The sequence below is a fragment of the Humulus lupulus genome, chromosome 5 (assembly GCF_963169125.1).
Source record: "Humulus lupulus chromosome 5, drHumLupu1.1, whole genome shotgun sequence".
Classification (NCBI taxonomy): domain Eukaryota; kingdom Viridiplantae; phylum Streptophyta; class Magnoliopsida; order Rosales; family Cannabaceae; genus Humulus; species Humulus lupulus.
In genome coordinates, this window is record NC_084797.1 from 166,209,086 (window position 1) to 166,281,174 (window position 72,089).

The window sequence follows — 72,089 nt, forward strand, 5'->3', positions numbered from 1 at the left end:
AGCAGTTAGCACCTTGGCCCGAAGAAAGATGGGTCAAAACGAGAATCCTTAAGATTACTACTCTCGGAGAAGGGAGAAAATAATTTCTAAGGATGTGGGGTGTCCTCGGGGCCAAAGAGTCAACACTAAAGAACATCATCAGAAATTATAAAGACCGCTAGAATCTGGGAATTTTCCAAATTATGGTTGAGTTCCCAGAAAGGAAGGAGTTTCCTAAGGTGTGCAGTAGGTCATTTTGACCACTTCTAACGACAAAATGTGCCTAAAAAGACCTATAAAAGGTCAAAATAGCCCCTCAAATGCCACAAAAAGCACATTCCTAAGCATGCACCTAAACACTCAAATGAAACTCGATGCAAACGCGAAACCAAACACAAAACCAGTAAATATTCACCCGAGATATAGTGCCGATTGGTGCTAAAACGAGTCGGAACTTTGAAGAATCGCTTTCCATTCACCTAGAAGTAAGATGATTCTCGCCAACTGTCTAGAATAGCAGAGAAAGCTCAGGAATGGTTGAAGGACTGCGAAGCATGAGAAAGAAGAGAGAGTTTTTGAGATTTTGAATTTCAGATGGTTAAAGTGCATACTAAGAGGCGGTTCTCGAGTTTTTATACTCGTAGAACTTGGGGTGGAAGCAATCCTACCCCGACCGTTGGATTACCTATGATGTAGGAACTCGAGAACAATCCAACAGCTAGGATCCAAAAGGCACGAATCGTGATCATTGGCATTGGAAAAGGATGCCTTGGGCATGGGACGAAGGGATGCCTAGGGTACGGATTGGACATTTTGGACCGTGGAGTTGACCCCTCATTAATTGCACGGATTGATGGGCCCAGCAATAGGGAGTCAACACGTGGCATGATTTTCCAGAATGACATCAGGGGAAGCCCAAACGTCTCCCCCCGAAGACTTTTTCGAATTACTTCTCTCAATCTAAGTCTCCACTGTTCGAGGACGAGTGAAGACTTGGGGGACAAATGTTGTCCGTATTAGGAGTAATTAGTGACTAGACAATATATGATGTTCTCGGAGTGTGAACTCCTCCAGGTACCTCGAGCCAGCCAGATATGGATGTCTCCAAGGGAGGCCACCCCCCGAGGTCCGTCCTCGAGGTGTGGATGTCTCCAAGTGAGATCCTCACGCCTTTTTCAGTCAGCTGTCCTCCATGTCTAGGTGTCCTTGGAACCTAGACGAGCTTCCAGGTGTCAGTCACTACGCATATATGCCACCAGAAGATCGTTTAACAACCTTTTGGAAAATCCTCGAGTAGTGGTGTCGAGTCGTACACTCAACAATGGACATTTCCCACTACACCACATAACATGAAGAAAACATGCAACTACACCCTAACACCGTCAGGGGCATGTGTTCACATAAAGTTGGTAGACAACTTTCTGCAATGGACCCCGTGCAATTCTACTGGGTCGTAGTCTCTATTAATGTACCCCTTTTGTATTAATTCAAGTTAATACACCAACAATGGAGGAATTAAGCAAATATTTATTACACGTTACTTGCAACTAGTATATGTATATATAAGTTATAAAACACCAACTCAGACAATGTTGTTGAACTCAATTTTAATAGTCGTTTGAGTTTGGGAAATCTTAAATTATAAGATGATTTAGCTGAGCAAAGATTTTTCTTCTTCATTAAATCTAGCATTTTTTAACAGGAACCACTATGGTGTTTGATTCAACAATGAGTTTGATATAATGTTGAAGATATGAATAGGGTCAGAGTTTCATCAGAAAAGGTAGTTTCCTAACCAGAATATTATAATTCGTAAATAATGGTTCCAGAACAAACAATCACTGGAGGAGTTTATGCATTCATTTACGGAAATGAAATTCTTCATTGATCAGATATGTGTAAAGGGAAGGCTATTTAGTTGTACAACGATTTAGTAATCTCTCTAAAAAAACAAAGTGTATGTTTGCATCATAAATCATCATTTCTCGTACTAAATAAGGAAGCGACTAGTTGAAAATACTCGATCACACTGCCTTTAGTAAAGATTTCAACTGGTTATTGTATCAGGAAAGTTTGAGTTTTTATGCTTAATGAGGACCCTAATTGTGAAAATATCCCATTATTCCCAATATTTAAAAATATGCTTTAAATGAGATTTTGTACCATAATATCCGGCAATAATTATTCAATAATTGTAATATAATATCACAAAAAGAAAAATGTTAGGTGAAAAGAAGAGAGGTAGAAGTACATTTACTATTTATTTGTAAAATTATTATATTATATATATTGTAATAACTTTACATGGTGTATGTGTTATTTTGTATATATGTTTATGTTATCCATTCTTAGCTCATTTTTATATGTTCAATTATATCTTATTATTATATACATGATTTTTTTTTCACATTTCAATTTTTAAATATAGATTAAATAGCATTATTTAATGATGGTATAATTGTAATAAAATTGAAATATTATGACTATTTATATTGTAAAAATAGACATATTTTAAAAGATGACATGTCATCAAAATATAGAGAGAATGCAAAAAAGATTAACCAAGAGAGTCATCTTAGCACTACTCTTAATATTAAATTACATCAATAATCAAGAGTGACGAGCCCTTAGCAATGCTCTTGCATGGAGCTTTCTTCAGCACTAGTGTCTTGTTTGTGGTAGTGATTATTTCTGCCTTACCTCCTTTTAATGTTGCTAAAGCTAAAATGAAGTTTTGGTTAGCAAAGTTTGAAAAAGATAAAAAGAAATAAAAGACTGAAAAGGACATGTCAATTGCTATATCATTTCCCTGCTCACCCAAAAAAGGAGCAGTACATATTGTATTTATATTACAATGAGGAAAACTCTGGAATATAGAGTACAGACAAAATCTGTTATGACAGCTGTAAAAAGATGTATAGATAAAACTTTGCAAAAAAGAAAACTACAAAATAAAGGAATATTTTTGTAACATAAAGGTTTGTTTGTTTTGTGATGCCATTAGTGGTCCAAACGGTTGGATTGTTGATTTGGTGTGAATGGAAATTCACCACCTTCCTCAACACGCCCCCTCAAGCTGATGTGGGGAGTTGACACCACAGGCAACTTGTCCTTGAGAAATGTATGTTGTGATATTGAGAGGGCCTTGGTCAGTATATCAGCTTTTTGATGATCTGTTGGAATGTGTCTGATTTCTAATTCTTTGTTTTCAACTTTGTCCCTCACAAAATGAACATCCAACTCTATGTGCTTGGTTCTGGCATGAAAAACAGGATTGTTAGCTAACTGTTTTGCCCCTGATTTGTCACACCAGATAATAGGCACTCCTTGAGTCTTGAATCCAACTTCGGTGCATAAAGATTGAAGCCAAGCAATTTCAGTTGCACTTTGTGCTAGAGCACGATATTCGGCTTCTGTACTTGATCTTACAATTGCCTTTCGTTTTTTTGAACACCAAGAAATCAAATTTCCTCCAAGATAGACTGCATACCCAGTTGTGGACCTGCGATCATTGAGAGACCCTGCCCAATCTGAGTCACAAAATACTTCCAGACTTAATGTTAGAGCTGGTTTGAACACTAACCCATGGCTGATGGTCCCCTTAATATATCTCAAGATTCTTTTGCAAGCAGACCAATGATTCTGAGTAGGGGCATGCATAAATTGGCTTAGTTTATTGACTGAAAAGGAAATATCAGGCCTGCTTAGAGTAAGATATTAAAGACCTCCAATAACACTTCGAAATAGAGTGGTGTTTTCAAATGGGTCGCTATCTTGAAGAGATAGTTTTGCCCCTTGGCACATTGGTGTAGGAGCTGGTTTGCACTCTGTCATGTTGCTTCGTCTATGTAGATCTAGTGTGTATTTAGTTTGAGATAGATGTAACTCTTGTTGCCCCCTCATTATCTCAAAACCAAGAAAGTAGGTGCCAAAACCAAGGCTTTTGAAAGCAAATTCATCATGGAGAGTAGCAATAACTTTCATAACTTCAGATTGATGACTACCAGTCAAGAGAATGTCATCTACATAGACAAGCAAATATAAGATAGCACAACCATGCTTGTAAATGGACAAGAAGGAGTCAGCAATAGAGTTCTTAAAGCCAAGAGTGAACATGGTGTTGCGAAGAGTGCCAAACCAAGCGCGAGGGGCCTGTTTTAAGCCGTATAAGGCACGATTCAGCTTGCAAACAGCCTGTGGTTGGTTAGGATCCACAAAGCCAGCAGGTTGCTGCATGTATACTAGCTCAAAAAGAGTGCCATTGAGAAAGGTGTTATTGATGTCGACCTGTTGAATGTCCCAATTGTTAGTAACAGCAAGAGTGAGGATGAATCGAATGGTAGATGGTTTAACGACAGGGCTATATGTCTCAAAAAAATCAATGTCAGGCGCTTGTTGAAAGCCTTTCGCAACAAGACGCGCTTTGTAGCGCAGAACAAAGCCGTCGACATTATGCTTAATGCAAAAAACCCATTTGTTGGCAACAATGTTCATGTCTGAAGTGGTAGGGACAAGAGACCAGGTGTTAGATTTCATGAGAGCTTGATATTTAGAGGCCATTACAGCATGCCACTTCGGAATGGTGAGAGCTTGAGCGGTGGAAGTGGGTTCAATATCATTAGTTAATATAGAAGACAAAAGAGCTGAGTAGGTATGTATTTTTGGCTTGTAATTACCAAATTTGGACCTAGTGATCATGGGGTGTAGGGAGGGACGGGTTGTGGGCTGATGAGTGGAAATAGGAAGGTCAACAGCGAGAGGAAGGGTCGCGGGACATGAGGTTGTAAGCAGGGAAGGAGATGAAAGGATAGGAGTACTGGTGGAGCTAGTGGGGGGAAATGGGAGAATAAGGCTGAAGAGAGGAAAGAGACTTACTGGAGGAACCCGATGAAGGAGGTGCTGCTGTTGGGGCAAAAGCATGAGAACCTGTAGAAGACTGAGGAAAGGTGGAGGAGAACGGAACTTCAACAGGAACGCTGAACCATTGAGCAGAGTCGGTAGGTGGGGTGGACGACGAAGATGAACTAAGAAAGTGACCTGTAGAGAAGGGAAACTCAGTCTCATGAAACACCAAACTTTGAGCAATGTAGACATGATTATTAGAACTTAGACACATATATCCTTTGTGGTTGGGGCTGTACCCGATGAAAACACAGGGATGGGAGCGAAAATCTAGCTTATGAGTGTTATATGCACGAAGATGAGGGAAGCAAAGAGAGCCAAAAACTTTCAAGTTGGAGTAATCAGGTGGTGACTGAAACAGAGACTCAAAAGGAGACTTGTGATCAAGAGTTGGAGTAGGAAGTAAGTTGTTAAGATAAGTGACTGTGCATAAAGCTTCCCACCAGAAGGTGGTGGGCATATGAGCTTGGGAGAGAAGAGTGAGACCCATTTAGACTATATGACGATGTTTGCGTTCAGCAGTGCCATTTTAGGGGTGATCATGAGGACATGGATGATGAAAATGAATGTCGATACTATGGAAGAAAGGAACAAGATTGCGATATTCACCACCCTAGTCGGATTGAACAGATTTGATTTTTTTGTCAAATTTTCTTTGAACTAATTTTTGAAAGCTTAGAAAAATGTATTTTACTTCGGACTTGAGTCGTATGGGAAAAATCCAAGTGAACTTGGTGTGATGATCAAGAAAATGGACATAATAACGAAAGCCATCACGAGAAGGGAGAGTGGAAGGACCCCAAACGTCAGTGTGTATTAGTTCTAATATAGAAGAAGTGTGATGTGTGGAGGTACCATAATGAAGGTAATGAGATTTGTCAATGGAACAAGCAATGCAATAGTCACAAAATACTTAAATATTTTGTTTAGCATTCATTGAAACTGTTTTCATTACATTGAGAGAAGGGTGACCTAGGCGCATGTGCCATAGGAAGCTTGGACTGACTCTAGGACTAACATGAGAGACAAGACTAAACTTAGGCGAGATACAAGAAAGAAAAGTAGCAGTTGGAAAGACAGAAGCTTGGGAAGTCTGTGGAGAAGAGCTGGACAAAAACTGAAGATGGAAACAGTAGAGGCCTTCATGCATTTTCCCCTGAAGGAGCACCTTCTTCGAAATGAGGTCTTTGACAAAACAACAGTCAAAAAAAAAAATCAATGTAAGCATTATTGTCAGGAAGTAGCTGATGAACACTTTTCAAATTTTTTGTGATTTTAAGAACAACAAGGATATTGGTGAGGGAAAGGGAGCCCAAATTATCCATAGTATTAACTAATATGGTGTTGGAAATGTGCCCTGAAAGCATATGTAGTAGACATTGTTTTTATGAAATAAATAAATGAATTGAATTTGTTATGCATATATTTTATGGACTATATTATTCTATGATAATATTATGTAAATATCAGGAAAATTCCTAAGTTCATATATGTGATCTCAAACACGTATTGGTACGAGAGGATTGTGTTTGAGATAAATGAACTTGAATAGTTCGCAGTAAAATAAAGTTATGGAATCTTTAGATTAATTACTGCAAGTACGGTCCACTAGTATTATGAATATATGTGATCTAGATCCGGATCACTAGTGTGGTAGGACACTTTAGTGGAGGTGCTTTATATATTAGAGAATATATAGTACTGGACCTGATATGTTTATTAATACTTAGTTAAATACCGTTTCGAAGTATTAATTAAATATATCAACTGATGATCATATACAAATTGATCTTAATCCTGAAGTTACTATGAACTCCTGTTTATATTATATGAGTTCTTTGATTCACTTGTTAGGGTCTGTCAGATTGATCAGGCTAGAAACTTTTGTTTTGGGAACTCATTAATATAGATGGCTGGGGACATAGTATACAGATATGGAATCTATGCCTTCTCGCAAGAGATTGAATGATGGTTCTCTTAAGGGTTGACTTTTGGGACTGAAAGGTTATTGAGCTCAAATTCATAATTTAGTTATGAATTAACCTTCACTAGTAGAGTCAATGGTACTTAAGGAAACAAGAGATAATTAAAAGGGTAAAATGGTAATTTTATTCCCGATTAATTATGAACCATTATTAGAGGGTCATGTTGTATGCAATGATTATATCAATGGACGCTTTATGATTATAAAGTCCTCAGTAAATGAAATGTCTATAATTACAAGAGTGCAATCTCATATTTATAGTGGAATAATCATGAGATTAATAAATTAAGATTATTTAATTAAAGAGTTTAATTAATAATCTCAAATTTATTGGAGCTTGGAATTATAGGTCCATAGGTCCCCATAGCGGCTCTATCAACACTGTTCAAGGTAAGAGTTGATATGAAGGGAAAATAGTTTAAAGACATATTTAAGAAGAAATTTGTTCTTCAGGCCAAATATGCAATTATATGATAATAGTGATTAATTAATTAAATACAAACTAGTTGTAGTTAACAAAATTAATTAATATTTAATTATTGTATAATTTTAGAAATTATATTAAATAATTAAATTAATTTTCGAAATTTAATTAAATAATTAATTAATTATAATTTTTTGAAATTATAATGAATTAAATATTTAATTTCGAAAATTTGGGTTTAATTAATTAGTAGAATTAATTAAATATCTTTATTTGAGTGGGAGATGATAATCTGATAAGTTCAAATTGGATTTGAATTTAAAAGATTAATATTTATTCAAATAATTAATTATATTTGATAATTAATTAAAATGGATAATTAATTTGAATTCAAATTTGAATTAGTTATCAGGTTGTTAGATGTTATCTGACAAAGTAATTTGAATAAATGATTAAATAAAATTTGAAAAAAACAATATCCCTAGAAATTAGGAAGCTACACATTCACACACAGTCCAGGACTGTGTGTGGCATGTAGGACCAGTATTTTTCAGGGATGGGATTTTCAATTTTATTTATTTAATTAATTAATTAATGGATAATTCAAAAATTGGTTTTTGTTTTTTTTCATTAATGGAATAATTAATTAATTAAAAAGTAAATTGTAAAATGGTTACAGATTTATTTTTTAAATTTTGAATATTTTCTGTTAAGTAAGACTGATCAAATTATTATTCAAAAATAAGAGAAGTGAGTGTGAGACTACTCAGAACATTCGCTCTGTGAAAAATAAAACGATAGTTTTCTCTCTCCCTGAAAATAAAGAACCAATTCTCAGGCCTATTCTCTTGATCTCATGAGTTGAGTACATCAAGTAGAATCACAAATAAACTATCCTTCATTCTCTAAGGGCCCACACATTTCTTGAGGTGTAGAGAACGCTTTGGAAGATCTTGGTGTGAGTACGTGGGAGCGGCTTGGATAGGAAGATCGTTCTAAATACGAAAAGATAACAAGGACACTTGATAGGCTTCAAGAGGTATGATTTCTATTAGTATCTTGTTTATGATTAATGTATGTATATTAATGGATCCGCATATTTAAAGGTAGTTTAAATATGTTACAAAATTTTTGTTGTACACTGGGCCAATCACACCACCTTTCCGCTGCGTATTAGGAAACTCGTTCCTAACATATGGAACCAACATGAGTGATAGGAAGAGACTCACCATTCCCAATAATGAGATTATTTTTACCTCTGTACTCAGATCGGGTAGTGAGAGAGGGACAATCATGGGTGATGTGATTGGAAGCACCATTGTTGTAATGCCCCAAATTTCCTAATAAGGTTTAGGACCTTGATTAGGAGGCCGGGAGGGCCATAATTGATTTATTTTAGTATTTAATGATTATATGCATGTTTGCATGAATTATATTATTATATGATGGTGAATGCATGCATATGGGAGAATTTATTATTGTGAGGGTATTTTGGTAATTTGGCCACTGTGAGCGTAATTGTATATTTTGGGTGCATGGTTGTGATTAATTAATATAGCCACATTATAAGGTGGATTGGTTCGAGCTATTTGACATGAGACGATCATGAGATGTAAGTGTTCGGTCTAGTCATAACGGGTTTAAGTTCGGGGCTCGGGGTGAGTCTCGGGGTGAATTTAATGATTAGAGCATTACCGGGAATTAAAGGGTAATGGGATATGATTTATTGGTATTTGGGAATATTGAGAATAGCTGGAATTGGAGAGCGTTAATTATAATTAACGAGATAGGCGGGAAAGGACGGTTTTACCCTCGGAAGCTTTTAGAGGGATTTATTTGGCTTAAGGGCATTATGGTCTTTTGACCTTAAGGATTTATATCAGTTTTTGAGAGTTTAGAAGGCTGTGGAAACAGAACAAAACAGGGCCATCCTCATCACTTCTCCTTCTCTCCCGTACAAGCTTCTTCCTTCACCCTTTCTTTGAATTTTGAGAGCCCAAATTGAGGAGTTAAGCTAGGAAATCAAAGGTGGAAGCTTAGGAATTTGGTTCAGCCATTGAAGGAGGTTCAAACTCGGATTTGAGGTAAGTCCACCCATAAGTTTCTGGTTTATACTCTGTTTTGGGTTTAAACTTTCAGCTTATGATTTCATGGTTAATAGTTGGAATTAATGGAAGTTTAGTTGATGTTTAACTTGGGTTTTGATGTGGGTGAGTTGTTGATAATGTTTGGTGGTTAAATTGGGTGTTAGGTTGAGGTTTGGAACTAGTTTGAAGGCTGGGTTATAAGGGAATATGCAGGGGAGGTCGAGCTGGTGCGTTGTTGATTTTTGGCTGATCTGGGTAATGAGCCGCGGCCTAAGGTGGCTTCTGAGGCAAATATGCCTCTGTCAGGGAGATGAGTCGCGGCATGGTTGTGGTGAGCCGCGGCCCATCAGGGAATTTTTGGCTGAAATTGTGTTTTTAGCTTAGGGATGCTTACCATAGGCCTCGAGGTTGATCCTAGTACCCGGTTTAGTGGGGATTGTTGTCCCGGAGGCTAGATATTGGTTTGGGAACTTATGTTGATCATTTTTATTGATGATACCTTATATTTGGTTATGGCTAGGTGACCGCTAAAGGACTAAAAGTTGATCGTTCTCAAGGGTCGTTCTTTTAATCGTTCTAGCTCGACTTTGAGGTAAGAAAACTGCACCCTGTGTATATGTGACATGCATGGCTATTAATGATGCATGTTGGTTGATTATTGAGTATGACATGCATGGCTATTATTGATGCATGTTGGTTGATTACTGAGTATGACATGCATGGCTATTCTTGATGCATGTTGGTTGATTATTGAACGTGACATGCATGGCTTTTATTGGTGCATGTTGGATTGTGGAATATTAAGCATATGATGCATGAGAAACATGTGATTAGGACATGCTTTGTATACTGTGTATGATATCGTTCAGAGCTTGAGCCTCTGTGTTTATGCATAGTCCTAATTGTACTAATACCTGTTAAGTAAGCATGCTGAATACCTTGTTTATGGATAATAGACATGTGATATATGTTTGGTGGCATGGCTTACCTGTGTATGGCGCTGACTTATTAGTCAGAATCGACAATGGTGTCAGATCCGTCTGTGAAGCTGTGACTTATTAGTTAAGTTCACAACGGGCTGAGCACTGGTCGTGTTTCACTGACCCAAGGGTCAGAAGTGGCAGTGCGTTGTAAATGTCGGGCCAAATGGAGATTAGATCTAATCGAGGTCGGCATTGAATGACTCATATGGGGTATTAATGCTGGACCGACTGGAAGTCAATGAAAACTATAAGCGCTTGCCTGGTCTAAGACCAGATGATCATCAGCCAAGGTATATGACCCCGGTGACTGTTTGTCACATGGCTGGGGGACGCTGTCCTTAGTTACGACTCTAGGGTCGAGAGGATGGTTATGTTGGTGACTAATCACCATGCATCTATCCTAACCAAGCTTATGAAAGAATCACTTATCGGTTGAGCCCTGGTGACCCTATCGTCACATGGCTAGAAGGAGCTATGCTCATTATTGTGACTTTTGGCTATTGTCACCTATCTGTATGGACCGTTGGTTCCGAATGGCTATTATGGTTATTGTTGATATTATATCATGTTATATTGTGTTTTCTTACTGGGCTTCGGCTCACGGGTGCTATGTGGTGCAGGTAAAGGCAAGAGGAAGCTGGACCATCCTTGAGTTGAAGAGCTTAGGTGATGATGTGTACATATGCAGCTGCTCGTCCTCCACGGCCGAGGTTTAAAGTGGAACTAGGGTTGAACCCTGTTTTGCTGCTTAGAACGGCCTGTTGTAAATATTTTCTATAATAGACTCTGAAACTTTATTTTCGGGATCCCAATGTATATGTTAAACGTTCTAGTGAAACGTTACATCCTAACCAAAGTTTTTAATCCCTAAACTGCTAATCATACTTAGCTCACGATTTTGGCCAAATGACTCGGTTAGCGAGTTTAGCACTGTTTACAAGGCACACCGTAACGGTCCCTGGAGTTTAGGGCGTTACAACTGTCCAAATACCAAGCCGAGTCAGGGAGAGTACTGGGTGAGGCAAACAAGGCTTGCTGATTTCTGTTGGAATGCGAAGGAGGTGGAGCTGAGGAGGTAGGAGGTGGAGCAGGTCCATTAAAGGAAATGTTAAATCGGTGGTAGCACTTGTTAGCTAGATGACCAGGGCGATGACACAACTTGCACAGAGTGCGAGTCTGAGAGCCACGACCACTATAGGAACATCCACGACCGTGACCACAAGAGAAGGAACCACGGGGAGAGGAGAAAGGATGACAATTCTGAGTGGCAACATTTGTAGAGGGAGGATGCGTATCAGTGTGGGAAGAGTGGAACTGATCAAGACGCATTTCATGGCTTTGAAGTAGGAGCTGAACTTCTTGGAGAGAAACAGAGTCACGAATGGAGGTAATGTTTACCACAACTGGATCATAGTCTTGACTGAGACCTGCTAAAATATATAAAAGTAACTCATCATCAGAAATAAATTGACTAGCAGCAGAAAGACTGTCAGTTAAGGTCTTCATTTGAAGGATGTAATCATGAATAGAGAGAGATCCCTTTTTGAGGGTTGCAGTTGCAAGCGAAGCTGAAGGGACCTAGCCTTTGACTGAGTTGTGAACATGGACTCAAAAACTGTCCAGATTTGGTGGGAGGTGTCGCACCTCACAACATGACCCATCATGGGTTCAGTAATGGAGTTAAAAAGCCAACTCATTATAGAATGATCAGCTGAGTATGAGCAGGATTGGGGAATCGGCCAGGATGAGGGCCAAAAGTGAATGCAGAGCCAGGAGTTTCAAGAAATTGGGGAGGGCAAGGGATATTGCCAAGAAGAAAACCCTCTAAATCAAAAGCTCGAGCTGTACTGAGAACTAAGGATCGCCAATAGGAGTAATTATGTCGATCTAACTTGATAGTGAGGGGAAGAAGATGCTAAAGAAAAGAGAAAGGTTGGGAGGGATTTGGAGCAGGGGAAAAGGGAAGAAGCGTGGGGCTGGTTGGGGAGTTGAGGACAAGAGGCGAAATAGAGGCAGAAGAAGGAGTTGAGGTAGAGACTGGTATATTCATGGAGACTGATGAAGAATCCATTGAAGATGCTGGTCAAAAGGATACCAAGTTTGAAAAAGATAAAAAGAAATAAAAGGCTGAAAAGGAAATGTCAATTGCTATATCTTTTCCCTGCTCACCCGAAAAGGAGCAGTACATATTGTATTTATATTACAATGAGGAAAACTCTGGAATATAGAGTACAGACAAAATCTGTTATGACAGCTGTAAAAAGATGTACAGATAAAACTTTGTAAAAAAGAAAACTACAAAATAAAGGAATATTTTTGTAACAGAAAGGTTTGTTTGTTTTGTGGTGCCATTAGTGGTCCAAACGGTTGGATTGTTGATTTGGTGTGAATGGCAATTCACCACCTTCCTCAACAAGCAAGAACTCTTCCTCCTTATACCAATTCAAACCCTGCAAGAAAATCTAGATTCTACAAACCATTTCAAATTTCTACAAAGGGTCATATTGGTTTATTATTTAAGAATTGCTTCTTTGGCTAGAACCTCTAATTAAATTGTCTTTCAATAATTACATATTTCTAAACAAAACAACTAGTTAACTTTTAATAAAACTGATCAAAATTGCAAAAATTTAATAACCCCATTGATTAACTCAAAAAGCAATGTTCAAGAAGCAGATCTGAAGACACCTTCTCACAAAGCTCCTAAATTCCGGCGTAGCCATCCCCTGAATCTTCACCCACTCGCCAAAACCAACCACGCACATCAATGTCGCCCAATCAAGCTTGTGGCCTGGCCCGATAAGCGGAAACCTGCCGGCGTGGCATTCCAATACTACCACCCCGAGTGACCACACATCACCGGGGAACCCCCGCCCACCACCGTCTCACCGTTGCCGATCAAACCTCTCAGGGCTCATGTAAGCACATGTTCCCATGCACTAATCATGTGATGAAGACTCCATTGCACCGCCCTCCACCACATGGCTGACTCCAAAGTCCGCGATCTTCACCTCTTCCCCATCCAGAAGAAGATTTGAGGGCTTAATGTCGCCATGTACGATATGTTAGAATTATTATGATGGACTAATATAATCATATACATTATTCCATAATCACAACCATTAACCAAAGTGCCTATTAATTACCAATAACCATAATGGGATGGTTCACACTTACTAATTGCATTAGAGGCACATGGTGGCACCCCAATGACTATATGTTGGCCCATTAAACTATAGTCCACCACTACTATCAAAACCTTATTAACCTACTAATACCCCTTAGGGTAAGTGGATATATAAGTGTGTGAAGGCATATAGTTGCTAAGAGTGTGAGTAGTGGTATTGTGGAAAGGGGTTTCCTATCCATAAATCCTCTCTTGCATTTTGTATTGTGATTTCTAAGGGTGGAAATGGCTCAAGATGAGATTGGAAACATAGGAGGTATGTTTTCTTCATTTTTACAATAAATGCTCTAAATAAAATGTGATCTTAGTTTGGTGAATGAGTATTGAATGTTGTTATTGAATCTTATTTATGGATTTAATGCTCATAATGTTGTTTACAATCTATCAAATGGTATCAAGAGCTAGGTCTTTTGATTTTAGGGCTTAATATTGTCATATACCAATTTTTTGTCAAATCTGAATTTTTACAATGAAATTTCGAAAATCATTGTTGGGCTATGTAGAAAATTAGTATATTAATCTTCAGTGGGTTCAGACCATTTTTTGACAAAATTTTGGGGAATTTTTTGAGTGTTTTTCGGTCAAGTATACCGAATTTTTTTCAAAAAACTTTCGTAGAAAAATGTATATATGCTTGTTGGTTTTGAGAGTTTTTTAACCCAAATGGAGGCTGGAAATTGATAGAGGATGAGACGTGGAGGAAAACCCCTCAAAACGGCGGCAGAAAAATGGCGGTTGGAGGCCTCCGTCACAGGCGGGTTCAGCTTCAGGTCCTGTCGACCCGCGGACCCGGTTTGAGGTCAGGGACGACCCCGCGCCAAAACGACATGTTGTTTGACGTGTGAAGGTCGTTTTTTATTAAAAAACGACACGCCTTTTTTTGAAAACGACACGTCGTTTTCTGAAACTGATTTTTTTTTAAAAAATTAAAATTAAAATTAAATACAAATTTAGGCACGTGGGGGAGCGTGTAAAGTCCATTTTGGACCTTTTTTTTTACCATTCCACTCAAATTTTAATACCCTATTTTGTATATGATTATGCACAAGATTAATCCATGAATGTTGAGCCCCAAAAGAGGGTGTTTTAATATTTAAACTCACAAGTGCACGAATCATTTCGGAATATAATGTTCATGTAAGTACGAGGTCGAACCCATGGGAGTTGACTAACATCAAAAGAAACTATTTCAAACAAAGCAAGAATATTCTAACTTAGTTCCAAATATTTGATGAGATTTTGTTTTAGAAAAATAAAAGACAAGTAATAAAAAGATTTAAGATTAAATAGAAAAATGGTTTTCAAATGAGATATGTAAAATAAGATTATTAAGATATTAGAATCCACAAAATGCAAGTTCAATAATATTTGTAAGTATATTGATTCCCAAGTTTAGATATAGTTGAAATAAATCACACTATATTTTTTTCAAAGTACATTTTCTATTCAAGCACAAGTTACTTTTAAAAAAGTAGGATTTTTCTTCACTTATAAAAGATATAATTTCTAAGCATTAGTTGTGTTACAACCTAATGAAACTACAAAAAATCAAAGAGATTATGTTCAGGCAAAATATGATACTTATGCTCTAAGAATTAGATGTGAACAATTTAATGAAAAACATTTAATCAAATAATATCATATTTTTGCATAATGAAGAACTAAGTGTAATATGCTTTAACAATCAATAATAGATGAAAAATGCATATCTTTGATAGAAAAATCCATAAATAATGTTGCACAAATGGGAAATCAACATACAACAAAAAATATTATCTAGTTACATCTTGCTTCATCATCATCTTAATAATCTTGAAAAAAGATTAGAAGCTCATAACTAGATTGAAATAAAAATTACAAAATAACATACTTGACATGCTCTTCAAAAGATGAAAATGGTAGAGAGAAAATAGTGAAAAGAAGAGAGAAAAATATGAAGTGTAGAAGAGGTTGAAAAGATGAAGAAGAGCCCCTCAAATGGTCTTACAAGACTCTATTTATAGGCAAAATATGGAGATTAAATTAATCAAATTAAAATAAATAAATTGATTAATTTAATTGTGTTGGGAAGTGGTAGGATAAATAGAGTAAGTGTAAGGGTATTGGAAAGATGAAATGTTTGGTTGGATGGAAGATTAGTGAAAAACTAAGGTAAAAAAATAAATTAGGAATGTTTACTTAGGTAAAAAAAAATAGGTAAGAGTGAATTGATATTTGAATGAAAAGAAAAAAAACATTGGGAATAAAACACATGATTTTTGGGTTATTTTTGGCTGTGTTGGCAGTTGTTGGAGTCATGCTGGAGCAGAGAAGGATTGGGCCTGGCTGAAGGGCGTGGGCCCAAGTGGCTTCAAGAGTTGGGAAGCTGCTGAAGGAATTTTCGTGGGCGTGGGGAGTGAACTGAAGAGGGCCCAGGCGTCAATGTGTTACTGAACGAGACCTGCCTGGGGGATTCGGCTGGTACGTGGAGCTGCTGAAAAGAGCTCCTAGGTGATGCAGCTGGTGGCTTGCTTGGTGCGTGAAGGGTTGGAGCTTCAGGGAGGCTGGGTGGCTGAACGTGGCTAGTGACTTCGGGCCTGGCTGGTGGTGGGCCGAATGGGTTACAAAAATGCCATATTTTTCTTCTCTTTTTCAGTTTTAATTCTTTTCAAGCACAAAAATGCAACATATTACCTACACAAAATAATATAAATTAAGTCATGATAAAATATTTTCAATTGTAAGATAAACCATATTAATTATTTGAAAATATTAATTACAACTTAATTTAATTTAACATTTAGTTTCAATAAAACACACATTTTTTTACTTCCCTAAACACAACAACTTAAATAATTAACTACAACAAAATAACTATAAAAACACACAAAAATATATAAAATCAAAATAAACCTAATAAATTCAAAATTACTTAAAAACTTAATAAATCAATTAAAAACTCAAGAATTAAGCAACAATTAGCACATAAAAAGTGGTAAAATAACTCTATTTTGTAGAGTTATCAATGAATTTCATTCATAATTGTATTTGTATTCAATCTTTTGTGGCATAAATCTAATTATATTTTGACAACAATTATTGCTTACTTTCTTGCTTGTCGTAAGAATAAACATGTAAATTATTTAGTGAAGAGGAACATTTAAATAATTATTTATTTAAATTTTGTGTTTTACCTCCAAAGTTACATTAAGGTCCATATGAGTAATTAATTATCCTATCGATAATAATTATTTGGTAAGGATGCTTAATATGGTGAAGAAAGTCTATTGAATTTTATGAACCACAATTTGTCTATCCTCTAGATAGTAAATTCAAGTATTTGGTTATAATGCTTAATAGATTGTTCTTACTTGTGAATGAGTTCTATCTTATGTTTATTTAAGAACTCTAGCTTACGTAATGATCATTTGTTATTTTTTGCGATCATTTATGAGAAAAGAGCACAAATGACATGATTTTGTTATAACATGCATTTAATCGTCATTGCTCTTGTTTCTCATTTAGCACTAAGCTATCCTAGGACCTCCGCCGTCTTGACACTGAATGCAACCAACCACAAGCAATGGGTTGAGTCTATCACGATGAACTTGACTTTCATGAAAGTGGACTTGGCCTTGAGAATTGATGCACCATCTAAGCCTGCTGATGATGCTACTGAGAAGGATAAGAAATTCTATGAGGACTGGGAACACTCCAATCGTTGTTGTTTGATGCTCATGAGATATCACATGGATGAATCCATTTGGGATAGTATTCCTAAGTCTGAAAATGCGAAGGATTTTCTTGCTGCCATTAAGGAAAAGTACCAGAAATTCTCAAAGAATGAGAAGAATGAACACTTGAACATGCTCCATCACACCATTTATGATGGTTCAAGTGACATCAGGGCTCATATTGACAAGCTCATGAGCTATTATCACAAACATAAGGCCATGGGTATGGACCTTGGTGAGGATTACATGGTGTGGTTGGTGATGGAGACCATTCCATCTCAGATTGATGCGATCAGATCAAGCTATAATGCTCAGAAAGAGCAATGGACTGTTGGGGAGATGTCTGCTATTCTTGCCAAGGAAGAGGAGGACATGAGAAAAGGTAGGGCAAGAAGCATCTCTATGGTGACAAATCCTAACAATCCGAATAATCCTCACAAGAGAAAGTTCACTTCCAATAACTCTGGTAACCAAAAATCTCTCAAGAAAATGACTCTTAGTCCTAAGGTGAATGGACAGTCAGGCTCATCCTCTAATGGTCATAAGAATGAGTTTTTCAAAGGGAAGGGCAACTTTTGCCAGAATTTTGGGCACAAGAAAGATGATTGTCAAAAGCTAAAAGCTCACCTAGAGAAGAAAGGTAATTGTCTTGTGATGGTTTGTTTAGAATCCAATATTATTGATGTGCCCTCAAGTTATTGGTGGTTAGATACTAGAGCCACAATTCATGTTACAAATTCCTTGCAGGTAGTGACAAGTCGAAGAAGACCGAGTAGTCTGGAGCAGAATGTGTACATGGGAGACGATACAAAAGTCCAAGTTGAATTTTTGGAGACAGTTAGATTACAGTTGAATACAGGACATTTTTTGGAGTTACATGATGTTGCTTACATACCCTCTTTTAGGAGGAATTTGATTTTTGTATCTATTTTGGATAGGCTAGGTTATAGTTTTCTTTTTGGAACTGGAAAACTCACTTTGTATCGTGACTCTCTTTTGGTTGGAAATGGAACTTTATGTGGAAACTTATATAAACTTGATTTGCATGATGTTGCTTCTGTTTCTTCTACTTCTTGTCTTAATACTGTTGTTGGCTCTAAACATGCAAGATTAGATTTGAAATCTTCTATGTTGTGGCACAAACGTTTAGGTCATATCTCTAGAGACAGAATGGAAAGGTTGATCAAAGATGGGGTACTTCAAGATCTGGATTTTTCAAATTTCACTGCCTACATTGATTGTATTAAAGGAAAATTAACTGCCAAGGTTAGAAAGAGTAAAACAGACAGGTGCACAGGATTGTTGGAGTTGATTCACACTGATATATGTGAACCTTTTGTTCCACCTGCCATAGGTGGTTATAGATACTTCATCATCTTTATTGATGATTTTTCCCGTTATGGCCATGTAGAGCTCATTCGTGAAAAATCTGAATCTTTGGATGCGTTTAAGATTTTTAAGATGAAAGTTGAGCTTCAAAAGGGGAAGAAGATCAAGGCAGTTAATTTCGATAGAGGTGGAGAGTATTATGGACGTTATGATGAAAGTGAAAGGAACCCCGGGCCTTTCGCTAGGTACTTACATGAATGTGGCATTGATGCAAGATATACAATGCCAGGAACACCCCAACAGAATGGAATTGCTGAAAGGAGAAATCGCACTCTTCTTGACATGGTACGATGTATGTTGATTCATTCTAGTTTGCCAGAGTTTTTATGGGGTGAGGCATTAAAGACTGCAGCTTATATCTTGAATCAAGTGCCCAGCAAGTCTGTCCCAAAGATGCCTTATGAGCTATGGTCAAGTGAGAAACCAAGCTTGCGTCATTTTCATGTTTGGGGTTGCAAAGAAGAAGTGAGGCCCTACAATCCACAGTCTAAGAAACTTGATCCGAAGACCATTAGTGGTTATTTTGTAGGCTACACCATTGGATCAAGGGGTTCCAGATTTTATTGCCCATCTCACACCACCAGGGTTATAGAATCAGATAGTGCTGTCTATTTTGAGGATGAATTTGGTTCAAGTCAAGGGTCAAGATAAATTGTTTTCAGGGAAGAACACATTTAGTCCCTGTACCTGTCGCTTCCGCTCCTATTGATGACCCTGTGATTGAACAGATTCCAGTAGAAACTCATGGTGAACAAGGTGAAAATCTTGATATTGGGGATGATGAAGCTATAGTGAGAAGATCACAGAGAACCCTGGGCCTGCTATTCCTGATGACTACCTTGTCTATTTGCAAGAACATGAGTTTGATGTGGGAGATAGTTCTGAGCCAGTCACTTATCAAGAAGCCATGAGTAGTCCTAAATCTGTGTTGTGGATGGATGCAATGAAAGAAGAATTGAGTTTTATGTCACAAAATGAAGTTTGGGAGTTGGTTGAACTACCCAAAGGTTGCAGACCCATTGGATGCAAATGGGTGTATAAGATCAAACGTGACTCGAATGGGCAAGTGGAGAGGTATAAGGCTAGGATTGTGGCTAAAGGCTATAGCCAGAGAGAAGGTATTGATTTCAAAGAAACCTTTTGACCTGTTTCTACCAAAGATTCGTTACGAATCATTATGGCTATAGTTGCTCATTTTGATCTAGAGCTCAATCAAATGGATGTGAGGATTGCCTTCTTGAATGGAGAATTATTGGAAGATGTTTACATGTCTCAACCTATTGGTTTTGAGAAGTTTGGCAAAGAACATATGGTTTGCAAGCTCAAAAAGTCTATCTACGGGCTTAAACAAGCATCAAGGCAGTGGTATCTCAAGTTTGCTATGATTGTCACTGCAAATGGCTTCAAGGAGAATGTAGTAGATCAATGTATATACATGAAGGTCAGTGGGAGCAGCTTTATTTTTCTAGTATTGTATGTTGACGACATCCGGCTTGCATCTAATAATTCTGACCTGTTGTTTGAGACAAAACAACTTTTGTTTAGCCATTTTGATATGAAGGATCTTGGTGAGGCTTTTTATGTACTTGGGATTCAGATTCTTCGGGATAGGGCTAATGGTATTGTTCGTTTGTCTCAGAAGACTTACATTGATCGGATCTTGAAAAGATTCAATATGCATGCATGTTCTCCTGGGAAGGCACCAATAGTGAAGGGTGACAAGTTCTCAAAGGCTCAATGTCCACAAAATGATAAAGAGAGAGATGAAATGAAAGTCGTTCCTTATGCATCACTGGTTGGTAGCTTGATGTATGCTCAAGTATGCACATGCCCTGATATTGCTTTTGTTGTTGGCGTGTTGGGTAGATACTTGAGTGATCCTGGTCTTAGTCACTGGAAAGCGGCTAAGAAAGTCATGAGGTATCTTCAGGGTACAAAGGATCATATGTTGACTTACCGGCAAGCTGACACTCTTGATATAGTTGGGTTCACTGACGCCGATTATGCAGGATGCGTGGATGATAAAAATTCCACTTCAGGCTACATTTATATGATGGCTGAAGGAGCTGTTTCATGGAAAAGTGTCAAGCAGACAGACACTCACAGCTTCTTCTACGATGGAGGTAGAGTATATGGCGTGTTATGAGGCTACTTGTCAAGCAATATGGCTGCGGAATTTCATTTCAGCATTGAATGTTGTAGACTCTATTTCGAGGCCACTGAAATTGTATTGTGACAACTCCACAGCAGTAGCTTTCTCTAAGAACACTAGGAGTACTTCTCGCTCAAAGCATATTGATATAAAGTACTATTTTGTTAAAGAGAAGGTCGCTGAGTCCCTCATTTCTATTGAGTACACGTCTACCACTAGCATGTTTGCAGACCCACTAACGAAATGATTACCTATATGTGTATTTTTGGAGAATGTTGCCCGAATGGGATTGTCAGGAGCCTAGCTTGTTGAGCTCAGTGGGAGTTTTGTTGTTTATGTATTGAACATGCTTGTATTTTGTATGGATTGCTTATAGCTTGTGTTTTATTCTGAACATGCATAATGATAATTGAAGTCACTTCTTATTGTTACTATTACGTATATATGTCTATACATGTATATATTATTGTTCATCGAAGTGACAGGTACAAAAGGAGATGAATGCGCATAGTCTCAATCTATTGTACTTCATGCATGTTTGGTTTGATAGTTAATGGTTGTTTTGATATTTAAATGTCTACAGGGCCAAGTCATATGTAATATTTGTATCCTATCGGTATGATATTATGTATGATCTATTTGACTACCATATGTGTTAGACAATATTATGGTGGTTTGATTATATTGTCCAAGTGGGAGAATATTAGAATTATCATGATGGACTAATATAATCATATACATTATTCCATAATCACAACCATTAACCAAAGTGCCTATTAAGTACCAATAACCATAATGGGATGGTTCACACTTACTAATTGCATTAGATGCACATGGTGGCACCCCAATGACTATATGTTGACCCATTAAACTATAGTCCACCACTACTATCAAAACCTTATTAGCCTACTAATACCCCTTAGGGTAAGTGGATATATAAGTGTGTGAAGGCCTATAGTTGCTAAGAGTGTGTGTAGTGGTATTGTGGAAAGGGGTTTGCTATCCATAAATCCTCTCTTGCATTTTGTATTGTGATTTCTAAGGGTGGAAATGGCTCAAGATGGGATTGGAAACATAGGAGGTATGTTTTCTTCATTGTACAATAAATGCTCTAAATAAAATGTGATCTTAGTTTGGTGAATGAGTATTGAATGTTGTTATTAAATCTTATTTATGGATTTAATGCTCATAATGTTGTTTACAATCTATCATGATATGAATACCATGAAGATAGCGAAGCCCCCGGAGGGCACATCTAGCGATACCCGATATCTCTGTCTCATGTAATATTTGTTTGGCTCTCAGAATATCCTGAATAGAGCCATTTTGCATGTATTCCATCAGGTAGCTCAGGTGGCCTTCACTGCCTGTGCTTGTGAGTCCGACGTTGTCGAAAAACACAGTGGCATTTGACAGTATAAGGAGAATTCACAAGCTTGAGGATCTCCATCTCGCAAGCTGCCGCCTGTTGCCGGAGAACTTTCAATGCGTAGATTGAGGAGGTTTTCTTATGATGTACTTTGTAGACGGTCCTTCCATTTCCATGGCCGACAACATCGAGCTTTTCGAACTCAGAGATTTTCAATGACGAGAGAGTCAGGATTTGCGGCCGCTGGAGACAATTCCAGCAAATATTTTGTGCTGTAGAACATTGTTTGGGGAAGTGGTGGTGGTACTAGGGATAGCTTCAGTGCTGGTTGGTGCCTTCTTTCTCTTACTAATATTGCCACCATGCCTAACCGCACGTGGTATGTGTTAAAAGTAACTTAGTAATTAAGTATTCAAACAAATATATAATTATTGGATCGGAAAGCTTTTGAGCTTTCTTTTAATTTTTTTTAAATGATATAAGAGAAATTGTTAGTTTTTGAGCTTTCTTTGCACGACTCTACAGGATCATTGTTATCAGTCAATTACTCGCAATATACACGGAAATTCTCACATTTAAATGATTACATATTTGAAATAACAATAAATTATCATAGAATTTTTTAGGGAAATAAATTATCATTGTTTATCTATATATATTTCATGGAAAATTGTTAAGTAGAGGCATTATTTTAGTCATACCAATAGGAGCATTTTTGTTTAACACATAGAAAAAGTATAACCCAAATATTTTTGTATAACGGTTAATAAGCCACTACAACAAAAAAAAAAAAAAAAAACCCTATCCACAACACTTAATTATAAGATTATTAAAAAAGTATTATAATAAAATAAAGTAACTAGGGAAAGTAAATAAAAATCAATCTAAAACGCGGCAAATGGAATGTTGTGTTATATTTTATTTCCTCTTAATCACTCTCTTTTCGTCTTTCTCTCTCTTTTTCTTCTTGTTTTCTCTCTATTTTGGCAAACCTAGGCTGAAAAAATTTGTAAAGACTGAAGATTGTAAGCCACCACCTCTCTCGGACATGAATCTTACGCGAGGCTCAACGAACAAAAGGAGCTCCTCGGCCACCACCTTTGTTAAGCCCCTTTCAATCTCTTGGATGACATGAAGCCGTGGACAAAGCTATTTTATTTTAGAGCTTTGTTTTTCCTTTATTTCCTTCTCACCTCTGTTTGACTCTTTCTCTCTCTTTTCTGAAGGTTCAGAAGGTGTATAGGTTTTGGGATTATCATCAGTGAAGGAGAAAACTTGTACCTAAGAACATTAAAAGAGCTTGCTGAGTTTGTGAGCGAGCGAGTTACACCTGAAGGAATCCTAGATTTTGTGAAGCATCGGCTTAATGGAGGGAATCAATCATTCTTTCTTTATCATCTCCAACCACCAACACCATCTCTCTCGGTTGTCATCTTGCACCACAACCAACCACAGAGGAAAAAGTTGCTCTTAAGGAAGAAATGAATAAGAAGGAGAGTATAAAACTCAAGATAAAATGTATGTATATTTTTATATTCTACTTATTTATCTCTTATTTATTCATTTTAATTTCTAGATTTTTATTAAAGGTGCTGAAACTCATGAGGGCCATTGCAAGCAGCTAGGTTCTTCGAGGCAATGTTGAGTTCGGTCTGACACACATGATGCTACTGTGGAGGACGAAGAAGAGATAAAGCCTACAACTTGCATGAGTTGGGTCACAAAGGTGACTTTGGTTTCATTATTTTGTTGTATTATTTATTTTATGCCTTGTTATTTTCCGTTTTGTCTTTTGGTTTTCTTGTGATTTCCTTCATATTTATAAAAAAACATCTATATTTGTTCAATATTCTTTATATAGAGTAGTGTCTAGATAGTATCAATTAAAGGTTCAATTACTACATTTTAAGTGGAACAAGTGGAATTATTCATGAATTGATCTTTTAATTCATCAAAATGTCAATTATTGCTGGTTATATGTGTATACTAACCAGCCTATACAACAAATATTACTGATTATCTTAATTAAATAAGCCATTGAGTCATCTTATCGTAGTGTCATTAATATAACTCTATAGGTTTCTTTTTTAGTCGTATATCAGAATTTGTAACAAAGGCATTTATTCTTGTTAAGTGGTGTCAAAAGCATAATGTTTTTAGGTAGTTAGATCCTCAGCAGGTGGGTTTGTTTTATTCAGTGTAATGGTTATTAGTTCTGTTTTGGTGGTTTTCTAATGCAATGTTGAATTTCAATAGAAAAAGAGCCATGTGGCTGGTTGAACAACACAACTATTTTTTTAATAAATCAGATCAGCTACTACTTTAGTTGGATTGAGAGCTATATATATACATATAGTTATTGATTTTCCTTTACATTAAATCCTTGCCATATTGTGATTATGGGAATGATGCATGCAAAAGTAAAAGCTTCTCCAAGATTTTAAATGTATAAATATTAGCAGCTTTCTGAAGTGTATTTGATATATATATATATATATATATTGATTTTCAAATGTGACTGAATCAATATAGTTGTATGCTTCATTGAGAAAATACTTGACTAGTAAGAATCTAAGATGATTTGGCATTTATCTTCATTGATAGCAAGGCTTCTCAATTGACAACAAGACTTCCAAACTCTTTTATTAGTTAATTAGTTTGTTTTAGTCGATTGAGTGCTTCCTATACATATTTATATTTATATACTGATTTTTTTTCTTTTTCTCTTTATCATTGTCCCACATTAAAGAATAATATCATATAATAATTTCTCTATTACCCATTTTCAATATGTGCATCTAAAATGGTATTATTATTGTACTTTTTGTATTGGCCTGTGACATTAAAAAAATTTCATGTTGATATTATAATTTTTAAAGTTGGAGAAACAATAAAAAGTTGGCAAGCTCGAACTTGGAACTAGTATTCAGGTACCTCTATTTTTCATACTTAGCTCTTTTGTTTTTTCTTTTTGAACTATTGCTAGTAATTTTGAAGCTCAAAATTCACAGCATTTTATTTTGATAATTACACATATATGTTTTACTCTGTATATAGTCTATCTTAAATTATGTCTAACTACATCTATCCTTAACTCAATATATGAATTGTTCTCTATTGTTGTCTGAATACATATTTAGTAATGTTGTTTTAATCTGTGATTCAAAAGTTAAATTTGTTTTTATATTTTTCTCCAATTGATTGGATTTCATATTTTATAAAAAAAATTGCAACACACACAAATACATAGTTGATAACTAAGAATTAAAGAAAAAATTGTTACTAATAAATCAAATTCACATTTAAAACTTCAATATTTTTAACGAACATATTGGTTGCCTTTGTGATTTATATATTGGTGTGCTTTTCTGGTGTTGATAAATGCAGTTTAGGTTCAAACTATTAAAAACACAACTTGAATCCTGTTTCTTTTTATTTATTCATATTTTACAAGTGCTTGAATCTTGTATTCATTATTAGCAAGAATTAATACAAGCGCTGTTGATAATATTGCTGGAAGCATGGACCAAGTGAATGAGGATTCACCATATGGTATGAACGTAGTTTCAGTTGAAGACAGACCATCAAGTGGTGATGAAGATTCAGACTCTGTAGTTCCACCTGTGCCATTGGTCTCTGCATCTCGCAGTGAACACAAGTGGGGTGATACCAACTCGTATGCTGTGAAGAAGGTATATTTCTTGTTATATGCACTTATATTTTCCAAAAAATAATGGCAGTTCTTTGATGCATATGCAATTTATTTTCGTCTATGAGAGGTAGTACTTATTAAATGATGACATTCATTATGTGTTTTGCTCACTACTCAAGTACTGTGGGATTTTGGGGTAATTTTGATGTCTTATATATTTGACAACATCAACATGGAACAAATTATAACTTTAACTGTTTATTTTGACAATTTTATTTTAGAATTTAGTACATGATATCAACTTGTTGATGCCTATGCATTTGGCTTCACTGTTTAGTGAATCTCAGAGTCTTTCTGCTATAGACTTCTTTCCCTCCAATTGTATATTTATTAATAACATGTAACTGCTCTTAGCCACGTGTTTAGTAGGTTGGTATTTTACAAATATTACTTTTATTGTTCTTATATATAATGAAACTACATTATTTGATCTTGACTTGATCTGTATGAATGTTGTCTCACTTTTAGCAAATTTACTTTAGTCTTTCATTGTTAGATCTTCTGCTTTCCCCTCACCCCATCCCAAACTACAGTTTTACATTTATTCTCTAATGTGTTGCTGGTCTTTCCCTTGTATAGTAGATTGGTGGTTTGCAGATTATGATTTTTTGCTGTTGTATAGAATGACTTCATACTCTAACTCTTGATTTTTATTTATATGAAGATTGTTACCTTTTTGGCTTTTCATTTGCCATTGTCTCTTAAATGCGATTGCACTTTCAATTTCATATTCTATTTTTTTTTAAGAAATAGCTGACATGAGAGATCCAAATTTTGTTACAGATTTGTTGCAATTCAACCTTAATTTTATAAACTGGTTTCAAAAAGTAACTGATGATTCCTGGAGCTTAGTTTGTGAACATAGTATGTAGTTTTTATTAATTTCTGTTACCTACTTCTTAAGTTTATTGTTTCAGAAGCTTCAATCTTGGTTTCAACGCCCAAATAGGAAATGGGAGCTTGCGAAAATATTGTCAATCTCAGGGACTTAATCTGTCATTGCATTGTCTGATGAGAAAGTAAGAGAGCTATGGAAACTTTTATTTTTGCAGCAAGAGCTATGGAAACATTGAGTTGAGATTTGATTGTCTTTTTTCCATTAGATGTTTGATTTATTTTATTGTTCACTTTGTAGGTTTTAAAGGTACAAACTGAAAGTTTGGTCCCAGCAAATCCTGATATCCTTGATGGTGTAGATGATCTCATGCAGCTAAGTTATCTAAATGAACCATCAGTGTTGTACAATCTCTAGTACAGATACAATCAAAATATGATTTACGTATATTCTCAAATTTGTTGTATCTTTTCTTTTGTCATTTTCTTGGAAATCTATCTCCTCTATTGTCTTGACATTTTGATTGTATTCCTTGTAGACAAAAGCAGGACCAGTGTTGGTTGCTATCAATCCATTTAAGAAAGTTCCTTTGTATGGAAATGAATATATAGACGCATATAAGAGCAAAACAAATGACAACCCACATGTGTATGCCATTACAGACACATCAGTCCGGGAAATGATATGAGGTTCTTTACTCGTTCAATATTTATAAGATTATTCTTTTCAGCACATAAATCCCACCTTGAGAATTGTCATTAGCTGTTAAAAGTTCTAATGTGACATACTTGTTTCTAGATGATGTAAATCAGTCTATCATCATAAGGTTAGTGAACAATTCCCTCCCATTCTGTTATAAACTTATAATGTTGCAGTTTCCAGTTTCCAGTTTGCTGATTGTTTATTTACATATTTTGATTGTAATTTTGTTGTCTTACATGCTTTATATGTTTTACACATCTAGTACAGACTTAGGTCCTTTGATGTTTAAGTGAGAGATTTATAAGAATTAATGGGTTCTGTCATGCTTGAATGATTTGGATTTTTCAAAACTTAAAAAAAAATCATTATTACTTTTTATATATAAGAATATGTTGCAATCTTGGTAATTCTATATAATGAGTTTAAATAATAAATCTCGTCTTATTGTTTTGAATGACATTATTATTTATATAATTGTATTCTAACACTAAGAGGTCATATATGATCTCTTCACTTTGTGTTTCTTTTTTTAAACAAAAAAAAGTGTAAAGAATAGATCGAGTGTGCCAATTATTTGCAACCAAAAGTATGAATATGAGACTTAGCCACACTAAATTGTATTTTGTATGGTCTTGAAACTTTCGAAGCAATTGACCTCAAAATGACATTAGGCAACTGGTGAATTTAGAAGCTGTATGGCGTATTTGTCTACCTAGGGAAGAAATCTTATGTTATTGAGAGAAAGAGCTGGTTTAAATTATTCTGAGGGATATTTTTTTTTAAGAGCTTTGCTTTCCTTTTAGTCATTACAGAGATAGCAAAACTAGGAAAGTTTAAAGATTGATGAGATGTGCAAAGTATTTCCAAAACAGGGAAAATAAAACTTGTATTACTAGGCAATAGAGCTATCATTACTTAGTATGCGTGGCTCATATATATATACACATAGAATTACATGGGTATGTATAGATTAGAATGCTTTACAGCTTATGGAGCTGAATTAGTACATACTTATGGGAGGAAACTCTAGTGTTTCCATAGCTAGAACTGTATATTAATCTATTACAACAGATATATTTTAATTACCAAAAGTTCTCATGTTTAAGCTTAACTAAACCATAAAACATAGGTATGTGAAAACTCTTGCTTATTAAATGAGTAGGACTTTCAAGTAGTTAATAGATCATATATATTTACACAGTCACAACAGTAACTTAAAATTGCCGGGAATGGGTTTTTTTTCTTTCTTATATAAATGATTTTTAAACATAAGCTAGCTAGCTTTGGCAGAGAAGCCAGATATGATCAGATCAGACCACCAAAGAGATAATCAAATAAGGAGATGGAATAATTGTAGAAGTTACGTTACATGTGCATATATAACATAGAGGATGTAACTTCAGTATATGAATAATATCAAATATCATTTTCTAATTAAATGTTGTTACCTTTTTGTTGTTTGCATATCAAGGGCCATTGGTAATAGTAGTGTGCCTTTAATTAATTTACCCTACTGTTGCAATCAATATATGGTTTTAATTTGCTTTGTACATTCTTTTTCTTGCAAATCTATATATTTTCTCTGTTTGCTTGTATAATTTAGGGGCTGTCGAAATTTTTAAAGTTTCTATGTTCTCTAAGCTTAGTTTTGATCCAATTCATACCAGCCATCTAGGGGACTCAGGAACAAAATGTAGACCAACCAGTAAGACAATGCATGGAACAAGTCCTCCAGATAAAAAAGTAAACAAAAAAAAAAAAAAAAAAACTCAGAAGTCAGTCCCTTAAATTCTTGTATGTTTCTTTTGAAAAATTCAGTTCAATCACATAACATACACATATATAGTGATATAGGAAAATAAATAAAATATGTAATTGTAATCACTATTTACCAGTTAGTTAGAGCTAATGATCTCCAACTTATAGTTGTCCCTATGATAAAGGCAAGTGATCCTCCAAGAACAATCATGAGCTGAAGAACAAACAAGCAAACATATATAAGAATTTAACTTTATATGATAATCTCATCTAGTATTCAGAATTAAGATGAAATTAATCATCTGTTGTACCTGATTTAGTGTTGTAAGACCTCCACGGAGATGCTCTCTGCTATATATATTGGGACCTGTTCATGTTTTCATTCATTAGTAATCTTATTAGTATAAATAATATGAATATATTATCATTAGAAATATAAAAAATTAAGTGGTAGTCAAAAAAGTTACCACATAAGAGAAAATTCCAATGCCATATCCTGTGAATAGTCTTCCCATGTCAAGGGACATAGCTCCCTGTATCAGAATTTTTTTCAACTCAGAAACTGACCCAATTGAAAACAATATTCAACAATTTAATACTTGAAGATAGACTCAAAATTTATCCAGTAGATCAGTAGACCTACAAGTGTCTCCTGTGTGGTGGGGTGCTGCTGCACTTATGCAGCTAGCTGCTGCATGGGTATATATATATACATATATATTTATATATAAGAATAAAAGAATATCATTAAATATGATAGTTTATATATAGGAGTATAGTATCTACTAGTAAAAATAATGATCAAAAGAAATAGACAAACAAACACGTAAAGGATCTCTATTAATATGTTCTCATTATATAGTATAGAGTATAATATATATATATATATATATATATATATACTACTAGTGATAGTGAAAATGAAAATGAAATTGATGCAAAAACCAGATATTCTCATTGCCTGCATTGCATTCCCCCACATAAAAATTTAATACACATAATCTATCTCATTAATTTGTTGTTATCATAGTTGCAAAACAAAGACACCTCTAATGTACCAATATACAAGGAATATGGAATCATATTGTGATCATATTTTATTAAAAAAATTATCTCTATATATAGTTTCACATAGATCATTTGTTAAGTACTCAAGAGATTAATAAAACTAATGTACGTATAAAATTGATGATGGAGAATATAATTTGATTGGTATCCGGAATTATTATCGAGAACATAAGTATTAGAGTTATATTTTTTTAAGACGCATGATAGAAAATAAGTATATTATCATACAAAATCAACTCTAGTTAAAATTGAAACAAACACTATACTACTAACATGATATTTATTTTTACTTAACTAATTAAATGAATCTTTGAATTAGTAAAAACATATGTATTTTTCAGAATATTATATGTGGTGTGGATGAGATAAAATAATAATATTATGTGATTGTTTTAACTTAGCAACACGAAGATTATTATTTATATTTCATGGAATTTTCTTCATAGTAATAATAAGACATAATAGCTTTGTATATAAAAAGAACTTTCCAATTACATTGACAAACTACACTATTAATAAAAGAAAAAAGTGATATTTTGATCTGCAGGTTCATGAAACATGTTGGTGAGTCAACTAGAATGTTTGACTTATATATACCCAAAATTTAATATATAAAGATTTTTTTTACTTATTGTATCATTTAATTTTAATTTTGTATTAATTTTTTAGGTATTGATTATATTTTTTAGGTTGTGGATCGAATTGGCAAGGAGGATTGCAAAGTTAATTAACTTGATTATTAATTGCAAGAGGTACGGAAATATTTTCTCTTAACTCTTTTATTAATATCATACAAATGTTAGATGAGTTTGAATATCTTAAATATTCATTCGTAGAGAAGTAGGTTCTGGAAATTTGTTTGTATGTTGCGGTGATATAAGAAAGAAAACTTGTTGTATGTTGTTTGAATTTTTTTACTTGGTATTGATAGATTGTTAGGTAACCTTTAGATGGTTAGGTAACCTTTATATTAATTGAACATTTACTAATTCAAATCTAATATAATATTCAATTCAAACCATAACTATCACCACTAAATAAAATTATTAGGTGAAGTTTTACAATTAACATAAGTCACATCAAACTACTAATCCTCCACATATTTTACTTAAAAAGTCAACAACAAAATATAATCAAAACACATAGAAGTTTGAAGATAGCTCCCATATATTCCACGATTCATTATGCTCTTCTTTCTATTATGGCTTTGGCTTGCCCAACTACATAATCTGCAATCCCGGTTTGTAAAGATGAGTTAAATAAAAAAAAAAGAGTACAAATAATATCAATTAATGGTAAGAAAAATTTGTGAACTAAACAAAGAAAATCCTAATAATATACAGGAGACATGCTAAGTTGTTGTAAGATACATTTCTTACATTTATGAAATTTTTTTTGATATTTTGAGGTATATGAATTTATATTCATTATATTTTTACATTTTACTTTCGTACAAATATATATTAGATTATGTGTACTTGAATTTTCAAGATGAAAAACTATAGATTATAGAGTATGAAAACATAGATTATATTATATAATTTTTATTGAAATTTTTTTTTGGCTCCCCCTGTTTGTAAATCATGGCTTCTTCACCAGCTATTAGGGTTCTCAAATGAACTTACGGTGTTCATGTATTAGTTCCAACTTTCAAGTCTAAGCTGACTTGGAAAAAATAAATAATAATAAATTTAATTCACAAAATTAGTATTATAATTTGTATTTGTAAAGAAGTTTGCATGATGTGTTGATATAATGGTTGAGTATATCGATAGGCTAGTTTATGTTGATGATCATAATGTGCGTTTTGACAATTTAATGCACCTCTTACTTTACCCATCTTGAGAAACAAATATATACATTTGTATATAATATATATTTATATATATATGACAATAAACAAACAAGTTTCAATATAAAGCATTCAAATGTGGATGAGAAAGAAAACCCAATCTCCATCCCAATGAATCAAATCCCATTGCATTATGGATGGGAAAGTTGGGCACTGAAAAGAGGGAGGAAAAACTAGAAAAATGAATGTGCTTAGAAACATGTTTTTGCTTCCATTTCTTTTCTTTAATATAATAATAACAAAATTAAGACATTAACATTATAATTAACATTATTTTATTGGTGTTGCTGTGATAGTGATATTTATTATTAAATAGCTTAATCTGACCCTCACTTCAAAACGTTGACTATTTGATTGTGTACCAACAATCTATTCTCCTTAATTCTATACAGTTTGAGATCTCTTTACTTTGTTTAGTTTGTTCATTAAGTTGTTTTTGTTTTTCCAATTTTACCCATGTATTCCAACAACTTATATATGCTGAATTGTAATTTTCATTCTGAACTAGAATACAATTTCTTCAATAAATAAAAAGGGCTTTACTTTTAGTATAGTATCGTAAGAAACTAACCATTGAAGAAAATGACTCGTACTCGAACAAGACCTTCTGCTCAATCTCTGCCTAGTTCAGTTAGAAATGTCCTCCGCAAAGCTCAGCCATGAAAGGAAAAATTTATCTTAATTTCATACTTTAAAACAAGTGATTTCGTACATTTCTCCATTGTTCTAATCTGTAATTTTAGTTCTACACCAGGTATAGATGAAGTGCTTGTATTGGTTTTTCCATTAACAATTACACATAGAAAATTTTCCATCTATTGTATACTCTGGGGACATATAACCACTGCACCACACAATTATGATATAAGTCATAATATGTATTAACATATGATGATAGAGGTTGAGTTGGAATGTAACAGAAACTTACCATGTTCAAACAATTCTCTTTGTTGTGGTTTCCTTCTCATCACCTACAAAAATCCTTGCTAATCCAAAGTCTGAAATATTTGTTGTCATATTGTTATCTAGTAAAATGTTGCCAGCTTTGAGATCCCTATGGACAATTTGAAGTTTTGAATCTTGATGGAGGTACAGAAGTCCTTTAGCAATTCCATCACAATGTCAAATCTTTTATTTCCAAGATAGCAAATTGCTTCTTTCATGCTCTACATATGATTTTCAATCCCATATATGTCAATCTCAAAGTTAAAATATAATAAATGAAATATGAAATGAATGTGACTAAAGAAAAATATGTAAGGTCTGGTAGGTCTAACCAAAAATAAAATAATTTAAGCTTTTATTGGGAAAGTACTCATAAATTAACATCCTTTCATGTCCTTGAATGCAGCAACCCAAAAGGGCAATCAGATTCTTGTGTTGAATTTTTGCAATTAACTCTACTTCATTCTTAAACTCTTCTCCACCTTGTTGTGATTCTTTCGATAGTCTCTTCACTGCTACTTCTTGTCATGTTGATAGATTTCCCTACATATGGTAAAAACAACATGCTATTGATTTTGATTTGATTCAATCAATTTAAGATAAAATTAAAAAAAAAAATTCTTTAAATGTCAAAATGATATGAAAAATTAGCTTAAAATTATTACCTTGTAAACAGGACCAAAGCCTCCTACTCCTAATATATGTGCAGGGGAGAAATTGTTTGTAACAGCAATAATTTCAGCCAAATCAAACAAAGGCAGCTTTATATCACCATCGATGCCTTGAGCTATTTTCATGATCAAATTTAATACTTAATATTCATCATCACTTACAATGTTCTTAGAAAAAATGACTTAGTCAACAGAAAACTCTTGTGGCTGTAGACTATGCCTTAACTCTCACTTTCAATTTTCTTACTCTCCAAATTATGCACCAAAGTGCATTCGAGAAATCCTTCTGATATACTCATACTTATTTTTATTTTATTTTTGATAAGAAAGGAGATTAAATTAAATCAGACAACAAAGTTTGTTAACTCCCAAAACGATGGGGACCCAGAAAATTTAGCATCTCTAGCCCACCCTGCTAACGCATGAGCGGCTTGGTTATTACATCTAGGGATCCACTTAACAACACTACATAACTCATTCAAACCATTAAACAACAAGGAGCATAGACCAACAATGTGCCAAGAAGGCCATCCTGATGACATTTTATTATGTGTATATACATCTAGGTATATATTCTGTGTTTTATCATGTAGTTAGCAGATCAAAAATATCAAATTAAGTGCATATATAATTGACATTTAATCACTCAAGAAACATTGGAAAATTAACTTTTTCAAACCCAAAATTTATCAACTTAATTGAAAACAAAAAATATTTTACATTTAATCACACAACAAAACTTACTTCAATAATATCATAATCAAAACATCATCAATAGTTCTAGAATCAAATAAATTGTGTTTGCTTAAATTGGTTTGATTATATTGATAGATATCTCGCCTGGGGTGTGAATAAGGGTAGTTTTCACGTCCCCAACCTTAGAGTTTGAATAATAAAACATTATACATATGAGTTGTGATTAGCTTTTTTATATCTATGCTTATGATATGCAGATGGATAAAACTTGGATCCATCTTAACAAGTTAGCAAATAAAATTATATAGTTTAAGTTTATTATTGTCATGATATTATTGACTATTTTAGATGAATGATATGATATTTCATGACCTCATTAGTTTTTCTTTTATGTTTTATTTACCAGATTCAACAAGTGAAGTGCAAAAGAAAATCTGATTTGGAAGGCTTTGGTGTACTAACATTTGGAAGATTATGAATTCCTACCTTTACTTTTGAATATGCAACTGTTTAAGACTATTTTGTTGACTATTGTGAGAATATTTTGTTTATGTTAATTAGGCAGTGTTGAATATCTTAAGACTTTTGGATTGTTTTTAAGATAATCTTGAATGTATTTTGACACAATTGGTACTCAAAAATTGGTTATATGTGTTATGAACCATATAATTGGCACTCAAAAATATATTTGTACAATGTTAAAGGTGTCTTAAGTATATTAAATGAAGCGGGTTTGAATTAAAGCAATAAAAAATGATTATAATGTACAGGTTTATATAATAATAATTCAAGCTTATCCAAATATTAGAATAATACAAAAAATGTGTTATTGTATATTTTACAATAACACTGCTTTATAAGCATAAGCATAAAATGATGTTATGCAAACTATTTTTTACAATGCAGAAAGTGTGTTATTATAAAGTGTATCATAATCCTACTTTATAAGTCCAAAAAGTAATATATAATCTATTTATAAATGGCATAATGAAATACTTATCTAACTATTAAAATAACACAACAAAAGTGTTATCGTAGGCTATATCATAACACATGTCTATAACTATGGAAAAGTGTTATGCAAAGTGCTCCGACCTACTATAACACTGCTTTCCTTAACATATCAAAAAGTGTCATGGCATATATTTGATAATACTTTTTTGGTCTTATTGAAAGTGTTTTTTCTTGTAGTGGGCATCCAACTAGTTTTCGAGAAATTTGAAATAATTTATAGTTTTGAGTGGCTTAGAGATCTCATGATGTGTCGACGATCTCGATACATTGTGATGATCAAGCCACTTTGATTAGAGCTTACAATAAGATATATAATGTTAAGTCTAGACCTGTAAGTCTAAAACACGTCTACGTGATAAAATTGATTGATAAGGGAGTTATATCAATTTTGTATGTCAAATTGTGTGAGAACTTAGCATATCTTTTTACCAAACCTCTATGGAGAGATTTGGTTAGTTCTACAAATTAGGGCTGAGCATAAATTTTTGCAACCCACCCAAACCAAACCAAAAAAATTAACTAAAAATACAAACCAAATAACCCAATTAAATTCGAACCCGTCCAATATGTTAATTGGGTGGGTTGAAAATTTTTCAAACTCGCCCAATATAACTCGTCCCACCCAATTAACATATATGTATATAGTTGATTTTTTTTATACTAATTTATATTTTAATAGAAAAAAATTAAAAAAACAAAACCTAAACTAAACTAAACCCAGTCACCCCACATCCCAACCTAGTCTCACTCACTCTCGTTCTCCCTCCGTCTCTCGTATCTCCCTTCCCCCTCCTCCCCCGATGTCGATTCCCTAGCAGTGACCACAACCGCCTCTGCCGACCTAGGTTTGTGGAGTCCAATCTCCATCTCTCTCATCTCATCTTTGGTCTCCCATCCCTGTCTCGGATCTATTGAGCATCTACAAGACCTTTTTCTTCTCTCTTTATCTCGACAACGGTGCTGCATCGCTGCTCTCCATTCCGACGGCATCGACGACATACCATAGGTAGTTTTCTTCTTCCAATTTGGGGGTATTCAATCTTTGTGTTGTGTGTAACTGTGTATTGAAAATATATATTATAGCCGGTATTGGAAATATATATATGAGGTATTCAAATGAATTTTTAGCATATAAAATAAGTGGCAGGCGTGTGAATGATGTATGTGGTATTGTGGCACTACAACAAATATCATTACCGAGGATGTTAGTAGTGAGGATTCCAAAATCTTTGCTATTACTTAAGGTATTAGCGAGGATAATTTAAAATCCTCGCTAAAACTGAAGCGGGAAATATTAGCGATGCCTCAAATTGTTAGTGTGGTTAGACTTAGAAAAATAAAATTTTGCGTTTTATTTTTAGAGAGGATTTCAGTATTGGCGAGGATTTTATCCTCTCTAAAAGTGAAGCGAAAAATATTAGCGGGCTCTCAAATTTTCAGCGTATTTTTGACCTAAAATTGGAACGCTGCGTTTTATTTTTAGCGAGGATTTTAATATTAGAAAGGATTTGATACTCCTATTCTGAGTATATATACAAAACTTAACTTTGTCACTGCATTCATCCCAGCCTCCATTTCCCCATTTCTTTGAATTGAAATTCCCGAGCTTTTATAGGAAACCCACGAACCTCAAGCCCCTCATTTTAGGTTTTAAGAACAAAGTTATTTCCTCTCTTTGTTTCTAAGCTTGGTGCGTATTGATTTTTTCTAAGGATTGCTAAGTTATTTTTTACCCATTTCTCCTTTGATTTTAGGTGTCTCTGCAGTGGGCTTCCAGCGATTGAGCAGCATCCTTCGGCAACTCTTGCAATAGTGGTTAGTTCTCTCTTACTCTCTCATTTTATTTTTCTCTCTCTGTTTATCTCTAAATAAAAATTGGGGTTTTTTGTTTTGTTTTGTTTCTCATAACCGAGAGTAGTGATGATGGTGGTGGAGGTGGTGGTAGAATGGTGGTAGCTATCGTGGTGGATTTGTACTCCATTTGAGGTTAAAGTGTTATTTTTATTACATATATACACACAATGATATAATATATATATATGTTAGGAATAACATTTATCAAATTTATGGTTAAATTATAAATATACAAATATATTTATATATATATTTTTTATTTGGTAGGAAAAACATTTATAAGCTTTGTATGTGCTTTGTCATATTTATACAAATGGTTATGTGATTTGTTAAGAATTTTCATTTTCATACCTTTAAGTTTATACAAATGATTATGTGTGTAAGATTATTTTCAATTTTTGTATCCAAGTTGTTGGTCACTTTTTCTCTATATTTTTTTTTTGGTATGCTTAAAGAATTTATATTTAGTGTTTATGTAATTGTGTATTTGAAATAATAAGATTTTTTTTAAATGATATAATTTTTTGTTTTTTTACTTGATTTTTAGGTTTTGTAATTATTTTGGAGCATTAAGATTAATTATGTTGATTGAATATCTTAATTGGAGCATTACTAGTTAGGTTACTAAAGTAGGAGAATGTTGTTCAATTTCTTGAATTTGTGTTTGATTGTTTGAATTGATTAGGTTGATAAATAAATAAACAAACATATAATAAGAAATGTTTGATATATATACATGTGTACCCTAATTTTAGCCCGAGTTCATTCACTCAGCTCGGGTACAACTGGCAAGTAAATGTACGGAGAAATAACTAAGGGAATGATATCTGCTTAATATCCACGTGGACAACTTGAGTTTCATGTGGTCACGAATGGTGTTAGGCGTCTTGGGTTTAACTCGAGCTAGGGATATGAAGGTTGTGAAGCGCGAGCTTAGAATATTAAAACAGTTGTTGAAGCACAAGCTTGGAGGAGATATCCAGCTCATGGTAGTTCTAGTATATTGCATACCCACGGATCCCCAGAGACTCGGGATCCCTTTATACGTATATTTATGACCAGGCTGTCATATTTAATATCCCAGATTTTAGGAGTACATTTACCTTGTGATCAAATCATATCCCAAAATAAATGGGAATTATTTGTATTAAATGTAATAATTATGTGAATGCATGATTGACTCACGCAGTTACCCAAACCTGTCCATGAAATTCTCTTATAAATACTGGGAATATTGGATAGGAAAGGGGACTATTATTCTGTAATACCGAAACTCTGCCAAAATAGAGAGAGTGAAACAACAATAATATAGACTCGTGGACTAGGTGGATTTTAACCACTGAACCACGTAAAAATTCTGTGTTCTTGAGTGAATTCATTTATTTTACATTGTGGTTTATTAAGCACTAATCTACCTTATTATTTCTTAACACATTGTTGGCGAAAAACCGCGTCAACAATACCCTTTCATGAAATTTTGGAATTTTATTATGTTGATGGTTATTTAATATTTTTATTAAGTGTAAGTGGTTTGAGAATATAATGATGATGACAATGATGATTTTATAAGTGATGATGAAGTTGAAATGGATGACACTATATAAGAGTATGATAACTAGTGACATAGATATGAATTTATATTGTAAATAATTTCATTATTTTCTTAATAAATTGTAACGACTTAAAATTACTAATAAGGCTTAAGGGTCTTAATTAGCGTGTCGGGAGGGCATAATTGGTATATGTATGATTTAAATATTTAGATGCATGATTATGTGGCATGCATGATTAATATAATTATATGACTATGTGACATGCATGTTTGTGAGTATTATAAACGTGAATATATGTGATAAATTGATGAGACTACATTATCATGTGGATATATTTGCAGCGTATGGTTCGAGACGGTCCTAGTGAGCGGATTAGCGAAATAGTCACAGCGGAGACTAATACACGGCTCGGGGGAGTCTAGGGGTATTTTTGGGATTTTTGCGAATATATCGAGGAACATTAGGTATTGAATAAGTAAATGGTAATTATTTGGAATGACGAGATTAATGAGTAAATATTAGGAACATTTGAGGAATTAGAGGGAACTGGGGAAAAATGACCATTTTATCCCTAGGGTTAAGTTGAGGGCTAGTTAAGTAAGAGGGGCAATAGGGTCTTTTGCCTAGAAACTAAAGGATACACTCAGTAAACATTTAGAACCTGAGGCATAAGGAGGTAGAAGCATCTCACACTCTCAGCTCTCTCTCTCTCTCATACGATTTCTTTCTCTCTCACTCATGAGGAAGTTGATGCTTTGAGACTTGGGAAATTGAAGAAGCATAGGCTGGAGAGTTGAGCTGGGAATCGAAGGAAAACATAAGGAAATTGGAGAGATTCAAACTAGGAATTAAAGCTGGAACATTTGTGGATTTGGCCATAGTTGAGGTAAGTTTTGGACTCTTAATTGGTAGAAGAATCTAGCTTAATTGGGTAAAATTGAGCTGAGCAGTCGTGAAGCTTAGAGTTTGTACAATTATGGGTTCTTGGGTATGTATTGAGTGATGAATTCTGGTTGAATTGGGATAGAGATTTTGGTATGATTGATAAGGTTTTGGGGTCTTAAATGTATGATTTAATCTGGAATTCGTAGCTAGTTTGATGTTGAATTGGGAAGATTTATTTAGGTAAAATTCTGGGTTAAGGTCTTGAGGTTCTTGGCTGGGAGAAGCATGTGAAGAACCTAGATTTTCTGGGTTCGAAGGGGGCGCGCCGCAACCCAGCCCTGGGGCGCCGCGACGCATGTGGCCTGTTTCGCTTGGGTTGCTCTCTAACTTGGGGGCGCGCTGCAACTCACTAGGCCAAGTCGCGACCTGCCTCCCTTTTTGGCTTGGGTACTTGCTCTCTGACTTGGGGGCAAGTCACAACCCACTAAGCCTAGTCGCGACTTGCATGGGGATTTTATCCCTAGAATTGTTTCTAGAATTGTTAAGGCTCAGGGGTTAGAACCTAGGCGCTCGAGACAATTTCTACTACCCGGTTTAGTAGAAATCGAGGTCCCGAAGGCTAGTTTCCGTCTCCTAAGTATTTATTTGGGTTGGAAGTTAAAAATTACCCATTGGACACTGTGACTAGGTTTATCGCCAAGGCTCAGGGCTAAGGATCGTGCTCGGAACCATTTAACTTTCTCCGTTCGAAACTAAAGGTAAGAAAACTGCATCCTTGTGTGGCTGTGTTGGGACTGAGTTTCCCTATACTTGAATAAATATGTTGTATGATTGTGATATGCCATGTGAGCATGAAATAAATAGCCTAAGAGAGGCGAGGCTGACAATTTGCGCACAGGACGCAGCTTGGCCACTACGAGCCGGGGTCAGCTAGATAAACATTGGACTCGACCTAAGCGAGCCTGAGTCAGTGGGGTAAATAGAGGGCGCGGCTTAAGGGAGTCGACCCTGAGTTTTTTGTATTGAATGAGATAAAATGTTGAATATAAATGGTTATTATTGTTAGCTTCATACTATGTCTCGTTGAATATCTGATTACCTGTCTTGTGAATTATTTGATTATCATTATTCATTATGTTATAATGTGATGGTTTTCTTGCTGGGCCTTGGCTCACGGGTGCTATGTGGTGCAGGTAAAGACAAGGGTAAGGTGCATCAACCATGAGTGGGAGAGCTCTGGGGGCGAGGTGTACATTGTCAACTTCTCCTTCGCCATGGCCGAGGGATGGTACAGGGACAGAAACCAAAAACGTGTATTTTGCCATTAGAGTGGCTTTTGATTGTATATAACTATTTTGGGAGTTTGTACATTTGTCCTTTAAACCCTATTTTTTGGGATCCCATGTGCTAAACATTTATTTTAATGAAACTTATCCGTTTATGACCAAAATCTTTTGGCCCTAACCTGATTATGACTTTAGGATCACATTTTTATTCAAATAACTTTATTATCAAGTCTTGGACTATTTCAAATACATAGTGTAACTGCCTTGATTATCCAGGGCATTACAACTTGATATTAGAGTAGTCTAAGTTTAAGGGTTCCTGAAGACTGGCTGGACATGTACACTCGCTGCTAAAGACAAGCTCAGCTCGGGGTTTGGTAATTATATACATGTGATTATATGGTTAAGTGTTTGAATGAAATATGAATGCTTTAGTACATGATTAATAGGGAGCATAATATACTGATAGAGCCTGGCTTTTGACTGTTGTGTGATGATATTGAGGCGTGCTTATTAGCATTCCTGTTTCATGTGGATGAATAGTTGAATGCTTATTTGTATTTTGATTACTTGTGGATGGTTGAGTTCCAACGGTGGATCATGGAAAGATTTGTTACCCTGTCATCATTGTCTGACCACTGAGTCGTTAATTACAGATAAACTTGGATAGCTATGAATCCAAGGCGATCTATACGACTAGCCAGCTCTGGTCTAAGGCTAGAGATGATGACCAGGGCCAAAACCCTTCGCCAATCCCTGAGAACTGGCAGCAGATACTTGCTGACATACAAGCTCAGTTACAGAGTTAGGAAGAGCAAATTCATCTTCTGAGACAGCAGGCTCCGTCAGGGAGTGCTACACCTATTTTTCCACCTGTTGTGGCACTGGTTGTTCAGGAACCTGAGATTGGAAACAGGTGGGAGCCCGTGTATGAACGGTTTAGGAGGCATCATCCTCCAACCTTTGAGTGGGGGTCGGATCCACTGAAGGGAGAACAATTGATGAGTATGATTACTTCTATCCTAGATTTCATGAGGGTGGAAGGTAATGACAGGGTGACCTATGCCACCTATATGCTGAGAGAGGATGCCTACATTTGGTGGGAGGTGGCATCATAGACCAGGGATATTTCTACTTTGACTTGGGATGGGTTCAGAGACTTGTTCAGCCAGAAGTACTATAATGTTGCCATCAGGGCAGCGAAAGTAAATGAATTTGTGGGGTTAGTGCAGGGCAATATGACAGTTACAGAATACGCCTTGAAGTTTGACAAGCTTCCAAAGTTCACACCAGATCTAGTGCTTACTGACGCAGCTAGACAGGACAGATTCATTAGAGGGCCTAATGTTATGATAGTCCAAGATGTGAGGATTACAACAGTACCTGGGGGGATGACTTATGCCCAGGTTGTTGAGAAGGGTCTTACCACTGAGGAGGCGGAGAATAAGATTTGGAGAGAAAACGCTGCGAGACAGGAGGTTCGCAGGACAGTGCCTCCACATTCAGGGTCTGGTAGGGGTGGAGGCCCCAGTGATCTGAAGAGGAATACCCATGACACTTCAACTGTTGCTGGCCTTGATATGAGGGGTTGAGGTGCTCAGGGTGGCCGCCATGGAGGCGGTGAGACGTGGAGAAGTTATCCAAAGTAAACGAGGTGCAGAAGACGCTATCCGGGCGAATGTCGAGCCAAGGCCTGCTATGTGTGCGGGGTGGTGGGACACCTCAAGAAGGACTGCTCAATAGTGAAGAAAGAGGAAGCATGGAAGGTGGACAGCTTGACTCCAGGTTGAGTGTTCACCTTGCCGCAGGCAGAGCTCGAGGCTAGTCCCTCGGTAGTGATAGGTCAGCTTCTAGCGCCGAATCTTGTTTTACTATATTGATGGATTCTGGTACTACACATTCGTTTGTTTCTAGTAAGGTGATTGATAGATTGTGTAGACCTAGTGAGTATTATACTGTGGGGTTTGGGACTATATTGCCTACAGCGGAACTGGTGGTGTCTAGGAGATGGATTAGAGCACTACTACTGATGGCTGATGGTAGGGAGTTATCAGTAGACTTGATTGAGTTAGGTATGGAGGATTTTGATATGATTCTTGGGATGGATTGGTTAGTCAAATATGGGGCTACCATTGATTGTAGGAAGATGATGGTGACTTTTGAGCCTGAGGGAGAGGAACCCTTTATTTTCGTGGGTGTGGTACATGGACCCCGCATACCTATGATATCATCATTGAGAGCTAGAGATCTATTACAGGGAGATTGTATATGTTTCCTAGCTAGTGTGGTGGATACTACCAGAGTTTTACCAGCAGGGCCGGGAGAGACCAGATTGGTTCGGGAGTTCTTGGATGTGTTCCCTGAGGATTTACTAGGATTGCTGCTGCACAGGGAGATTCAGCTCATCATTGAGTTAGCATCGGGGACAAAGCCAGTGTCGAGGGCACCATATAGGATGGCATCGGCGGAACTGAAAGAATTAAAGATACAGTTACAAGAGCTTCTTGATTTGGGGTTTATCAGGCCTAGTTACTCGTCATGGGGTGCTCCGGTTTTGTTTGTGAAGAAGAAGGATGAGACTCTGAGGATGTGTATAGACTACAGGGAGTTGAACAACTTAACCATCAAGAACAAATACCCTTTACCAAGGATCGATGACCTGTGTTGATCAACTGGAAGATCTTCGATCTGGTTATCACCAGCTGAGGATCCAGGACGAGGATATACTGAAGACGGCCTTCCGAATGAGGTATGGGCATTATGAGTTTCTGGTCATGTCGTTTGGTTTGACCAATGCCCTAGCAGCATTCATGGACCTAATGAACAGGGTTTTCAAGGACTTCTTGGATCAGTTTGTGATTGTCTTCATTGACGACATCCTAGTATACTCCAGTTCAGAGGCAGAGAATGAACAACATCACGGCAGTTGAAGGAATAAGAGCAGCAGTACCTTACCCATGATTTGGAATTAGCGGCGGTGGTATTCGCACTGAAGGTATGGCAACATTATTTGTATGGAGAGAAGTGCGAGAGATACACCGATCACAAGAGTTTGAAGTATTTCTTCACCTAGAATAATCTGAACATGAGGCAGAGGCATTGGTTGGAGCTAGTGAAGGATTATGATTTTGATATCCTTTACCACCCAGGGAAAGCCAATGTAGTGGCAGATGCATTAAGCCAGAGGGGCCTGGGACAGTTGTTTAGCTCTACACAGATATCGAGAGAATTGGCTGAGGAGATGTCCAGAGCAAGGATAGAGTTTGTTGTGAGGCAGTTAGCCAACATTACTTTACAGTCGACTCTGCTAGAGCGGATTAAGGAGGGTCAGTTGGTAGATGCATAGTTACAGGAGCTGAGAGGAAAGGTCTTAGCTAGAGTAGCTAAGGACTATTCTATTTCAGAGACTGGATTATTGCGATATAAGGGTTGGATCTGTGTTCCAACTGATCTAGGTATTAGACATGAGATATCCCATACTACGCCATACTCACTCCATCTAGGTACCACAAAGATGTATGAAGATCTACAGACGTTGTATTGGTGGCCTGGGATGAAGAAGAAGGTAGTGGAGTACGTGGCCAAGTGTTTAACTTGTCAATAGGTGAAGGTTGAGCATCAGCGGCCAGCAGGATTGCTACAGCCTTTGGGTATTCTCGAGTGAAAATGGGAGGATATTACGATGGATTTTGTGGGAGGTTTACCCAGGACAGTGGGACTGCATGACTCAGTGTGGGTGATAGTAGACAGATACACCAAGTCAGCTCACTATCTGCCAGTGAAGACGACTTATACTGTGGATCAATATGCAAAGCTGTATGTGAGGGAGATTGTACGTCTCCATGGGGTTCCCAAGTCTATAGTATCAGACCGACATCCTATCTTTACCTCCAAGTTTTGGGGTGGATTGCAGATGGCTATGAGGATTCAGTTGAAGTTCAGTACGACCTTTCATCCTCAGGCTAATGGACAGTTTGAGAGGACGATTCAGGTGCTGGAGGACATGCTCAGAGTGTAGCGTCCCGAATTTGCTAATAAGGCCTAGGGCCTTAATTAGTGTTCCTTAAGGGCAATAAGTGATTTATTGTATAAATATGTGAATTTGATGAGTATGTGATTATAAATGCATGTTTAGATGTATTAAATATGCATGTGGGCCCCATTTGGATATTAGGGGCATGTTTGTAATTTTTAGCCCGTTGAGGGCATAAATACAATATTTTTGATTATTGTGTTCTTTACCACGTGTGAGTGGTGATATAATTGTGATGCATGATCTGAGACGGTCCTAGGGAGCAGTTTAGCTATAAAGTCACAACGGGGTCAAATACCCGGCTCGGGAGGAGCTTAGGGGTATTTTGGGAACGTAAAATGTGTTTGGGATTTATGGAGTAACGGGTAGTAGTTTGGTAATGATTGGGACACGTCGGGATTAATGGGGATTTAAGAATACTCGGGGACTTAACAGGATATGAAAAATGACTAAATTGCCTTGGGTTACTTAAGGATTTAAATAAGCTCAAGAGGTAATTTGGACCTTTTGTTTAGGAGGGGATTTTGATCACATAAATAGCTGTGATTCCTGGGTTATGTAGAAGGAATCAGAAGGAAGAAAATAAAAAAAAACACACACACACACAAAAGCTCTCTTTCTCTCTATTTTTCTCTTGGTTTTCTCTCTCCCTTTAGGGGACTTGGTGGATTTTGAAGTTTTGAAGGAGAAATTTAGAACTAAGCTTGGAACTTAGGGAGGATAATCTAGGGTGCTGGAGAACTGAATTAAACTCAAAATCTTCACTGAGGTAAGGTTTCTTTCAATTTTTTGAGGATCAATTCTGCTTAAATTGAGTTTAGTTGAGTTTTGAGCTTAAGATTGATGTTGGTGTGAACTGGGATGGGTTAGTTAGTTTATGGGATTCTAGAACTGCTTAAAGTATATTAGGTTTATTATGGGACTCAATTCTTGTGTTGGGGTGCGTTTGGAATGATTTTTAGGGAAGTTAGCTCGTAAAAATTGCATGGGATTTCACGATCCGAGTCTGTCAGATGGGAGGCATTTTGCCTCTGTTTTGGGGCGCACCGCGGCCCTTGAAGAGGGTTGGGTCGCGACCCAAAAGATGAATTTTGGAAAATTGAGGGTTTTTAGCTTGGGAACTTGAACGTTAGGGCTCGGGAAGGTTTCCACTACCCAGTTTGGTGGAAACAAAGGTCCCGGAGGCTAGAGTTATGTCTCGAAGCTATTTAATGGATTAGAACTTGATAGTTGATTTTTTACTCATGTGTTGTGACTAGGATTTCTTCAAGGCTCGAGTTAGAGGACTGTGCTCGTGATCGCGGTGCTCGGATAGCTTGGAACACAGGTAAGAAAACTATTGTACCTGTAGAGTAGGGCGTGGCCCTATAGTTTGTATTGCAGGGCATGACCCTATGTGATTGTGTTGTAGGGTGTAGCCCCATTAATTATTTTGTATTTGTTAAGTTTATGCTATGTGTTGCATATCTGTAAATGTACGACAAGGGTCGGGAACGACGAAGGCCGAGAATGGCAAGGTCGAGTACGGCGAGGGGCCAGGAGCGGCGTTAAGCACGCGGAGTGCAAGTCACCAGGGTTAGACCCTTCTCGAATGCCTGGGAAATCGTCACGGTGTAGACCGCGAACCCAGGGCCTAGTAAAGCGCCTGAGACGGCATGGCCGTTATGTGTTTAGCCTGTTGGCGGCTTTATTATATGCTGATTGTTAGTTATGCATATGTTGATTTCTTGTTTGGAGTTTTCTTGTTGGGCTTTGGCTCACGGGTTCTCTATGGTGCAGGTAAGGACAAGGGAAAGGTCGATCAACCATAAGTACAGAGAGCGTGAAGTGGTGTGTAAAGGTTCAGCCTACCTGGCCGCCACGGCCAGGGGTATTTTTGGGAGATGCTATGTATTAATCCAAATTTTGTCGTTTAGTCGACTTTAATCATATTTTTGAGTTGTAAATATTTCTAAACAGTGTTTTGGGATCCCAAATGTATAACGCTTTATAATTTCAATGAATGACTACATTTTCAAATTATATGACTTTTATTACAGTTTAGCTACACTCTTAACCTAAAACCTCGATTAGCGAGTTAATTGCACGTTTTAAACTTACTTCGTAACGACTCTAAGGAAGTAGGGAATTACAGAGAGCATGTGTGATAGACTTTGAGGGGTCTTGGAGCAAGTATCTTTCGTTGATTGAGTTTCATACAACAACAATTATCAATCAACAATTTGAGTAGCTCCATATGAGATGTTATATGGGAGGAGATGTAGGTCGCCCATTCATTGGGATGAGATGGGTAAGAGAAAGTATTTGGGACCGGACATGGTTCAAAAAACTAATGAGGCTATCGAGAAGATCTGAGCTCGAATGCTCGCTTCGTAGAGCAGACAGAAAAGCTATGCTGATCCTAAGCATAGGGACGTGCAGGTCCAGGTGTGGGACCACGTGTTTCTCCGAGTCTCACCACTGCGAGGGGTGAGAAGATTTGGGAAGAAGGGCAAGCTGAGCCTTAGATTTATTGGGCCTTTCGAGATCCTGGAGAGGATCGGGCAGGTGGCTTACAAATTAGCTCTGCCATCGTCGTTGTTGAGAGTTCATAACGTATTCAACATTTCTATGCTTTGGAAGTATGTCTCAGATATGAATCATGTGTTGAAGTACGAGGATTTGGAATTGCAGACATATTTGTCTTATGAGGAGTGACCGGTTCAGGTATTGGACAGAAAAGACAAGGTTATACGGAACAAGATGATTCCTATAGTCAAGGTGTTATGGAGAAATAGCAAGGTCGAGGAAGCAACCTAGGAGCTTGAGTCAGCAATGCGGGATCAATATCCCGAGCTATTCAAGTAAATTTCAAGGACGAAATTCTCAGTAGGAGGGGATAGTTGTAACGATCCAAAATTATTAATAAGGCTAAATTGCCTTGATTAGCATGTCGGGAGGGCATAATTGGTATTTGTGTGATTTAAATGTTTAGATGCATGATTATGTGGCATGCATGATTAATATGATTATATGACTATGTGACATGCATGTTTGTGAGTATTATATATGCATGTGAGCCCTTTATAGCTTATAAGGGCATATTTTCATTTTGGCCCGTTGAGGGCATAAACATGAATATATGTGATAAATTGATAAGACCACATTACCATGTGGATATATTTGCAGCGTATGGCTCGAGACGGTTCTAGTGAGCGAATTAACGAAATAGTCACAATGAGGATTAATACCTGGCTCGGGGAGTCTAGGGGTAATTTTGGGAATTAGGGAATATATCTGGATTATTATGTATTGAATAAGTAAATGGTAATTATTTGGAATAACGGGATTAATGGGTAAATATAAGGAACATTTGAGGACTTAGTGGGAAATGGGGAAAATGACTATTTTACCCCTAGGGATAAGTTGAGGGCTAGTTAATTAAGAGGGGCAATAGAGTCTTTTGCCTAGAAACTAAAGGATACACCCAGTAAACATTTAGAACCTAAGGCAGAAGTAGGTAGAAGCATCTCACACTCTTAGCTCTCTCTCTTTCATACGATTTCTTTCTCTCTCACTCTTAAGGAAGTTGAAGCTTTGAGACTTGGGAAATTGAAGAAGCATAGGCTAGGGAATTGAGCTGGGAATTGAAGGAAAACAAAAGGAAATTGGAGAGGATTCAAGCTTGGAATTCAAGCTAGAACTTGTGTGGATTCAGAAGAATTGAGAATTGAGCAGAAGAATTTAGCTTAATTGGGTAGAATTGAGCTGAGCAGTCTTGAAGCTTAGAGTTTGTACAATTATGGGTTCTTGGGTATGTATTGAGTGATGAATTCTGGTTGAATTGGGATAGTGATTTTGGTATGATTGATAAGGTTTGTGTCTTAAATGTATGATTTAATCTTGAATTCATAGCTAGTTTGATGTTGAATTGGGGAGATTTGTTTAGGTAAAATTTGGGTTAAGGCCTTGAGGTTCTTGGCTGGGAGAAGCATGTGAAGAACCCAGATTTTCTGGATTCGAAGGGGGCACGCCGCGACCCAACCCAGGCCTGTTTGGCCTGGGTTGATCTCTAACTTGGGGGCGTGTTGCGACTCACTAGGCCAAGTCGCGACCCACATCCCTCTTTGACTAAGGTACTTGCTCTCTGACTTGGGGGGAAGTCGCGACCCACTAAGCCAAGTCACGACCTGCCTGGGGAGATGCATAGTTTTTCATATTTTACATAATACAAAAAATTTCATATTTTGGAAGATACATAACTTTTAATATTTTAGAAGATACATAATTTGAGTATATAGTTTTCCTATTTATAATTATGTCACATAATATTTAGTTAAAATTAAATCTTTAATTGGCAATTGCATAATATAAAATGTCATATAAAAATTAAAATTAAATAAAGTATAATTAATTTAAAATAAAGAAGGCATTAGTGAGGATAATATCCTCTCTAAAAAACACAACGATGAATTTTACAACAAAATATTAGCGACAAAATAATTGAATTAGCGAGAAGTAGAATTCTCACTATCGCTATTCATTAGCGAGGAAAACGAAAATTCTCGCTAATGCTTTGCATTAGTGGCAAAGCATTAGCGAGGATATTTAGCGTGGAAAAAATTCTCGCTAAACCCAATAGCGAGGAAATTTGACACATTATCGAGGAATATTATCTTCGGTAAAGAACTAGAATGTTGTAGTGTGGTTGATTTGTTTAGTTTTTTTTTACTATGATGATTTATTATTACTAGATGGGTTATGGATGATGGGTTCATTACTGTCGAAGCTTGAGTTGTACCATTGATCTTTATATAAATATATATATTATGTTCTCAATGTTCTTTTCTTTTTGTCTTGCTTTGGTTTTGTAATCAATCTGAACACTTTTTAATAAACCAGAACAAGCAGATTGAAAAAAAAAACAAACAAAAAAAATGGTTTAGGCCAGTTAACCTGACCAACCCACCCAAACCATTGGACGGATTTTTTTTTTTTCGTATTTGGAGAGAATATTAGTTAGGTGATCCAAACCGATTATGACATAAACCGATTAAAAATTCTTAAAAATCCCCCAACCCACCCAATGCACACCCCTATTACAAATAGAGAGATAGGACTAAAAATCCTTGACAAATAGATTCCCCAATGATGGCAACCCAACTCAAAGCTCGTATACATTGAGTGTAGAAAGTTCAATGAGTAAGAACAAGTTGTTGATAAGGAAATAGATATCAACATTAAAGACTTAGAGTCTCATCTAGAATAGTTAATGTTGGTTGTTGCTAGACATGAGGGTTAAGCCATACACTTTTAATGAAATTCAGTTGAAGAGAAACAAGCATCTCTAACGCTGGCAAATATGATGTAAGAATTTTACCTATACGAACCTAGAGGTGGAGCCGTCTCTCAAGAGAGTAGGAGTTTTCTCTCTGGATGGTCCATGAATGTATAAGCACAAGGCCATAAAAGTGTTAAGCGCGCAAAGTGGGAAATACATGAGCAATCAGGTAGAGATGTGTGAGATACTACCAGTTTTATCACTAGAAATGTTTGGTTCAATCTTTTAAGAATATTAATTATTTCTGTAAAACTTTGTAGTATTTTCATTAAGATAAAGTTTAAACCGAAAGGTCCTTTATTTTATGCACTAATATCATTCGGGCTAGAGAAAGAGGATGTATTTATCCAATTGGGGGATTGTTAGGGTTGGTTAAATACATAGTAAAATTGGTTAAGCACAAAGAGGTGCAAAACCATAACGATTTCACTAAAGTTAACACGAGCGGGTAGACATATAGTGTAGGCATTTTAAAACTATCGCTTTGGGTGCAACGTGTTTCTTTTGAGTACATAAGAGTACCCAAAAAAGTTTAGTGACATTTGGAGGTGTTTTGGGTCGATGTACGGGGTCAAAAGTCAGAGCAACAGGCATTGCATCACCTGTCTCACAACAGCCCAGACAGGTGATGCATCACCTACATGAGGGTGATGCATCGCCTGCCAGGCGACTTATCACCCACATGCAGGTGATGCATCGCATGGGTAGTCCGTACAAATCCATACAGTTACGTGTTTTTTTCTCTAATCTCATTAATTAACACAAATAACGGTTTTTACACTATTTAAAGGGGTTCATTTGAGATTTTGGTGGATTGATCACTCGCCACTCATCTCTCTCTAAAAACCCACTCTCTCTAACTCACAAGATTACTAGTTTTCTCAAAGATCTACATCAAGAAAGCTTTACTTGTTTTGAAGATTAAGGCTAGTAAATCTCAATCTCATTCCAACTTGTAGTAGCTTCAAGAAATCTCTAAGGGGAGGCTAAGAATAGAGATTTTTGGACAAAAAATTCAATTTGTGTCAAACCTTTTGTCATTTCCATTGATATACATAAAATCATAATCTTTATGATTCTATGTAACTAGGGATTTCTCTCCAAAAGGTCCTCTCTATATCTTGATCTTATTTATGTTTTTCTTCCATTGTGTACATTGTTATCTTTGGTTTGATTTCCTTGAATTACAATATTAAAATTTTGTGTTAAGCCATAATCCCAACATTATTTTATACTTAGAAAAATGTATGTATTAACCTGTATTGTAATATTCTTGAGATTAGGTCGTATTATCAATTACTTTCTTGTTAGGGTCGGTGCCCTAAAAGCATGTAGTAAGACATTTTGTTTGGAATTAAATAAAAGTAAATTTTCTTTATAATTGAATGTTTAAATAATTTTTGAATAATTATAAATATCATAAAATTCCATATTCATTAATGAGAGTATGATCTTGTGTAACGCCCTACTACCCTAGAGTCGTTACCATGTGATTTTAAAATGTGCCATTAGCTCGCTAATCAAGGTTTTATACCAAAAAGTGTGATTAAATTAAAGTGAAGAGATGTTTAATGAAATTTAAGTATAAAATGTTGGACATTCATTTAACTCATAAAAGTATTACATTGGGATCCCAAAATATTGTTTGAAAACATATTTACAACTCAAAAGTAGTGTACAGTCGACCTAGGTGACAAAATCAAACGTTTATAACACGTTCATCAAACCTACCCCAGCCGTGGCGGCCAAGTAGGCCTAACATGTACGCACTGCTCCATACCCTCCAACTCATGCTTGGTCGACCTTTCCCTTGCTCTTACCTGCACCAGAGAGCACCTGTGAGCCAAAGCTTAACAAGAAAACTTCACAAACATAACATATAACAATTCATTTTAGTAAACACATAACTCTAAACAGATACCACAGACAATTCACATAACGGACTATGCTGACCAAGGTGCTTTACCAAGCACCAGGTTCACGATCTTCATCTAACGGGTGAGTACAACACCCTAGATGACCATGCCATGGAAACATGCATTCAACATGCTTGTTGTCGTTCCCGACCTGCCCCAATCCTGGCCTTCGTCGATCAGTCATAAACACACAAACATGGCATAACAATTATATGTTGTAAAAACAATCAGAGTATGCAAGGGAATAGGCGTGGTGGGCCCAGTGTTTACAACAACAAAATCTTCCATCTCTCATATAAATAGTTTATATGATCAAGAAAACATCCAGACAGAAACATTAACATACAATATTATTAATCATGCAACATATATATAAATATACAATATATTTATAGATATCATATAAACATATACATAAATATTCAAGAACATGGGTATTTACCTCTTAAATCCTATCTAGTGTCCTTGAGCCTTTTCGTATATATTTTGATTTTCCTATCCAACGCTTTGAGTACTCAAACCACAATCTTCTGGAGTGTTCTCTACACCTCAAGATGTGTGTGGGAAAATAGAGAACATGGGTTTGTAATTTAGGAATCATAAGTATTTCGCAACACATGAGAACTTGGATTATGATATGTGAAAGGTTAGAATAAAGACGAAGAAGATAATCTTTTGTCTGACAAAGATTCTGAAAACTATTATGTATTCTCACTTACTTGTGTATGGCTTCTTGTATATCTTATCTTCTTATTATTCTGTATAATATATATAGAGAGATTATTCTATTACTGTTATAAAACTATTAAGAATACTGAAATGTAAAATATAAAGAAAAGAAATTGATAGAGAAATAGAGAGACGAAAAGAGAGAGTTAAACTCTTATGTATTATTTCAATAGGGGAAGGACCCCTATTTATACAGATACATAAGCCCTAAGGAAATCGGGTAACTACTCTGAATACAATCAAGAATTAATGCTGATATAATAGTTTGGGTAACCTAGTGATTCTTCATTATTATGGACATCCATATATATAATATTTATAACACTCTCCCTTGGATGTCCATGAAACTACCTCATTAAAAACCTTGCCAGAAAAACCCAGTAGGACAAAAACTTGACTAAGGGAAAAAGAGTGCAGTGTATATTTACTCCCCCTAATTTCAACGCTCTTGAAGATCCTTTAATCGACGCATTCCATTCTTATGTACCATTTTCTTCTTCTTGAACATTGATGTTTGTAATGGCTTTGTAAATAAGTCTACAAGAATGTCGCTTGATCGAATTTAATGAACATCAAATCACCACTCTTTTGAAGATCATGCGTGAAGAAGAACTGCGGTGAAATATATTTAGATCTATCTCCTTTAAGGTATTATCCTTTTAGTTGAGCAGTATATGCATCATTATCTTTATAGAGAATTGTTGGTATTTCTTTATCGTGTGATAATCAACATGTTCCTCAAGTATGTTGTTTCGTTGATCTCAATCACACATTTTCCCCTTGCCTCATGAATTGTAAGTATCTCAACATGATTTAAAGTTGCCTCATTAAAAACCTAAAACCCAGTGGGACAAAACCTGAACTAAGGGAAAAAGAGTGCAACACGTATATATCTCCCCTTCATGCATATATCAATGGTAACTTTAGTGATCAAATATCTCATCTGATTTTCATTGTAATTATAAATCACCATAAATTATCTATGATTACATATTTATTATAACTCTTCTAGAGCATATATGTAGAATAGAATAGAAATATTTATCCAACATATTAAATCAATCATGTATATAACCTTGTTCATTATCATATCATATCAACAATATTATAATATGCATCATATTTGTGGATATTCATTATCTATGACTATGTTCAATCCAAAATTTGAAATTTAAATATGATCACATGAATGAATATCTTCGATAATATCAATTTTCATTTGTAATAAAGATGGTACTTCAGGACCATATATTTGTTGTATTCTCATTACATGTTCTTTAATTTCTACATCAAGTGATCATATACACTATGATTCTTTATGCATACGAAGTTCTTTGGGGCTTCTCTATTCATAATTTAATCTATAAACAAAGTATATATTTAATAATTCCCAATCTACAAGATGAAATAAAAAATCCTTCTTCAATAGTTTATAAAATAATCAGGAGCTTTTTAAGAGCTTTTTATAACGTATTATTTACGAATTCACATTGCATAGGAAATCATACTTATAATTTCAAATAATTATTTGTGACAGTCAGAATCCCGTGATCCGTAAGGGGAAAGATCGGGTAAGCTGTGCAATCCCACACCGCCTGGGGAAGGTCAAGTGTGATGATTCTAAGATTGTGTATGAATGGGACTACACAGTTGAAGAGGGCTTAAATAGATTGATGGGTACTACCTATATCAACAAGATGCATATTCTTTTTGGTAGCCTATCACTTGAGAACTCCAAAGTTAAGCTTGCTTGACCTGGAGTAATCTCAAGATGGGCGACCTCCTGGGAAGTTTTCCCAGGAAGCATGCGAGTGAGGAAAAAGCACACTGGAAAGACTCGTGTTGGTTTGTAGGGCTAGTCGTCATTCTTGGAAGCAGCCACAGTGACGTGGGGCATTACAAATGGTGTCAGAGCCTTGACCCAGCCGGAAGTGTGGCCGACGAGGACGTCTGGCCCGTAAGGGGGGGTGATTATGACTATCAGAATCCCGTGATCCGTAAGGGGAAAGACTGGGTAAGCTGTGCAATCCCACATCGCCTGGGGAAGGTCAAGTGTGATGATTCTAAGACTGTGTAGGTATGAGACTACATAGTTGAAGATGGCTTAAATAGATTGATGGGTACTACCTATATCAACAAGATGCATCTTCTTTTCGGTTGCCCATCACTTGAGAACTCCAAAGTTAAGCGTGCTTGACCTGGAGTAATCTCAAGATGGGTGACCTCCTGGGAAGTTTTCCCAAGAAGCGTGCGAGTGAGGACAAAGCACGCTGGAAAGTCTCGAGTTGGTTTGTAAGGACAGTTGTCATTCTTGGAAGCAACCATAGTGATGTGGGGCGTTACATTATTCACCTTCATGTCTTTAATCCAGACAAAGATCTTCAAGTCTCATAAGACATGTTAAATTCTTCTGGAATTTTTCCAGTAAGGCATATTTTAAATTCTCATATTACTAGGAGCTCCAAATAAATCATTTGTGTTGCAACGTTTATATGACACATATCAATTCTCATAAAACATATATACTCCAGGCTATAATCAAATCTTGATTATATTTTCTCATAACAATATATATATGTCTTTATTTAATCATTCTATTGTCTATGCAAATTTTGTACAATAATTCATTTGTGTACAAATATACAAAATTCTCATTCAAATTACCTTTTCTTGTACAAATTTTTATTTGTACCCCTATAGGTTTTACTTCACTTTATGTGAGTAAATTTATACTGCCTGGATTGTGTCATATAATTTTGGCCAAAACTATATATATGTTGATAATTCTCAACCCGTTTAATATCATGATCCTTGCTATATCATATTAGTTTATTTCATATGCAAACATTTTGTATTGTCGACAATAATTCAAAATATGATAATTTCCTCCCATATTGACATAACTTAAAGAGATCTCAATATTTTCAACATACTTGTCAAACATGTATATTATTTATAGCTACCTATATAACCACTTCAAGGGCTTTAATTATTATCAACTTTATTATGTCTATAACTTCTTTAAGGAGTCTCTTTAGGAGCACCATTTTATTTAATGTTCAAATTATCAATACTTTATAACATTAAGGTACTCTTACTTACAACATCTTCAGGATGAACTAAATGAACATTTGTTTTCATAATTTCTACTTTGTTCACTTACGCTTCAAGTGTTATTAGACTCATTCTGACTCAATTTAAAAAATATTGATTTGCAGTTGGCATACATATATGTATGATTTTATCATTTTGAACTTCTAGTTCTTATTTTGTGCAAGGATCATTTTTCAAAATATTTATCGATCCAACTACATTTCTCTCCCCCTGATCGAGAGAATATTTTTTAAAAATAATTTAACCTGTAGGGATTTCAAACTCATATATATTACTGGGTCATTGAACTTCTGGTTCAATAAATCGCGATTATGAACTTATTTCATTTTCAAGAATGAGTCATATACATATGTATAGTTGAAAATATACAAGCTTATAATTCTTGTAAGTTCATGATCATACGATCTTATCACATCGATAAAAAATTATGCAATAAAAATCCAATAATGATTCAAGAATGCAAAGATAATATAATTAAACACTCACTATCAAAATAATATAATTTGTTCTCGTACATCTTGGACAAAATAAATAACTATACATCAAAATAATTTACATAGGGAAAATCATTTTCAGAAGATATAAAAATTTTAACTTATAAATAATTATGAATTTTTTTAGAAATGAATGCATGTAGAGTCCAAGAATTTTACTTAGCTAGTTAGGTAGTAGTAGTAGTAGTAGTAGTAGTAGCAGCAGCAGCAGCTAGTAGTAGTTATGGTATGTTTATTACTGTGGATTTTGGTTCAAGCCGGGGCTTAGTTGAACACTCGTAGCAACACTTATAGATTTTATAAGTTTAACCTATAGTTTAAGAATATTAATTATAATATAAGGTTTGATTAATATAGCTGATTATAAAGATGTCATTTATTATACTATAAGGTTTAGATAGAACTAATAAGATCATGACACTTGTCATATGCATGTTTGTTGAGAAATTAAGTATTTTTGATGAATAGTTTTATAAAAGAAATATTTAAAAACCCTAGGACCTGCCAGCAGCTTTAAAACCGTATTATGACTCGGTCAAAACTGACTAACCAATTCAAATTAAGCTGAAAAAGTGCAATTACGTGTATAATATTTCAACGTATGTCGATATATCGCAGCTATAGGGGTGATATATCGCCACACGGGGAATACGAAAAACACGTCAATTTCGCAGAAACAAATCGACGATCACTCGGAACATAAGCCCAGGCAATATATCGCCTATGATGGGCAATATATCGGCCCTAGGGCAATGTTTTCAAACATTTTTGAAACCGAGCTCATTTCATTCCTTAACCTCTTAACTAGCCTCTGAACGTTTTGACCGAATCTTAAGCCTCTGTTGAACGAATATTCAAATTTTTTTCAATTAATACTCATTATTTTTATTCAAGCTAAAAGGAGGTAGTTCACTCCTTGAACTCTATAAATAGGACCTAGTACCCAGCTATTTTTCTCATTCTTCAAGCTGTGATCAGAGCCTTTAAGCTGCTAGGGTTACTATAGAGTGATAAACACTTGGGTTGGGTTATAAGCTTTATCATCTTAAGCTTTATAAACACTTGGGAAGTAAGATAAATAGCGTGTTTTACAATATTGAGGTGTAGTTCGGTTCTAGTACATCCAAAGGTATTCCTAATCTTAAGCTCATTTCTGTATGTTTCTTTAGTTTCCTTTAGTTTTCTTTACTCAAATCCTAACTCGTTGTTTTCCATTCTTGGTTAGGTATTTAAGTTCCTTGAACTTAAGATTTCTTTTCGATAAGCTTCTTCTCAGTGGTTTAGTTCTCTTCTTTATCATCTCTTTTCTTTAGAATACTCACATTCTTATTGTTGGTTTTAGGAGTGTTCCAAATCTCGTCCTTGTTCTCATATTCCGGTATTGGTAAGGAAAATAGGATAGATCTTATATGTTTATATGATATGTTATGCTTATGTTATGTTATGTTATGTTATCTTATGATATGCTAACATTATGTATAGTATGTTTATATTCCTTGGGCATATGACTTGTCTAGCTAGCAAGCCCCAATAATTTATGGGCATATGACTTGCTTAGCTAGCAAGCCCCACAAATCTATTGGGCTTATGACTTGCTTAGTTAACAAGCCCCTAGTAGTATAATGGCCATTGTAGTATTATATGATATATGTTATTAGTATATGTTTATGATATAGTTTATGTATATGTATATGTTATTAGTAGATTTTCCTTGCTGGGCATTAGGCTCATTCCTTTATATTTATGTATGCAGGAAAATAGATTTGGCGGCAGAAGGATTCATGGTAGCTTGGCCTGTGTATAGAGGAAGAATGGATTCAACGGATTGCGTGAACGATTCGAGGACGACGTTTTTTTGTCTTTTTATTATGTTTTTATGTATTTTCCGCATTTGGTTTTGTAAACAATTTCCTTTAGTATAAAGTTATGTTTTATTTTTAAAAAAAATGGGATCTCATACCCTGCATTTATGTATTTCAACATTTACCTTAGAGTTTTTAATAAAGTTGTGAATTCTTCTTATGTATGTTTTCTCGAAAATAGTGTCAATGTATAGTAGTTTTAATGGTCCAAAGTCTTAGAATTAGTTGGGTCACTACAGTTGGTATTAGAGTAATGGTTCATTCTCATGAAGTTCTCCTTGATACACACGCTCAAGCTCCGAATCTAACCGCCAAGTAAGTGTTTATGCTATAGTTATTATGTTTATATGTATAGCCAACGTTTTAGCCTTATGTTTTCAGTTAAGAATGAACAGAGCATTAACTTATGAGGATATCCGAGCCATTAAGGCCTTGACAAGAATTAGAGAACCAAGAAACACCGTAGGAGTGCTAGAAAGAATCACTCGAAGATTACTTTTATTCCATAGGGAGATAGGTCACCTCCAAGAAACTAACCAGATCATGATGAGATCAACAGAGCAATATGTTTTAGTAATTAGACTTTTTAAAGATTATCCTACTGTAATTGCAGCTTTAGAAGATATATGGGAGATGATAGATGATGAAGATGAATTGTCGGTAGCTATGAGATATTATTTTCTCATACTTAGGTTCACTTCTAAAATGGAATTCCAATTTACAAATGAGCAAAAACATAGAATTTTCACGAATCTTCCTCGAGGGAATTTTGAGGCTCAAGATAATGATGACTATGAAGAGATAGATGATGATATGTTAGATGAAGGATCAGATGTAGAAGATCCCGATTTTTAGAATAGATTAGTTTCTTATTTATTTGCATTTATGATTGTAAATAGTGAACACTTTCTTTTTCCAAATAAATATCATTGTTATTTTGTTAACATGAATGAGTTTGATTTTCTTTTGCAATCATAATAAATAATAAATTTAATGAATAATGACTAAGTTCGGTGAGGGTGGATACAAATCAATGGACCGGGTTCCATATTGAGAGTTAGGGGGCCATAGTAGTGGGAACGATTTTACTGATCCCAGCCCTCCCTCAATAGGGTTAACTTTGGAACAACGACAAGTTTCGAGCCTGAGAATTAAGTCATATAGGATGATTTGAACCAGACTTAGAAAACAATAAAGATGGCTTATTTTTCTAAGTATAGAAACACACCCTAATTAAAAGACGGCTTATAAAATTTTCATAAGAAATCATAATTAATATGTCCGAGTTATGTTTGTTTAGATTAAGTTTTTGCCTTAGAGCCTATTAGGGTAAAGTTCTAACATGTTTTTATGAACTGTTAGAACTCTGCTGAAGATGTCGCTTAGAAGGTATTCTTGTACCAATACTAATGCCTCCAACGCTGCTCCAGAGAGCAATGAAGCCCCTCTAGTTCACAGAAGGGGAGTGCATTCTACTACCAACCAAAATGCACTGCCACCACCGGTTGACAACACTGCAGAAATTGTCAGACTGCGATAGCAAGTTGAGGAATTACTGCAGCAACAGCGACAACAGGCTCAGCCTTTGCCTCTGCCATAACCACAACCGCAGAAAATGGCTCCAGCACCCCAACAAATTGGTCCATACGGGAGATGGCCAATGGCGAACTATGCGCCATACCCAGCTCAGTACATGGAGCCAATTTATGAGCAGTTTCATAAGCAACATGCTCTGAACTTTGAAAGGACAACAGACCCCTTCGAGGTGAAAGAATGGCTCAGAAACGTGAAGCCAATCCTGACGCACATGAATCTCGGCAACGCGAACCGCATATCCTGCATTTTGTCTTTGCTCAAGAAAGATGCTAGCATATGGTGGGACTTAGTTCAGCAGACTCACGATGTTGCCACCATGACTTGGACCAGATTTGTGGAACTATTCCACAAACAGTACTACAATTTAGCAGTCATCGCTTCAAGGGTCGAGGAGTTCGCTGGTCTGAAACAAGGGAATTTATCAGTAGCAGAATATGCTCGGTAGTTTGACTGATTAGCTAAGTTCGCACCAGAAATGGTTCCAACTGACTTTTTGAGGGTGACCAAATTTGTTAGAGGACTTTGACCAAAGATTGAGTTAGGGGTTAAGCTAGAAAACCCAGGAAATACTACCTATGCCAATGTTCTAGAAACAGCAATAGAAGTAGAAAGGTTTCTGGCTAATGTTAGTAAAGAGGAGGCCAGTAAGCCTGAGCCTAAATAGTCAAGTCAACCTCAGAATGGTCAGAACAACCACAAAAACAAAAGCAATCAGTACAACAACAATATCGGTTAGAAAAGAAAGCATCCTGACAACAAATAGTCCGACAACGTTAAAAGGGCACGGGCGAATAATGAAAGTAATAGGCAGGGTTATGTATAATACTCGCAATGTGCTAAGTGCCAAAGGAAACATCCTGGTGAATGTCGTGCAAACACCAAGGGATGCTACAGCTGTGGTCAGGAAGGACACCAGAAGAGAGAATGTCCCCAGCTCAAGACAGAGGAGAAAAGGGACAATAAGATGGTTCCTGCCAGGGTATTTGCCTTAACCCAAGGAGAAGCTGATGCTAGCAATAAAGTGGTTACAGGTCAGGTTTCTATCCTCAATAATGTATGTTTTGTATTGTTTGATTTGGGAGCCACTCATTCCTATATCTCGTTAGGAATGATAGAAAAACTAGACAAACCTTGTGAAAGATTTAGAACTAGGTTTGTAACAGAGTTGCCTTCGGGCAAAATAGTTCTATCATCACAGATAGTACGAGGCGTACCGATCAAGATTAAGGATGTAGAATTAGAAGGAGACCTGATAGAACTGGAGATCAAAGACTTCAACGTGATATTAGGCATGGACTGGCTAGCAAGGCATGGCACAATCATCGACTGCAAAAGCAAGAAAGTGACGTTCGAGACTCCTGATGGTCAGAGACTATGCTTCATGGGACAAGTATCAGGACTACGCACACCGCTTATATCATCTCTCAAAGCTCAAAGGATGATAGAAAAAGGATGTCAAGCATTCTTAGCCAGCGTCATGGATGTGGTAAAGGAAACACCACTAAAGGTTGGAGACGTCCACATTGTAAAGGAATTTCCAGAAGTATTTCCTGACGACTTACCAGGGTTGCCGCCAACTCGGGAAATTGACTTCATCATCAAATTAGTACCGGGCATCGAACCTATCTCAAAGGCACCATACCGGATGGCACCTATTGAACTCAAGGAGTTAAAGACGCAGCTACAAGAACTCCTAGACTTGGGTTTCATTAGACCGAGCCATTCGCCATGGGGAGCACTGGTTCTATTTGTGAAGAAAAAGGACGAAAGCATGCAGATGTGCATAGACTACCGTGAGCTGAATAAGGTAATGATTAAGAATAAGTACCTGCTACCCCAGATTGACGATTTGTTTGATCAATTCCGAGGTGCGACTGTGTTTTCAAAGATTGATCTACGGTCCGGGTATCATCAGCTCAAGGTACAGGAAGAGGACATTCCTAAGATAGCTTTTAGAACTCGTTATGGGCATTACAAGTTTTTACTTATGTCTTTCGGTCTTACCAATGGTCCAACCGTGTTTATGGATTTAATGAATAGGGTCTTTAAGGACTACTTAGATAAATTCGTCGTAGTATTCATCAATGATATCTTGGTATACTCAAAGGAATAAGTTGAGCAAGAGGAACACTTAAGGTTGATCTTGTTACGACTAAAGGAGCATCAACTATATGTCAAATTCAAGAAGTGCGAGTTTTGGATTTTGCAAGTGGCGTTTCTCGGCCACATTGTATCCAAGGACAAAATTGCAATAGACCCATCCAAGCTAGGGACTGTGAAGGATTGGCCAAGACCAAAGAACGCATCAGAAGTAAGAAGCTTTCTGGGATTAGCGGGTTATTATCGGAGGTTTGTAGAGGGCTTTTCTAAGATAGCCACTCCACTTACAAACCTGACCCGGAAATAGCAAAGGTTCAACTGGACTGATAAGTGTGAAGAGAGCTTCCAGTTGCTTAAAGATAAGTTGTGCTCAGCACCAGTACTCTGTGTACCAACACCCAACGACAAGTTTATAGTCTACTGTGATGTGTCGAAGCAAGTGTTGGGCTGTGTGCTGATGCAGAATGACAAGGTGATAGCCTGCGCCTCAGGGCGACTAAAGGAGTATGAGAAATTCTATCCAACACACGATATGGAGTTGGCAGCGGAGGTTTTTGCGTTGAAAATCTGGCGCCATTATCTTTATGGGGAACGATGCGATATTTATACATACCACAAAAGCTTAAAGTACTTCTTCACTCAGAAGGAGCTCAACATGAGGCAGCACAGGTGGTTAGAACTAGTGAAGGATTATGACTGCGAATTCCTATACCACCCGTGGAAGGAAAATGTAGTTGCTGATGCGCTAAGTAGGAAGAATTATGGAAGTTTAGCAACACTAGCCAGAATAGAAAAGCCGCTACAGCAGGAGCTGATCAGTGCCAGAATAGAAGTAGTTATCAGCAAGCTGGCTAACTTGTCTATCCAGTCAAGTCTGTTAGAAGAAATATGGATTGGGCAAGGACATGACGACACATTAGTAGCACATATGGAAGCAGTTAAAGAAGGCAAGGCCACAAATTTCTTAATATCAAGATCGGGGTCATTAAGATATAAGGATCGAGTATGCGTGCCAAATGATCAAGGGATTAAGATGGAGATTTTAGAAGAAGCGCACATTACCCCATACTTAGTTCACCTAGGGTCGACCAAGATGACTCACGATATTAAGGCAATATATTGGTGGCCAGGAATGAAGAAAGATATAACGGAGTATGTGTCTAAATGTTTACTACGCCAGCAAGTGAAAGCAGAACATCAGGGGCCTGGAGGCTTATTGCAACCACTTAGCATTCCAGAATGGAAATGGGATGATATAGCCATGGATTTTGTGACGGGTTTGCCACGAAAAAGTAAGCAGCATGATTAAGCTTGGATAGTAATAGATAGGCTAACCAAGTCAGCCCATTTCTTGCCTGTTAAGACTTCATACACAATAGATCAATACGCAGACATTTATGTCCAAGAAATAGTACGGTTGCATGGAATCCCTAAGACAATAGTATCCGATAGAGGATCGATGTTTACATCGAGATTTTGGGGAAGTTTATAGCAAGCCATGGGTACTAAGTTAAGTCTTAGTACAGCTTTTCATCCTCAGACAGATGGTCAGTCCGAGCGTACCATACATATTCTAGAAGATATGTTGTGCGCTTGTGTACTTGATTTCAGAGGATCATGGAGTAAGTACTTGCTGCTGATAGAATTCTCCTACAATAATAGCTACCAATCAATGATCGGGATGGAACCTTATGAGTTACTTTATGGAAGAAGGTGCCGATCGCCGCTACATTGGGACGAGGTAGGAGAAAGGCAGCTTCTTGGTCCCGAAGCTGTTAAAAAAGCTCAGGAAGCAGTAGCGCTTATTATAAAACGTATGCTCACTGCTCAAAGCCGTCAGAAAAGTTATGCATGCCAAGCGGCATGATGTGGAATTCAAGGTCGGAGATCAGGTCTTCCTAAAGATATCTCCTATGAAAAGTGTAAAGCGGTTTGGGTAGAAAGGCAAGCTTAGTCCCCAATTTATAGGTCTTTTTGAGATATTGGACAAAGTGGGAGCAGTTGCACATAGATTAGCCCTACTGCCAGCTTTAGCATATAGCCACGATGTGTTCCACATTTCGATGCTGCGTAAATATGTGTCAGGCCCATCTCACGTCCTTAAGTACGATACGATAGCACTCCAGAAAGACTTAAGTTACGAGGAACGACCGGTTAGCATCCTAGATAGAGGGATGAAGCAATAAAGGTCCAAGAGTATTCTGATAGTCAAAGTCCTATGGAGTAATAGTTCTAAACGAGAGGCAATGTGGTAGTTGGAGGAGGACATGTTAGTCCGGTATCCGAAATTGTTTGGTAAGTAAATTTCGGGGACAAAATTCTTTTTTGTAGGGGAGAATTGTAGAGTCCAAGAATTTTACTTAGCTAGTTAGATAGTAGTAGTAGTTATAGTATGTTTATTACTGTGGATTTTGGTTCAAGCCGGGACTTAGTTGAACACTCGTAGCAACACTTATAGATTTTATAAGTTTAACCTATAGTTTAAGAATATTAATTATAACATAAGGTTTGATTAATATAGCTAATTATAAAGATGTCATTTATTATACTATATGGTATAGATAGAACTAATAAGATCATGACACTTGTCATATGCATGTTTGTTGAGAAATTAAGTATTTTTGATGAATAGTTTTATAAAAGAAATATTTAAAAACCCTAGGACCTGCCAGCAGCTTTAAAACCGTATTATGACTCAGTCAAACCTGATTAACCAATTCAAATTAAGCTGAAAAAGTGCAATTACGTGTATAATAATTCAACGTATGCCGATATATCGCAGCTATAGGGGCGATATATCGCCACACAGGGAATACGAAAAACACGTCAATTTTGCAGAAACGAATTGACAATCACTCAGAACATAAGCCCAGGCGATATATCGCCTATGATGGGCAATATATCGGCCCTAGGGCAATGTTTTCAAACATTTTTGAAACCGAGCTCATTTCATTCCTTAACCTTTTGACTAGCCTCTGAATGTTTTGACCGAGTCTTAAGCCTCTGTTGAACAAATATTCAAATATTTTTCAATTAATACTCATTATTTTTATTCAAGCTAAAAGGAGGTAGTTCACTCCTTGAACTCTATAAATAGGACCTAGTACCCAGCCATTTTTCTCATTCTTCAAGCTGTGTTCAGAGCCTTCAAGCTGCTAGGGTTACTATAGAGTGATAAACACTTGGGTTGGGTTATAAGCTTTATCATCTTAAGCTTTATAAACACTTGGGAAGTAAGATAAATAGTGTGTTTTACAATATCGAGGTGTAGTTCAGTTCTAGTACATCCAAAGGTATTCCTAATCTTAAGTTCATTTCTGTATGTTTCTTTAGTTTCCTTTAGTTTTCTTTATTCAAATCCTAACTCGTTGTTTTCCATTCTTGGTTAGGTATTTAAGTTCCTTGAACTTAAGATTTTTTTTTGGTAAGTTTCTTCTCGGTGGTTGTAACGCCCTGGTTACCCCAGAACAGTTACGGTGAATGGTGAACCAGAAATTTGACCCGCTACCCGAGTCCTTTGGTTAAAAACGTGCTCTAAGTGTTATTAACAGGCTAAGGTGGAAAACCAACAAAAAGGAAAGGATATATTTTATTTACAACTCAAAATGGTCATTATTGTTTCAAATTTACAAACCCGCCGACCTAAGCGGCAAAAATAGGGTAAACCCCTAGTTCCTCTAAGAACTCCTTGGCCGTGGTGGCCAAGCGGCCGCATATGTACACATCACCACCTAAGCTCTCCACTCAAGGCTGGGTGAGCTTTTCTTTCCCTTTACCTGCACCACATAGCACCCATGAGCCAAGGCCCAGCAAGAAAACACAATATAGCATGATATAATACCAACAATGATCATAATAATCATTCAGGACTTTCAGTCCAAAACAGATAAGTGACAGTCGCAAAAGTCACTAAGATGGGTACAACTCCCTTTAGTCATGTGACGATAGGGTCACCAGGCTTAACAGATAAGTGAACCTTTCACTAGCTTAAACAAGATAGGTGCACAGTGACTAGTCACCAACATAACCTTCCTCATGACCATAGAGTCATAACCCTGGAACATCGTGTTGGGGTTTTATGCCCTAATTAAAACCCAAATTCTTTGTAATCTCATTTTATTATCAATAAAAGAATAGAAATCATTTTTTGACTTGGTCAATCACTTTGCTCACATGTTTTATTTTCATGATTATTTGTTTAATATAAACTTCTATTAAATCCCGAGCATATAGCTAATCTTATTTATAGTGACGTAATCACAGTGGAATATAAATATGATTATATGTTCAAAATAAGTTAGTCCTAAGATTAGTCAGTGTACCGGATTTACACTGACTTGCCAATCTACGATATGATCTACTTACACATTACAGTGTTATGTTCTTTCCAGAACATTAGCAAAGTAGATAAGATCGGCTGTATTTGTTACATCGGACAGGACCGATATTGACAGTTGATAAGATAAGTAAACATACCGTTATTATCTATTCTAGTCATATCATATAGTTGACCATAGGTCAATTCAATCTCAATTCTGAGTGGTTAGTATTCTAACTGATTGTATTATTTGAGTTCTTTGACTTGTTCGTTACCAGCTTACCCTACGGACTAGCCCATACTTACATCTTGGGAACTCGGTAGTATACTTGAGTGGGAGTGTTAATCATAGATATGAACATCTATAGCTTCTGATGAAGAAGTGAAACGATGGTTTCCTTTTAGTTTGGTTCAAGGTGATAAATGATAGAGATCTCATTTCAATAATTAAATTAGTTTACTGAAATATCATTTACAAGGAACTAAGTGTTTTGGGGATAAAATACAATGAGGGGTAAAACGGTATTTTAGTCCTATCTCATTGTAGACCGTCTATAGAGGATTGAGTGACAATTATGGTTGTAACAATGGATAATTAATAGCGTATCTATATTTGTTATAGAGCGTTCTATGAATTCAAGAGTGCAATTCCAAGTCTATAGTGGAGTCACGAGGAATTAATAAGTTAGTAAATTTATTTGTTAGATTTATGATAACTTATTGGAGCTTGATTTCATAGGCCCATGGTCCCCATTGTACCTTGGATAAAATCTTCTAGATAGTCTCAATTAATTGATTTAATTATCAATTAGAATTATCAAAGTTGACCAGGTCAATTTTGGATTGTTTCACAGAGTTGTGTAATTTTGAGAAGAAAAGAGAAATTATGGCAGATTTATTAATTAAGATAAATTGGTATCTAAATTAATAAATAAATTTAAATCAAGGTTCAAATTATAAATAATTAATTTGATAAAGGATTTAAATAATTATTTAATTAATTAAATCAATAGAAAATAATACAGGCCTTGATTTTAAGTCCAATGGGCTTATAATCAAATGGGAAATTTCATGGGCCTATAGCCCATGATAATTTCGATCTAGGGCTTCAAAATGGCTGTTATTTTATTGATTTTTTAATTAAATTAAATGGCCTAATTGAGTCTATAAAAGGAGTGCTTAGAGAGAAGATTTTAGAGACGACAGATAAGTCACAAGTCAGATTTTCTGATAGTTTTATATTCTTTCTAAACACAAGTCCTTTTCTAAACCTCTTTGTTATTTTCTTTTCTTCTCTCTATATCTATCTCATGTGTTGAGAATTGCCCACACTAGTCTAGGTGGTTCTAAGGATACATTGGAAGATTGTGAAGAAAATTGAAGATCGGTTCAGTTTCTTGATAATACTCTGCGACAGAGAGGATACAAGAGTTAGAGAAACTGAAGGAAGGACTCTTAATTCCCCTGCGTATACTGTAAGTATTATATTATTTGTTTCTCTTTGAATTCAATTTTAGAAACATGTTTTAGGCTATCTCGTATTAATTTGTTTAATATTAGATATACATGAAAATAAATAAAGATCCTGTATAAGTTTTTCCAACACATCGTTCCCTAACCATGTGATAAACGGTCACCTATGCCTTAGGCTTTGTCTCTGAGTAACTAGCTTAGACTAGTCAAGCGCTTATAAGTTTCATCGACCTTCGGGTTGGTCCAGCATTAATACCCCATATGAGTCATTCAACACTGATATCGATTAGATCTAATCTTCATTCAGCCCTGCATTCAGGACGCTTATGTCGTTTCTGACTCTTAGGTCAGTGATACGCGACCAGTGCCGTCCCTGACTAATCAGTGCCATACACAAGTAAACAACATCCGCTAGAATTTAATATGCAATCAATGTCCACATTTATCAACCAACATGCCTCAACAACAATCACGCATGTCATATACATAGGGTGCACTTTTCTTACCTCAGGTTTGAGCGAGAAATATAATAAGAACGACTCCTGAGAACGATCGACCATTTGGTTCCTTAGCGGTTACCTAATCACAACCAATTATAACCTCCATTAATGAAAATCAACATTGAAAGGGTCTTAACCTAAGCACCACTCTCGGGACCTCGAAACATGCCCACACGGTGAGTAGATTCGATCCCGGGCCTTAAGGATTGAAACCCCAAGCCAAAAACCCTTAAAAACACTCAAAACAGGATTTTGAAGGAATAGAGTAGCGCTACAGGGATGCTCCCTAGCACCCCAACGCTATTCTTAGAACCCCCAAAATGCCCAAATGCATCCTGTGTAGCGCTATAGCGCCCTAGGGTGGGCGCTATAGCGCTACCCACAAACCAGATACCCCCTGAAACCTCCTTCTTCAACTCCTTCGATTCTAACTCAATTCCAATGCTTCCAAATCCCATTTTTGGTGCCAAATGAACCCAAAAACCATCCTAACATACCCCAAACATCACAACCATAAGAACCCTAGCCAAAACTCTCAACAAAACCAAATATTCAACCTAAAAATCACAACTGAAAACTAGAACCAGAACAGGGCAAACCAGAGAATTCAATGGCTAGAAACTTACCCAAAGCTCAGCTTATGTAGTGCACCAAATTTTTTTTTTTAGATTATCTAAATTTTTGTGATTTATTTTATTTAAATGTTAAGTGTGATGAATTGTTTTATTTAAATGTTGTTTATTTTATTTAGTTGTTGTTTGTTTTATTTGATTGTTTGTTTAATTGTTATAATTGTTTGGTATAATCTTTTGAATTTAAAATTGTTAATTGTTTGTTTGGTTAATTAATTTAATAAGTGAATAATTGTGTAACGTGTTTATTTTTCTATTAGTGTTACATTTTAAATAAGTGTAATAATTGAGGTAATTATGTGAGTTATGGTTGAATGCACTAAGGTGCATGGTAGATGGTGATGGTGATGCACCCTAGTGTTTTAGTGTGTGCTAGTATATGGTAATAAGGTGCACATGTGTGGATTTTCTACACATTTTATAATTGCCATTTATTGATATTTTTGGGTAGTTTATTTTAATAAGTAGAAAATTAAATAAATAAAAAAAAACAAATAAAGGTTATGGCAAGTGGTGGACGTGTAGTGTAGGAAATGGAGTGATATCTTTTTTTTTTCCATTATTTTCTAAGGAGAATAAAAGTTAATTGGATGAGGATAGACATTTTGGGAAACTACCATTTGACTCCAATCTTTTATAATAAAAGAAAAATAAAAGGAATTATGAGAAAATAAAATAGAAAAAGGAAACTTACCATTTTGTGTTGGTGAGGCTTTATTGAGAGAGTTGAATAAAGGGGAAAGGAAAGGAAGAGGAGGGCATTTTTCCTTGTGGCTGTCGTGACCTAGAGAGAGAGAGAGAGAGAGGGAGAAGAAGAAAGAAAGGAAGAAAGAAGAAGAAGGTGAAGAGGAACCCATTTTAGAGTATGTTTTCTTGTATTTTTGTTTGTCAAATCTCTTTTCTTGATTATATGTTATTAACTTTGTTTATTTGTTGTGTGTGATTGGATTCTTTCTCCTCCTCATGGTGGTTTTCAAATAAAACCCTAGGCTTGAACAAGGGGTGTGAAGTTTGGGTGTTGATCATATTGTGTTCTTGATTTTACAATCAAGAGAGGTAATGGTCTTTCTTAGCCTATATATTGGTTTTGATGGGTTTATCTTTGAGGTTTTTGATGGTGATGCTAATGGTTGATTATTGTAGGATTGATGATTATGATTTGTATTTTTAAGAGAATATGATTTGTTTAAAAAGGGCTCATGGGTATGATTGAGAAAATGGATTTGATAGGGTTTATAATGAGGTTATATTTTATGTTTATATTGCTATGGTTATTTTTTTTTAATCTTTGATTTATGTAAAATGGCAAATGATGATTTTAGAAATATGATAAGAAATATGTTAGGGTTATTATAAAGGCATGTTTATGAGATATGGTGTTTATGAATTTATGTATGTTATTGCCATTGTTATTGTTGTTGGATTTCATGTGTAGATTCAATGGAATAGAAAATTTGGTTCTATAAGATTTCATGTGAATATGTTAGTAATATTCTTAGAATTATGTATATAATAAGAGTATGATGAGATTTTGGACATGTATGATTTTATGTGAAATTTTTGGGATAAAAGATGAATCTCATGAGAAATTAAGCTTGCTGATTTTTGTAAATAATTGGGTAAAAGTTTGATAAAAAAAAATGATTTGCATGTATAAGTAATGTCCTTGATGTTATGTTAATTTTATGAAATTAAAAGGGGTATTTTAAGTCCCATTAAAATTATATTTTACTCAAATAATTACCTACAGAATTTTTATTGAATTTTTGAGAAAATATGAGTTTTTAAATTGAATATGGTGATTTTTAAAGATAAAAATAGTTGTTGAAATTTTTGTAAGAAAATGTGAAGTGAGTTTCACTAAAATGAATTTGATGAGTTTTTGGAACAAATTATTTTCCTAGGTTATGGTAATATTGAAAAATGGTATTTTAAAATGGTAGGAATGCATATTTTGATAAGTTATGATTTTCCTTTAATTTAATTGAGAAAAATATTTAGATTCTTTTTATTTGTGATTTTTGAAGAAAATAAATGGTGGCTGAAAGTTTGTTTCAAAAAAGTTAAAAATGGTTATTTAATTGTCACATATGGATTTATGTTACATAAAACTAAGTCTTAAATAATTTAAATAAAAATATATATTTTCCACACTTAAAAATATATTTTCTCACATCATTTATGTAACACAATGATAAAATTTATTTTTCTAAAGAAACATATTAAACATAGGTATTTTAATTAATTCCAAGCTTTTTGGTTAATTCTTTGTAATTCGAGATTAATAAATGAAATTGTCACATATTTTATTTTTAAGCTAAAATAAAATTATTTTATAAAATAAAATGATGTTTTGAGAAATTTAATCGACTTAGAAATTTTATGAAAAATAAAGCATGTTATATGTCTATTATTTTTAAACAATAAAAGTAAGAAATGTAGAATTATCATTTTTGAAAACGTCACAATTACGTAATGTTCCCACGTATGCATGCTACATGCAATTCCACTTTTACGTCCAAAATTATGTTTATTATTCAACTATGTGGTTTTTATAAAAGGATCATGCATGTAAAATAGGTAAAATGAGCATTATCCTTTTATGGCTTTATGTGTAGTTAAGAATAATTGCATGTTATGTGTAACTGTTATTATGTGTGCATGGCCCATGCACACGTGAGTTGTATGGAAGGGCAAAATAGTAATTTTATGAACCTAAGAAGTGTTGTTTTGATTATGATATAGGCTCGTTGAAAGATTGTGAAAATTTCTTAGCTTGGACCTGAGGTAAGGAAGTTAGATAGATTCTATGATTTTATGCTATGAATGGTAAGACTGTTGTATGAATGAATTGTTATGAAATATGAATGCTGTAATGTGATGATATGTTGAATATGATATGTGTATGGATGTTAGATACATCAAACAGATTACGATGTTAGATACATCAAACAGATTACGATGTTAGATACATCGAACGAGTTACTATAGCTAAAAACGTA

The 72,089-nt window shown here is 35.7% G+C and overlaps 1 protein-coding gene and 2 long non-coding RNA genes across 14 annotated transcripts in view; 2 read left to right on the plus strand and 1 right to left on the minus strand.

Moving 5' to 3' along the window:
- Positions 1-13,010: 13,010 nt before the first annotated feature.
- On the minus strand, positions 13,011-22,533 carry LOC133779648 (mitogen-activated protein kinase kinase 10). Its single transcript, XM_062219584.1, is given in 4 exon segments — positions 13,011-13,423; positions 22,018-22,195; positions 22,197-22,380; positions 22,382-22,533. Coding segments are annotated over 4 exon segments (927 nt in total).
- Positions 22,534-22,868: 335 nt separating this feature from the next.
- On the plus strand, positions 22,869-35,104 carry LOC133777828 (uncharacterized). Of its 12 annotated transcripts, XR_009868856.1 has the most exons (11): positions 23,057-23,271; positions 23,396-23,687; positions 23,759-23,895; positions 25,049-25,099; positions 25,650-25,861; positions 26,799-26,900; positions 27,017-27,160; positions 27,255-27,405; positions 27,515-27,542; positions 30,934-30,996; positions 34,815-35,104. It is a non-coding gene; the product is annotated as an uncharacterized LOC133777828 (long non-coding RNA). The 12 variants fall into 12 exon arrangements; XR_009868855.1 differs by having other exon boundaries at positions 22,872-23,271; positions 27,515-30,996; XR_009868849.1 differs by having other exon boundaries at positions 23,053-23,271; positions 27,017-27,405.
- Positions 35,105-71,592: 36,488 nt separating this feature from the next.
- The window catches only part of LOC133833824 (uncharacterized), a 1,114-nt gene continuing 617 nt past the window's right edge, over positions 71,593-72,089 (plus strand). Inside the window, exon 1 of the long non-coding RNA XR_009893150.1 lies at positions 71,593-71,874. This is a non-coding gene — a long non-coding RNA (uncharacterized LOC133833824). The remainder of the gene's footprint in view (positions 71,875-72,089) is intronic.